The 70,963-nt window shown below is 40.0% G+C and overlaps 6 protein-coding genes across 8 annotated transcripts in view; 3 read left to right on the top strand and 3 right to left on the bottom strand.

The window, feature by feature from the left end:
• spinb (spindlin b) overlaps positions 1-6,446 on the bottom strand; it is a 7,030-nt gene extending 584 nt beyond the window's left edge. The window contains 7 exon segments of the mRNA XM_059337057.1: positions 1-3,124; positions 3,833-4,066; positions 4,799-4,954; positions 5,053-5,147; positions 6,193-6,241; positions 6,373-6,400; positions 6,402-6,446. The exon segment at positions 1-3,124 is cut by the window's left edge and continues 584 nt beyond it. Of these exon segments, the coding sequence (XP_059193040.1) occupies positions 2,925-3,124; positions 3,833-4,066; positions 4,799-4,954; positions 5,053-5,147; positions 6,193-6,241; positions 6,373-6,400; positions 6,402-6,431 (792 nt within the window). The 5' untranslated portion in view covers positions 6,432-6,446 and the 3' untranslated portion in view covers positions 1-2,924.
• Positions 6,447-12,035: 5,589 nt separating this feature from the next.
• Positions 12,036-39,574, top strand: mfsd14bb (major facilitator superfamily domain containing 14Bb). The gene is made up of 12 exons (XM_059336497.1): positions 12,036-12,646; positions 17,179-17,271; positions 19,748-19,810; positions 21,157-21,284; positions 24,117-24,231; positions 28,858-29,076; positions 30,659-30,772; positions 32,022-32,093; positions 32,578-32,690; positions 33,542-33,639; positions 33,804-33,946; positions 34,421-39,574. Exons 1-12 carry the CDS (start codon positions 12,590-12,592, stop codon positions 34,646-34,648), a joined length of 1,443 nt encoding a protein of 480 aa, XP_059192480.1. The 5' UTR covers positions 12,036-12,589; the 3' UTR covers positions 34,649-39,574.
• Positions 39,575-40,746: 1,172 nt separating this feature from the next.
• Positions 40,747-46,482, bottom strand: lrrc2 (leucine rich repeat containing 2). Of its 3 annotated transcripts, XM_059337532.1 has the most exons (11): positions 46,442-46,482; positions 45,949-46,109; positions 45,533-45,677; positions 44,596-44,711; positions 43,969-44,042; positions 43,432-43,588; positions 43,216-43,352; positions 42,694-42,839; positions 42,335-42,487; positions 41,705-41,877; positions 40,747-40,859 (listed from the first exon to the last, which is right to left on the bottom strand). In XM_059337532.1, exons 3-11 carry the CDS (start codon positions 45,667-45,669, stop codon positions 40,810-40,812), a joined length of 1,143 nt encoding a protein of 380 aa, XP_059193515.1. In that variant the 5' UTR covers positions 45,670-45,677; positions 45,949-46,109; positions 46,442-46,482; the 3' UTR covers positions 40,747-40,809. The 3 variants fall into 3 exon arrangements, with proteins under 3 accessions (XP_059193515.1, XP_059193517.1, XP_059193516.1); XM_059337534.1 differs by lacking the exon at positions 45,949-46,109 and having other exon boundaries at positions 46,442-46,479; XM_059337533.1 differs by lacking the exon at positions 46,442-46,482 and having other exon boundaries at positions 45,949-46,123.
• A 5,085-nt stretch (positions 46,483-51,567) lies between these two features.
• On the top strand, positions 51,568-60,107 carry LOC131974179 (protein FAM240B). The gene is made up of 3 exons (XM_059336370.1): positions 51,568-51,595; positions 53,823-53,944; positions 59,996-60,107. The coding sequence occupies exons 2-3, from the start codon at positions 53,823-53,825 to the stop codon at positions 60,105-60,107; spliced, it is 234 nt and encodes a 77-aa protein (XP_059192353.1). The 5' UTR covers positions 51,568-51,595.
• Positions 60,108-60,333: 226 nt separating this feature from the next.
• On the bottom strand, positions 60,334-65,455 carry nudt18 (nudix (nucleoside diphosphate linked moiety X)-type motif 18). The gene is made up of 7 exons (XM_059337360.1): positions 65,380-65,455; positions 64,396-64,544; positions 64,199-64,309; positions 64,012-64,114; positions 62,819-62,942; positions 61,750-61,874; positions 60,334-61,677 (listed from the first exon to the last, which is right to left on the bottom strand). The coding sequence occupies exons 2-7, from the start codon at positions 64,540-64,542 to the stop codon at positions 61,295-61,297; spliced, it is 993 nt and encodes a 330-aa protein (XP_059193343.1). The 5' UTR covers positions 64,543-64,544; positions 65,380-65,455; the 3' UTR covers positions 60,334-61,294.
• Positions 65,456-67,713: 2,258 nt separating this feature from the next.
• sdhaf1 (succinate dehydrogenase complex assembly factor 1) lies at positions 67,714-68,446 on the top strand. Its single transcript, XM_059337570.1, has one exon. The coding sequence runs from the start codon at positions 67,882-67,884 to the stop codon at positions 68,128-68,130; it is 249 nt and encodes an 82-aa protein (XP_059193553.1). The 5' UTR covers positions 67,714-67,881; the 3' UTR covers positions 68,131-68,446.
• The last annotated feature ends 2,517 nt before the right edge of the window (positions 68,447-70,963 follow it).

Genomic DNA, 70,963 nt, shown 5'->3' with positions numbered 1-70,963 from the left:
CAGCCAATCAGACGACAGCATCTCAGACGGGGCGGGGCATGACGACTGCTACAGTATCACCTCACAAGCTCAGTCACCTGTCAGTCACCTTATGATGATTTATTAACCTCAGGGCTGATTCAAATCATCAACACTGCATCAGATTAGTTCTTTAAAGATCATCCAAATGTTCTGGGAAATGCTTTCAGTCTTTGATCCAAGACAAACAAACCCTTTTATTCAGCATTAATAAACAGTTATGAACATGTAATAAATGGTTTATAACCCACTTTTAATTAAGTAATTGGCGACAAATTTAAGTATTAGTTGAGAATTCTACAGGACAAATTATTGTTGTCTTCTTGTTATAATATTGAAAAATAATATACAAATTTACATTAACAACGAAATTAAAGTGTTATAACCCATTTATTACATGTTTATGTATTGATTGTAAATGTTAAATGAGGGTTAAAGTTGTATCCTGAACTGTCTTTGCTCCAAGATAATCCAGTAACTTTTGTTTTACCTTTTATTCTGCATTAATGAGGACTATATAAATATGTAATAAATGGTTTGTAACACACTGTGCCGAATGCGCTTCATGGAGGAGCAGCAAAAGTTTGGTAGCTCTCTGTTTTTGCACAAATTTGCTAAGTTTTTAAAGATCCTTCGCTCCTACAGCCATCAGGCTGTCTCATTCTTCAAGAGATTCTACCAGACTAACTGAATTTCCCCTCTGGGATAAATAAAGTAATTTTGATTTGATTATTAACACATTAGTTAAAAGGGGATATTTTTAATATTAAAATTATAATTGTTGACAAATACTCAACATTAGTACTTATTATACATTATAGTTGGTTATAAACCATTTATTACATGTTTCATTGTGTAATAAATGTATAATAGGAGGGTTGAACATATCCAGGCTTTGGACAGATCATTTTTAACCTTATTTAGCAATTACAAGCTGTATGTCAACATGTAATAAATGGTTAATAACAGCTATAAGCATTTACTGACATGTAAACGATAATTTCTCCTGTAGATTTCTTGTTTTCTTAGAAGAGTTGTTGACAAATACTGCACATTAATAAACACTTATGTTTATAACTACGTGACAGTGTGTTATAAAGCATTTATTACATATTTGTAGCCAAAACATCCTGAACATACAGTAATAAGAACTCATCTGACAAACAAAAGCATTTCCCAAAATACTGTTTAGTGTGTTCGACCTGAAGTTACAGCTAACGATGCTAAAACAAACTGATGCAGCCGAGCCGACACACCTGACTGTCTGATGTGAATCCTAAAGGGATTGTGGGTAATGTAGGAATCAGCACAAAAAGAAAACATGCTAAAAGAATGGAAAAAGAAATGAGTCTGTGTCCTCTGGTTTGTCCACACTGTCCTTGAGACGTCCACTCAGCATCTTTAGTCCGTCAGCTGGTTACCTGGAGGAGGCGGGGCCAGTGGAACGCTCTGTGATTGGCTAGCTCCTCCTATGTGAGCGCTGATGGCAGAGGAGTCCCTTCACGCCGCCTTTAAATACAGACGGAGACAGACGATGGAGCAGCTTCACTTCCCGACAGGTTTCCTGAAGTCCCGTCCCTTCATTAACCCCGCCCCCCCTGTTGTGGCGGTGGGGGTCTCAGGTGGTCTGACGGGGTTTCAGGAGAAGGGGGAGCAGGTCATCCTGCTTACTGAAATAGTCTCAGACCTGCTGTGATGTTTGGGTTTCGTCTCACTGATCTCAGCTGAAGAACCCTTCAAACTGAACCGGATTTATTTTTTGGTGCAATTTTAACCAAGTTTTTGTCTATGATTGCCACAAATGATCTAAAATATAATGTAACAATAAAGGGCTCCAGAAAGCCATGAAGGATAAAAAAAAATATTTCTTTCTACTATTTTTTCTAATTGTGATCTGAACTGTTTGTTTTCTGACTTCAGGAAGGAAAAGATTCTGTCAGGATATTTTTTTAAATTATCAGCTTATAGCCCTGTATAATAAAGGAAATATGCACTCATAAATATCCATAATGCTCAATAACAGCAATCACACACATCATAAAGCTTTTTATGATGACTTATAAGGTTTCATAACACTTTATCTCTCACCGTTATTTATCATTATGAATATTTATGAGTGCTTATTACTATCTTTATAATGTGCTTTAAGCAGATTATAACAAATTATTAGTATGTTTATAATGCATCACAGACATGGAGATTATATAAATTGTTTTTTTCCATCTGTGAGCTAAAAACAGCTAAAAAAAATAAAAGTTTGGGCGGCTGGGAGAAAACAGACCAAGTGTTTGTTGTTGTATTTCTCAGTTTGGCCACTAGAGGCTGAAGGTGCTGCTCCATGCTGTGAACAGGACCCCAGTACTCAGGTTTTACTGCCATGTCTTTCTCTTGGCTCGAAATAAATATTGTAAATTAAAACTCACCTATAAGAAAAACATGGTGCACTTCAGCCTCTAGTGGCTGAGACGAGAAATACAACAACAAACACCCGAGTTCTGATGAAAAAAACTCAGAAGATGATCCTAACAAAAACCTTGTTTTCTCCTGTTCTCCAGTCTGAGAGGAGACTCTGAGTCGTCCCTCTGGGCTTCCGTAGGTTTAGTTAGATCTTCTTCTGGAGCTGGGAGCAGCTTTGATCTGGACACTAATGAGGGTTGATGATGACTGGACGTGAAGACTCGGAGCTGGTTATATAGTTCTGCTGTGTGAGGAGGCGGGCTACCAGTATCTCTCTTGTGTTTAAGGCGTTTCATAAAACAAAGAGTAAAGAAAGGGACCATCTGTATGCGGCGTCTCTGTGGTGGTTTTTAACGTAGAGTTTGTCTTCACTGGGGGTTCTGGTGTTGTTTTCTCTGGGCAGGTCTCAGTAAGTCTTTATGGGGGTCCCGGACCGAGTTCGTCTGGTCTTAGGAGGTCTTGACCAGGTCGTAGACGTAGATGTGGAAGTCGTCGTCGAACTTGATGAAGTAGACGGATGGCTTGGCCTCCACCTGGTGGATCACCATCCCCGACCGCTTCCCGCCGTCCTCTTTGGCGTACTCGACCTGTTTACCCACCAGACTGTCCACCACCTCGCCCGGCTCCCGCTCCGCCGCCACGCTGTCGTCTGAGAGAGAGAGAGAGAGATATGTGAGCGCCTGTCACAGCCTGAGAGAAAACCAGCACAACACATAGAACACACACACTCCTCTACTATGCTATATTACAGCTGAAGTCATATATTGTTGTTGTCTCTTTATTTACTTGATTTACTTAATGAATTGTATATTTGTCATTGATTTGTCTCACAGTTTATCTTTATATATTTTATGAAATGTATCCACTTTGTTTTATGGATTCTTATATCTTACTGTTATTGTGTATTGTCCAAATATTTTGAAAAACGTTATACTTGTGCTTTGGCAATATTGTTTTTATCATTCATGCCAATAAAACCTTATTGATTGAATTAAGAAAGAGAGCGAGAGACAGAGACGGGCGGGAGGGAGATCAGTTCAGAGAGCTGCTCAGCCCCAAAGTAAGCTGTATTTCTCCTCTTTACAGTCAGTTTACCATTGTGTTCTATGGGGGAATTTTTTGGGCAATTTCAAGGAAAACGTACGCATTCAACATGAAATTCAAATTTTTGTTTAAAGGCTAACGGTGAGCCTAAACCAAGAGCTAAAGTTGACACTGGTGCTCAGCAGAACCAGTAGGACCAGTAGAACCAGTAAGATCAGTAGAGCCAGTAGGACCAGTACAACCAGTACAACCAGTAGGACCAGCAGGACACTTAGAACCAGTAAGACCAGTAGAACCAGTAGCGGGCACTCACTGGAGTCGGGCATGATGCGCAGGTCTCCCTCCTTGTAGTCGTCCAGCAGCTGGTACATGTAGAGCACCGGGTCTTTTTCGTAGGTGATGTAGAACCACGAGGTCATGATGGGGGCGCGGGCCAGCACCATCCCCCGCCACTCCTCCTTCGGCCCGTCCTCCGTCTCAAACATATGCTCCACCGCCTTCCCGATCATCGTCTCCGCCAGCATGGAGTCGCTCACACGGGCCGGAGCTGAGCCAATCACAGAGAGGCAGAGAAACAGAGGTGTTTATAAATTATAAATGTGGCAAACAGAAAAATCAGCAACTGTAATAATAAAAACTAACTGAATAAAACTCTTGGGCTGTAGATTGAACCATTAAACGATGGTTCATAATTAATGATTTGTTGTTTTTAATGTCAGAATTTCTGTTTCATTTCTCAGTAAATTAATCTATTCAGTTTTGGAATCTTTTTGAGTTTCATTTTACAGACTAAACAAACAAACCCTTCATTGTCAAAATGAACTACTCCTCTCCTACTTAAAGTTTTCTGCACTTTAACTTGCATAAGACTAAAAAAATTTAATTTAATGCACTAAATAAAATTTCAATATGTATATCAATTATATATTTATAATTTAAATATTAAATTACATACAAAATATGAAAATTGAATTGAATTAAATTAATTGAATGCATTAAATTATGTTTCATTTATAATATTTATATACATTATATGTGTAATTAAATATTAAATTATACATAAAATATAATGATAAAATATAATAAAATTATTATATTTTTAAATTATATTTTCTGCATAAGTTACAGTGTGCAGATGTTTCATTTTTCATGTTAGAAATAATAAAACCGCCGTGCTCTGCCTCTGACAGGTCTCACGCCTCATTTCTGACTTTGAGACTTTTACACATGCAGTTCCTCTGGCGGCCACCAGAGGCAGCAGAGAGACGGCGCTCCTCACCCACTCTGTCGGGCAGCACCTCCAGCCCCACCACCCGCTCGTCCCCGTACAGCTCCAGGCCATAGATGCAGTCGAAGCCGTCGTACTTGATCAGGTAGAGGGACGGGTTCACCGGGACCTGGTCCAGGACAGTCCCCTTCCACTGGGACGACTTGCCTGAGAGGACGCAGAGACACACCCAGGTTCATTAGAAACCAGGACTTATATTTGAGTCTAAACTAACTGACATCATTGATAAAAATCTGGCGACTTACTGCCCTCCTTCCAGATGTGCTGGATCCTGCAGCCCACGATGTTCCTCCGGGGCTGAGCCAGAGTCTTACTGGGACCCACGCTGGTCCTCTGTTTCCTGCAGGGACGGACGAAACATGATGAAGAAGAAGAAGAAGAAGAAGAAGAAGAAGAAGAAGAAGAAGAAGAAGAAGAAGAAGAAGAAAAAAGAGAGAGGAGACAGGAAGCAGAGACAGAAGAGAAAATGGAAAAGAGGAGGGACAATATATGAGGGAATATTAGGAGAAGAAAGATAAAAAAGACAACAAGAGAAAAGTGTTTATCAGATAATATATTTAGAGATATTGAGGCTCTGAAGCTTCATTCTTAACAGAAACAACATTTGAAGCCTTCAAATCTTTTTTACTTCATCTATTTTCTTCGTGTTTAAAGCTTGTGAAGTTTACACAATGTTGATATTATGAGTGTTTAAATATATGCATGGTCAGACCCCAGCAGCTGTTTCTTACTCTAATAACTGCACAGCGGCACAAAGTGAAAACGCCGACATTTATTGAAAAAATAAAATGGAATAATTTCCAAAGTGCACGTTTTTAGCGAATAAAAATTCTGTCTCAGTCCAGATTTGCTGGTTTAATCTTTTCACTGTGAAAAAACTCTTATTTTGCTGCTTGTTGCACACAAAAATACATTCAGAGAAGCATAATCAACAGTTTGTGACTTTTTCCTCTGCACAGTGAGTAACGGCAACAACTCAAAATAACTAAATAAATGCAGATTATTTATTTGAAATGTTGTGTTATTGGATCTGCCTGCATGTGTTTATGACCAAACCGAGAAGCTACAATTATTAAATAAGGCTGATGTAATAAAACAAGACTAATTCTTTGAATCTCATGAATGATTTTGTTTGACAATTTGTTCTAGAGAAATGATGTCAAAAAATATGACGACAGACATTCAAAGCAAGGAAGCTTCAAATGTTCCAAATTGTATACATTGTTCCTAATGTTTTAATATTACATTGTTAATACTTTTATATTTCTCCTGGTTTATGTTGCTTGATTAATATTTATTTGTATGTTTTTGCTTCTGTAACAGTGAAAAGTTCCCGTTGGGAGACTAACGAAGGGATATCTGATCTGATAAAACATGTGACTCACTTGTGTGGATTCTTCTTCTTCATCATGTTGGCAGACACACCTGAGTGTCCTGAAACACACAGGAAGTCTTTTATTGTGAAAAACAAAATTCATACAACCTTTTGTCTTGTTTATGAACTTATTATACGTGTACGTGTGTGTGTGAGAGTGTGTGTGTGTGTGTGTGTGTGTGTATCTCACCTCCGTCTGCTCGGGGGGGCCGTGGTGCCGCTGGGCTCTTGAATGGGGTCTTCATTCATCCACCTGTAGGGGGGCAGCCAGCCAGGCCGCCGGTCCGGGCTAAACGCTGAGTTGGGTGTGTGTGACACCAGGCCAGGGGTGGTGTGTGTGTGTGAGGGAGGGGGTGAGGATGGAGGGAGGGGGGAGGGCAGAGGGGGGAGGAGGGTGGGGAAAGGAGGGAGGAGGAGGTGGTGGGAGAGAAGGAGCACCAGGAACTAGGCCGGGCCCTGGACAGGCTGCATACAGGCTGGGTCCAGACTAACACCTGGAGACTGAGGGGACGTCACAGCCGGTGGACACGATGAGGAGACGGTTCGTCCAGCCTGAGGACAGAAAACAGACAGAATATTCATGTTTATAACTTTAACTCTCAACTTTACTGTAAAGTGTTTTATTGACCAATCAGATCACAGATAAGTAGACTTCCGGTTTCACATTAAAAGCTTCTCTGTGTGCAGTTTGTTTGTCTTCTTGTCTCAGCATCTTTTCTTCACCTTTAAACTCCGACACAGTTTCATCCCTGAGCTCTGACTCTGACCGACCTGATGACTGTCAGAGATGTTTAACCCTGACACAGCCACAGGTCAGGGGTCAGAGGTCAGCTCCACCCTACTGCATGTTCCGCCTCAGGACTCTGCAGCAGAGACAACTGACACGTCTTTAAAGTCTTTTTTTTATCCAACCAACCGTCAAAAAAACTGAAACATTCAGTTTGTAATGAAATAAAAGAGAGAAATCTGACACAGAATAGTGACAGATAATTATTCTGTCGTATATTTTACTGGGTTTCCTCTACGTTCATTTAGTAGTGGCAGCCAGCTACTTCAGAATAGAGTATTACTTTATTTTTTAAATTCTGTAACAGTGACCACAGCGATCTCTTGCCACAGGGACGAGCGAATGGAGATGCCATAACAACCGTAACAGCGCAAGCTCTCTGTTAGCATCACTGGAGTAAGGTTTCACCATAGATGGTATATGGGTCAGACTGCCTGTTAGAGTGGATGGAAGAGAACAAAGCACACTGCGGCCAGTCAGTCTCCACTAGTTTTCCCGGTGCTTGTTTTTACTAAGTGTTACGGTAAGAACACGTTAGACCCGCCTTCAAAACAAAAGCAAACACATGTAGCTTTCAAAATAAGAGCACATGGGTGTGTTAACAGGATTTACAAGAAGACTATCAAATAGGATGCCTTGAATAAAACACTTATTTTATTTTACAATAATTCATTAAATATGCAATGATTAAGATGGAATAGTGGCAAAAGAATGCGTAAGAGGCACCAAATTTAGACTTTTAGAGCAAAAATGTTCTAATAATGATTTGAAAGAATCACTCACAGATTATTTAATAATAAAATTATTATCAGCTGCAGATATCCATTTGTTTTATTATTACTGTTTTATATTATTATTATTATTATTGTGTATTTTATTATTGTATTAGTTTTATTTGCCTCCTGAAATGTTTGCCATTTTTTATTATTATTATTATTATTGTTATTATGGCAAAGAATAGTATAATATGTTTATCACAAGTGCTGAAGTCGACATGTTCAGATGTTTATTATCAACAGAGAAACTAGAACATTTTGGTATTTGAGTATCTATTAATAAAAACAATATTTCTTTCTTGCTTTCTGAAATGTTATTTATTTATTATGAATGAGCCTCGTTTTTATAACTGATGACATCACTTCCTGTCTCTGAAGCTCAGTGAATAAAAATATAAATGTGTCATTATGAACAGCAGCAGCAGAGCGTGTGAACCGCAGCAACATGTCGGATCGACTGAATCAGACAGAAAAGCTGATAACCAGAGATATCTGCTGTGTACAAGGTCACACACACACACACACACACACACACACACACACACAAACTCTCCTGATGTTCACAGATAAACTGTTTCATGGTGATAAAAAAAAGCTGCAAACTGCATGACAAGAACCGCAACCTGCAACACACACACACACACACACACACACACACACACCTGCTGCTGCAACACAACACAACACACACACACACACACACACCTGCTGCTGCAACACAACACAACACAACACACACACACACACACACACACACACACACACACACACACCTGGTGCTGCAACACAGTTGCTCTGACACATTTTCACATAATCATGTTCCATAAAGTGAATTCAACAAGTTCCAGCATTCACTCACGGCCACTTCATTAGGTACACCTGTTCACCTGCTCGTTAACACAAATATCTAATCAGCCAATCACATGGCAGCAGCATATGGAGACGCAGTGAAGATGAGCTGCTGAAGATCAACAACATCTGAGGAGACAGAGGTGGTTCAACAGGAACTCAGAGAACTCAGGAGACTCTCTGAACCACAACACGTCCACCAGCAGGAGACTGAAAGCATGGGTCCATGCTGCCTGGTATCAGCGGTTCAGGCTGCTGGTGTGATGGTGTCTGTACCAGCTGAGCAGGTTTAAACTCCACAGTCTCCCTGAAATGATCCGGTTATCTTTAGCAAAGGAGGTCTGGTGAGTCCTGGTCTGAAGGACAGGAAACACTGAAGACCTTTAATTCAAGTTTAGAGTTCAAACAGCTTTTATCATGACCACCACAGAGATACTACAGGCTAACTTCACTCATATGACTACAGACCAGGACCAACCAGACCAGGACCAACCACCCTGAGGCCTCAGAGAGCAGATTAAAGGCAGAAACCCAGCAGGTGGTTCAGATCTGACCGCAGGGGTTTAAGTTCAGGACAGAGGCTGTAAGAAACAATAAACCTGCAACATCCACAAAAGTTTGTCGCAAAGTTAAACTGAAAGTAAGACCTGCACACGACCTGGGATCAGTGTTTAAGAACCCCAGCAGAGAACTTGCTCAGTGGACAGACAGAGAGCAACAGCCAGCAGAGAGAGAGAGCAACAGCCAGCAGAGAGAGAGAGAGAGAGAGAGAGAGAGAGGAGTCAAAGTCAGCAGAGAGAGAGAGAGAGAGAGAGAGAGAGAGAGAGAGAGAGAGAGAGAGAGAGAGAGGAGTCAAAGTCAGCAGAGAGAGAGAGAGAGAGGAGTCACAGGAGGAGGTGATGTGGAGTCAGTGTGGAGTCAATGAGGCCTGCTAGATTTGTCAGGTGACTGAGTTTTCATCATTAACCCAAACAACCTTGCAGCAATCTGGTTCATCAGGAATAAACTTAAACAGTTGTACTGTTTTTAACCTGCTGTGGTTACAAAATATATGCACAGTTCCCATTTCTACTGATTTAAATGACATTCCCTCGTTTACTAAATGTTGCAATATCAGAAAATGTCACAATGGGAGAATTTAGTGTAACAAACAGAAATATGAGCTCTATACAATAATGCTGCCAGCCTTATCAGAGGTCATTTAGCTTGCAGATGAGAGGACACTGCAACATTTCAAACACTCTCACACTTATTGCTCCTTTGCATTGGTTAAACCACCACATACTTTTACTGCAATTCTTTCACTACATTTCACTGCCATTACTTCTGTACTTTTGAGAAGGACCTTTCCTTGTACTGTAGTATGTCTACCCTGCTGTATTACTTTCACTGTAGCAGAAGTATTAATCTGAGCACTTCTTCCAGCTCTGGTATTAATAATCAAAAATGTCACATATGACAAATCAGTCACAATACTTTTACTGTAATACTTTAGCTACATTGTTGCTGCTATTTACTCTTGCAGGACTTGTAATGGAGTATGTCTACAGTGCTGGATTGTCACTTTTACTGTAGTAGAAACATTAACCGGAGCACTTCTTCCAGCTCTGGTTTTAATACTCTGATGATGTCATGCATGATAATAAATCCAGACGTGTACTTTTACTGTGATACTTTCACTACATTTCGCTGCCATTACTTCTGTACCTGTACTGTAGTACTTGCACCCTGCTGGAGTTCTTGTCCTGCAGTAAAGTATGAATCAGATTTGTGTTTAGTGTGATGATGATGATGAAGATGACCATCCAGAGGTCACAGTTTACCTCCTCCTCCTCCTCCTGCTGCTGCTGCTGCTGCACCTCCTCCTCCTCCTCCTCCACACTGACCAGCTCACTAACAGATTATTTAAATATGTGCACAGATAATTGGTCAGCCCTGCACACGGCCGCCATATTGCGCCAGTATTTACAAAACCCGCATCAGTGCAAAAAAAGGCGCAAGCGAACAAAGGGAGCGGGTCTGAGGGGAAACACGGCGCTAAGCTAGCTGCTTTGCGGTAAAACGACAAACCGGACAAACAACCCGATAAACGGCTGGTTCGGCGGCGCCGTGGGTCGCAGGTTCTTACCGATACTGCAATCAGTGTCGCCGCATAATCCCGATCAACCGCCGTGGCTCCAAATTGATCCGCTGTGCCTCCGTTTGGTTCTCCGCCGCTGCGGAAAGTTAGCTGCGCTAAGATAGAGGGGCGGCGGAAGCCCGGCGGCGCGGCCTCCAAAATAAAAGCACCGATTTTGCTGCAATGTGATTTTATTTTTCTTTCTTTCTTTCTGTTTTTGAGATATACAATGCGATAAAAGTTTGTTGTGTTTTTTAATGTAGTTGTTGTCAAGGAATAATTAAGATTAAGATTAATTACTTTTTCAATCCCACAATGGGGAAATTCAACCTCTAAATTTAACCCATCCTTTTTTACACACATGTGAGAACAACATGCAAGGAGCAGTGGGCCGCACATTACTGCACCCGGGGAGCTCTGCAGGGGGGTTAGGTGCCCGATTCCTAACCCCTAGGCCACAGACTGCCCAATTAGGCTTTTTCTATATATATAAAGTTAAAACAGAAAACTATACAAGAGCATATGGATAAATAGTAATAATATATAATCGTATAATACCAATAATATATTCCTGGCTTACAGCTATTTGTTTGTGAGGATCTGCTGCATTTATTTTTGTTATAAGATAAAATTAAAAATAAATCTGTCTTGTAACCTTGGACATCTTTGGGTTTTAACCACTGGTGGACTCAGGGAGGGGAGGGGGAGCCCAACACATGTTTACTTTGATTGTGGTAGTGATGGTAGTAATAAATCACTTTGCCAGTGTCCTAATGTTTGCACATATTTTAAAAATTGATTGTTGTATTCATCATATATATTTATGATTTTAAACATAAAATAAGTAATTCCTCATTATTCTGTACGGGTTTTTTTTACTTTTACAATACTTTCTTTTATTCGTATTTGCTTGACCAAAACACGAGGAGAATGTGCTTATATTTGATGTATGTACAATCTATGTACAATGTCTTGTCCACTTTGATTGAAATAATGAATTTCTTTCATCGCTTGTAAACAGACTTTTATCTTGAAAAGCTCGCAGCCGGAAAAGTCATTTGTTATGCCGGTTGCCTTGACACTGGTTGTTGTGCAGGTTTTGTCGAGTCCCGCCTTTCTCCGGCCTGCTAAATAGTTATCTAGGAGAATGTTGGCGGCTCGGTTAGCTATTGGGTCTTCCTGCCAAATAGTGAGATTGTGTGTTGACCTGTTTTTCTCGCAGACGGAGCCGTTACAGCAGAAACGTTTTCCCGCGGACAGCATTTTATTTTTGTTCTGGTGTTAAATTTACCGACACACTCCGCTGCATACGTTGCTAAGTTAATAAAATATCATCTGCATTGTAGCTCGCACGGCGGCACAGCAGGGGGCGCTCTTTACTGGCTAAACATATCGACGGAGTATAAACTGACCCAGAGTCAGATCTATCAGCCACACAGCCTATGGTAATGGAGGAACGAATCTAAATAAGAACTGACCTGGGAACAGCCGCTGTCACGTAAGTTGGGGTCGGGGAGAAAAGGCGTTCGTTTTGTGCAACAGACGGCCCCACAGGGCGGCGCTTAAAACACTTTAAGTGGTAATTGATGGAAATGAGGCGACGGCTCCGCTCACCCGGGGGACTCTGGTGATATAAACACGCCGCCACACTGTTAAATTACAATCAGAGCGGAGGAATTTTGGTGAAAAACGAAAGCCACCGGCCGAGCCGCCTCAGTTTAACCGCTCCGGTAACGAGTCTCCAGCCGAAGCCCATGATAGCACAGACACGTAGCTATAAGCCACACAGCAGGACACCCTGGAAGAGACGGAGAAACCTCAGGAGGATGCCGAGGAACGCGTGCTCGATGTGAAGATCGTTACGGCAAGATGTGAGATGAACCGGGAGAAAACTGCGACCGAGGCCACCGACATGATGTTGGTCCGCGGCTCGGTAAGAACCAGCTAGCTCGGCTGGTTAGCAGCTGTTGGTGCATTTAAAATGAAGCTAATCACCTGGCAGCATCTGGAGCAGAGGGACATTAAACAGTAGAGGTGTCATGGCCGTTAGTTTGGGCTGGCAGCTGCAGATAAACGCGAGAAGCTAAATCTGGGTTAGCTTGCTACAATGAGAGGTAATTAATCTGTTAACTTGAGCGAGCTAACTAGTTCTTTCAGCTAGCTAGCTCCACTTTACTCCAGCTTAACAATCATCACTAATATTAACGTTTAACAGCTCCAAACATCAACAGTTACTCGTGAAGTTGAGATGTTTTTATCTGAAGACAGTTTTTTCCTCACACCTGAGGACATGTAGCTCAGTTAGCAGCTAGCTGTAAATGCTGCTGTTTGTTAGCAAAGGTAAACATAAAACACTAAATAGCTGTGAACGTGTTCCTCACTGTGGTCTTGTTTCACTGCGATATTTTAATTTATAAATCCTGTAGCTCTGTGAAATCAGCACAATCAGAACCACTCAAACACGTCTTTGTGCAGAATAACACAGTTAGAATGACTGAAACCAGAAAAAGCTGGATTTCTCTGATAAAATATTGTTATTTTAAAATGGTAATAAAACAGAATTATGATATAAACACTTTTAAAAGTGTCTTGAATGTTGTTAAAAACAGTTTTCTCCACGTATTGTCCATATTGAAGTATTGTCATGTTTCCAGTCTCTCCTGTCCTCTCCTCTCTGCTCTGTGTAAACAGCCTCTCCTGTCCTCTCCTCTCTGCTCTGTGTAAACAGATTTTCAGTGAATATTTGTCACGTGACCGTTGGTCTCAGCAGAATCAATCATGTTTTCACAGTGTCTCTGAGGAGCAGAATTAAATGTTTTTAACAGGATCTGGTTAGTGCAAACGCTTCATCTAAAATTATATGTGTAGAATAAAGAGATTCTGACACAAATATCAACATTTAACACAAGTTTTGATCACTAATGGAAACTTTTGTAACCTATGATCCATTCAAGGTGTGTACACATACAAGAATTATACCTACAATAATAATAATAATTAACTTTACTTTTATTTGTAGAGCACTTTTCATTCAGGATATGGAGCTCAAACTGCTTTACAATCAATAAAATAAAAATGCAACACATATCAAACAACAAACATTTTTCCTAAATGATTTTATAGTTAAATAAGTAGGTTTTTATCTTAACACTGTTCAATAACTTCGGAGTTTAATTAAAAAAGCTGCACTGTCTTTTTTTTTTCCTTGTGTCTAAAATGATGTGTATTCAAAAAACCAGCAGTCAAAGATCTGAGATGTCCTGAAGGATTGTAAAAAGACAAGAGCCTGTAATGTAGGCCAGCCCTGACACATTAAGAGCTTTAAAAACAAGTAAAAGAACCTGAAAATGTTTTTGAAAAAAAACTGGAAGCAAACTGACTGAAGGTGAGAACTGGACAGTATGCTCTCTCCTCTTGTTCTGGTTTAAAGTCAGCAGCACATTCTGTAGAAGGAAAACCAACCGGAGCACTGCAATAATTTGATCTATTGGGGATGAAAACATGAATATGTTTTTCAGCGCATTCTAATGTGACGCAGTTTTTGTTACTCTCAATGTACGTTCACAGAAATAGACTGTAAATTGTTAATATCTTAACTGATATTAAGACTTACAAAGACTTTTTTTTATCATTCAGCTATTCATAAAAATATACACATTGAACAAAATTCTGTTGCATTGGCTCACAGTGATTGTACTCTGGAATGTCAGATAAATAAAAGTATAAATATAAAATATAAAACTCTAAAAATAGAATATTTATATTGCACAGAAGTGAAGCAGCAGAAAGTGTTTTGTATTGCGATATGAGTCATGATATTGGAGGAAATGACCATTGTTTTCAATAATTTTGTCTCATTTTTTCTTAAATAATTCTTAAAAAGATCACTTGGTAAACGATTTGTCAGAGGTGACATGTTGTAGCACAACAATACATTTAGAAGTTAGTTTGACACATTTAGCCTTCAACAAATATCACATCATCTTGTGATTGGGATATTGCACGAGTACATATTATGATTGCGATTTCATTATTTTTGCAGCCCTACTTTGTACAAATATTAATGCATTTATAAAAAGTGTACAATGGTTGTTTTGGTGTTCAGACTGAACCAACCTGCCACATTCACACAATTCCTCTGTGACTCCTTTATGTTTACGGCTCTAACAGTGCAGTCTGTGTGTGGTGTATTGTAAAAGCTCATAAAGGAATAAATATGAGGAGCTTGCCTGTCAGTAATGCTGGGAGATATTGACCAAAAGTCATATCTCGATATATTTCAGCTGAATATCGATATACAATATATATCCCAATATTTTTATCGCAAAGTGAGAGCAAATGTTCAGTCAAAGCCAAATATGACATGTCACAAGCAGTTTTATTGAAACCGTTTATTTAAGTGAGCATAAATACTGTAAAACAGGAGAACCTTGTTTTAAAATCAAAGCTCCATAAAGTGCACATTTAAATTTAAAAAATCTTAAATAAAAATAGCCTATGAAATAAAATAGGCCAATCTTTTTCTGAAATAAATATATTTATATGAGAAAAGAATAACTAACATTATAAAAGAACTAAATATGACAAACCCTAGTAAGGGCAGAATTTATATAGAAGAAAAAAAACTGAACTAAATCAATATATGCGATATGGTCTAATTCCGTATCACATTAAAAAATATATCGATATATTTTTTTGTATCGATATATCGCCCAGCCCTAACTGTCAGTGAAGGCATCCATCATGCAAATGACAGGAGCCATGACTGTATGATCCAGATAATATGGTTTTCCAGCAGACTGTCTGTTGTGAGATGTCTCGGGCTGTGAATCATTAATTAATTAATTTTCATAGTCTGCCATCTGTCATTTTCCTGAGGAATTAAGTCAAAGTCTTTAAATGTCTTGTGTCTGACCAACAGCCTAAAAGTTTACAGTGATGTAAAACAGAAAAGTAACACATCCTCGCGTTGGAGAAGCTGTGATGTCACACACAGTGTTTACATGGTAGTTAATTCAAAAAATAATCTGAAACTATTTTCTAACTTTCAGTCTTTTCGGCACAAAAATTAGACAGACAACTAATGGTTATTTATTTTATTTTAATATTTATTAATCTGCCAGATGTGTTAGTGTGATACAGGACTTGGAAAATTGTTAGATTCATTTCTCAGTCGTTTCATCTTTTCAAGTTGGAGCTGCAATATGAATAATGGATTCATTGTTTGGTCTATTTAATGCCAGAAAATAGTGAGAAATGTCTTCCCAATCTCCCAAAGTCCAGCTGATGTATCCAGATGTTTTGCTTTGTCAGTACAACAATATTAAAGTTAAAGAGATCAACTTTACAGTGATCTAAAACAGAGAAAAGCAGCAAATCCTCACACTGGAGACACTGACGGCACATAAATTGTGTTTGCATCACACGTGACTTAGAAACTTGAAAAATGGTTTCAGTTTCATTTTCAGCCCTTCCAGCTGTGAAATTAAGGCTACAACTAATGATTAATGCATTCATTATTGGGCCTATTAAATGTCAGAAAATAATTGAAAATGTCCAGTCTGATGTCTTAATATAAACAACTTGTTTCCAAATTGCAAAAATATTCAGTTTAATATGACATAAAACAAAAATGTCCATATTTGAGCGGCTGAAAACATTTTCTGCATTAACCCATTGAAGCCTGGAAAGCGGATATGTCGTTTTGTAGTATTTGTACAAGCTCTCAAATACCTTTTTGAATTTCATTTCTATCTGCTACAGAGGCTGAAAAATCTATTATTTAGTAGAAGAGTTGACACTTTTTTTTCCCCAGAATTTTCCAGAATTTCCAGAAAATTAGAGGCTTATTTTAAAATTGCCCAGCGATTTTTCAGGCCTCGATGGGTTAAAAAATGACTTAAATGATTAAATTGATTATTAAAATGTGTCAATATTTCTGTTGATCCACTAATTGTTGCAGCTTTTGTCTGAAATAGTCCAAAATTCTTAAATACTGACATTGCCTGCATCCTGGCAGCAGGGAGATAAAAGGAGACTGACGAGGTTTATATTGTAGTTCAGATTTACCACAAACCTGGTGGAACAGCTGTCTGTATGTGTAACTTGGGGTTTTGGCTTTTTAAGTCTTCCTTTGCAGATAAAAACCATCAAACGGCTCCTGTTGTTTGAACTTCATGCCGACATACCAGATTAAACTGTTTATAACTTCAGTATAAACTGTATCTATCTGGACAAAACATGACTGTAGATTTACTTTCTGTGCTTTACTAAATAATCCATCCAGTGTCTCTTGCACGGAGAACATTGGTCTAAAGTTTGTGGATCAGCAGCGCGCCTGATGTTCTCATGTTCAAGCTGCTGGTGGAGAGCAGCAGCAGACAGAGTTTGGACCAGATTGGACAGGAAGTGAGGTTAATTCCCACAGATGAATAGTTAATGTTCCTCTCTCTCTCCTGGCCGCAGCACGGCCGAGGCCGAGCCAAAGTGACTCATGCGGTGGTGGTGATCTTCCTGGAGTTCTTCGCCTGGGGGCTGCTGACCACGCCCATGCTGAAAGTGAGTAAACACACGACAAACATCAACACTCACACACACACCTAGCTTCATCAAATAAAAGTTGAGCAGACGGTTTCAGCTGGATGTTCCCCTGCTGCCAGTGAACAGATCATGGTGCTGTGAAACCTCCAGCAGCGTGTTTCCTGCCGTCAGCTTCTCTAAAGCTCTGACTCTGTGTAAATCACTCTTCTTCCTCCTCACTCTCAGATGTTTGTGTTCTTCTGTTTTGGTGCCGGTTGCATGATACAAACGTCATCAACAGGCTCACTCACTGAGTTCTCAGGACAATGAGCGGTTTTATTTACACACCGACTCAAACGGACCTCACAAAGACTTTGTTTTACAGTCAGGGCTGGCAGGGTAAAGTCCGCTAACATCGATTTGTGTTCTCACATGCAGTTCCTCCAGGAGATATCTAGGTTTATTTAAAGTTTACAGTTCATCTGTGAAACGGACTTTAGTTAGTTTCTGTTTATCATCCTTTCAGGAATTCCCCTTTGTGTCTGTGGCAACAGAATGCATCAGAGTTGCTGTAGAAACAGACAGTTAACAGCAGAGAAGTTGAGCACGGAGCAGAAGGCGGCCAGGCACTGCTGCTGTTCACATCGGGTGGATGTGTCTCAGGGCGTTTCAGAGAAATCTAAGAGATAAAACATCATTTGTTGAAGGGAAACCTCCCAACTCTACTGTAAACCTGAGAGTCATGACCCAGTGTATCATGTTACTGGGCCTTTTTAAAGCAACTTTCAGACCTGAACGCACTCCCAGGTGCAGGTGAGAAGATGAAATCTGATCCTGACTGACGATCAAACACTGAACAGAGATTTAACACTCTGAGGCAGGATTTTACCCCTCATTCTGTCCTCCAGGAGGAAGGTGGACTGTTGCATATTTAATTGGCTGGAAAATGTCAATAGTTTTGATGCAAAAGTTGAGCCAGATTAAAAATTCTTTGTGCCATGTCCTCCAGTCTTTGAGCTAAGCTAGGCCAGGGATGGGCAACTGGAGGCCCGGGGGCCGCATACGGCCCGTGCCCTCACTTGAAGCGGCCCTCAGTCCAACACATGCATTTGAGCATGAAATTTTAAAAGTGCAGTGTAAAAATGCACAAAATTACTTCTTGCAATTAATGTTGGTCTGCTGTTCTTGCACTGATTTAAAAAAAAAAAAAAAAAAAAAAAAAAAAAAAAAAATCACAGTAAGTGGTTATTTTTTATTTGCTTCAAACCTTTTGTATTCCTATTTATACTGTTTTACCTGCATTTGAGCATGAAATATGTTAAGTTACTGCACTGTAAACGTACTTAAAATTGCAGTTTCATCATATCTGGTGAAGTGCACGGTCCTATATGTGGCCCTGTGATAGTGTACCGATGAAAAATTGTGGCCCCCTCCAGCATTTAAGTTGCCCATCCCTGAGCTAGGCTAACGGGAGAATTATTTTCAGGTGAAACGAGTTTAATAACAGTTGTATAAATGAGCAGCGTTTTCCAGGAGGACAGTTTGTCCTGTTCCGTCTTCATCTGTCTGTCTGAGTGTCGGAGTTGCAGTGTGACGGTCACAACTGAGCCATTAAAATCAGCTTTAACACGCTCCAGTCTGTTTCATCTGACAGCGTTCAGAGCAGCTGCAGGCCGTCTGATCAGCTGCTTATTGTCTCATTTACTTTACAACTTGTTTTTATCAAAACCTTTCAATGAAACTTTAATTTTCCTACAGTAATATCTTTGAGTTTGATTTATTTGTTAAATATATTACAAATTTTAAGACGAAAAGAAGAAAAAAGTCATTTTCTTATTTTTTTTTTTTACAAAAACCTCACAAAAATCTCCCAGAAAAAGAAATATTGGCACTTTTTAAAAAAATTTTTTATTGCAAACTCTTGCACTTGCGTAGTGTTAACATACAAAGTGTATAGTGGTAATACATTGATGTACATTGGGATATAAAGAGACACAGAAAGTTATTTTAAGAAAAAGAAACTAAATCATTCAGCATGGCTATATATATATATATATATATATATACACAGATATAGGAGGGAATACATTTACATGCAGCACAAACAGATGGATGTGAATAACAGAATTTGCACATTACGTGCAGACCACAACAACGTCTGCAACTCCATAAAACACTAGGTACCAGACCATCCTGCACATACACATTGAACATTGATATTCACTGGAAACTATTTGAATATCATTGTTAAATCGAACCTTGTAGCGCACTTTAAAACTCCTAAAGATAGGTAGGCTAAATCGACTTCCAGATGAGGTGAGTCAGGGTGTAAACCCAGAGTGAATTGTGTTACTGACCAGGTGTAGGCCTATCACACAATGGGGCGGAGCTCCCCTAAAAGGCGTCTGATCAGAAACAGTGCAATGCTGCAACACGGCTTTATAGATGGATAAACATGACCTTGTGTTGTTTTGTTTATTTAGAGATATAAACGTGTTGTTGTTTGGTTGTTCAGGTGCTCCATGAGACGTTCCCTCAGCACACCTTCCTGATGAACGGCCTGGTCCACGGGGTGAAGGTAAGATGTTTGTCCAGTCCACCATATTTGAGTGTCACAGCAGCAACAGCAGGTGGTAAACAACAGAAATAAAATAAATGAATACAAAATGAGGATGAATATTTTATCGAAGGATGATGTAAACCTGGTGTAACTAACAGCAGAAAGTCTGTGTGGCGAGATGAACGTACACTGAAACAACATGAGCACAATGATTCTGCTCCAAACATGTTTTAAGAACCTTCTTGTGAAATATAAATTCATAAAGTAGAGAGACGGAGCTTCTCTCCTGACTGAACCAGAGAACTGATGTGACACAGTGAGGAGCTCTAGAGTTTATCAGCTCTGAGTGAAGGGAGCTGAGGCTGTAAACCTGCAGGCCTCTGGCACTGAACCACTGAGTGAAGGAGACTGATTATATGTTCTGACAAAGAAACTGGTTTGGTCACAGACGCCATGAAGAACAGGCGGAGTGTTAACATGATTAGAGGTGTGAATCCCCAGAGGCCCCACAATGAGATTTTCACAAATTTTCACAGACTTTCACAAACAACAAGCTTCACTGCTAAAAATGTCTCCGAATGAAACAGAAAAAAAGACAACTTTGAGTTATTTCCACAACTCCCCGACACAGTATCCTGACGCTCAATTTATACTTTTTTACTGGTGATTTTGACTTTTTTTTCTGGTGATTCTACTTTTTTTCTGAAGGCAGATTAACTGTTTTTACTTACAGTAAAACATTAGAATTAATGTAAAAATATTTAAAAACTGAAAAGGATAGTAAGTGTATCAAAATCAAATTTGTTGCTAATCATATCCAAGGCTGTGATTTTAAAAAAAAAAAAAAAAAAAAAAAAAAAAAACACGCCCCAGCCAGAAATGATTTATAATATGGAAAAAAACTCTCAATTTTTGTGTTTTTTCTTTGAAAATCAGTGACATCATGCAATCAAACTGGCATTTAGAGGATTAAAATCCTTGAAATTATTAAATGTTTGGTAGTTCTGAGCAGGGCGGAAGTTGTTGAAGAGGTTTATGCAGAAAAAAGTAGGAAAAAATATTAATCTGTAAAGTTTTAATGCCCTTTTTTTGGACATTTCGGTCCTTAATGGCCTTACAGGGTAATACATTAAAGTGACCCCAGAGGGTTAATCATTTGTTCTATCAAATCAGAAATTGTAAATCTGTCTTTGGTCCAAAACGACCATGATGATTTGAGATCAAGAAAATATTCTGATTCTCACATTATAGAAGTTTTGGGGAATTTGCTTGAAAATAACTTGAACTGACTCTTGGGTTGCAGCTCTAAAAGGTGTTTCTCCATGAGTTCTTTGTCACTAACGTTTCTCTGTGCTCCTGTTCAGGGCTTCCTGTCGTTTCTGTCGGCTCCTCTGATTGGTGCGCTGTCAGACATCTGGGGCAGGAAGTCGTTCCTCCTCATGACGGTGTTCTTCACCTGCGCCCCCATCCCCTTCATGAGGATCAGTCCCTGGTGAGAAACACCACAGAGACACTTTGAGTCTGAAGAAAACCCCATAATCCTGACAGGCCTCCCCCAGGACATGCTTACACTGAAATAAACAAGGCAGCTTCACATTATTTTAGACTATTAATAGCATATCTGTGTACTAAAAGTTATAAAAGCTAGAGCTGATAGTAAATAAACAACGTAAGAGACAAAACTTCCACTGGGGAAAATCTACAACCATATTTAGTTTAGACTTTCCATCCACTGAGACCAGGTGGTGTGCTGCTAACAGGAGCTGGAAGTTGTTAATTGTGGTCCTCTGAGCGTCCTGTCCAGCTGCAGACACTCCTCTCTGTCCGTCAGAGTTCTGCTGCAGTCTGTTCTGCTTTGTTCCTGGAAATCATTTATAGTGAACCACTGACATCAGATCAGATCGGGTTACAAACTCTGCATCACTGCTTCTTCTGTGGAAGTGATTCAGTCGGGAGGCTGAACTGTCTTCAGTCAAGCCCAAAGATTCAGTTTAATATTATATAATCCTGCGAGATTATCAAGTTTATACTTGATAAATTATTTATTGACGATTAAAGCTCAAATGTTTAATTGTCATTGTTTTTACACTGCCCCTGACCAAACAGTGTTTCAGCTTTAAAACAATAAGTTAGAACCCTCTGAACCCCAAAATGTGTAATATAATATTTTTTCTCCAAAAATCCTTCGTTTATTATAGAAAAAAACTTAAAAAAAAAAAAGGCTATATCATCAGAGTTTGAACTTTCTGATGTTTTTGAACGCAGTTTCCATTATAAAAAGTTACCAAAACTTGTGGTAATTGTTGATATTTGTGTCAGAATCTCTTTATTCTACATGTGTAATTTAAGAAAGCGTTTGCACCGACCAGATCCTGTGAAAAACATTAAATTCTGCTCCTCAGAGACACTGAGAAGACATGATTGATTCTGCTGAGACCAACGGTCACATGACAAATATTCACTGAAAATCTGTTTACACAGAGCAGAGAGGAGAGGACAGGAGAGGCTGTTTACACAGAGCAGAGAGGAGAGGACAGGAAAGGCTGGAAACATGAAATACCTCAATATGTACAATATGTGGAGATAACTGGTTTACGACACTTGTGGGCACTTTGAAAAGTATTTTATATATAAATTCCAAAAAATAACTTGGCAGAGAAATTCCACTTTTTCTTATTTATGTCATTCTAATTGTGGTATTCTGCACAAAGATGTTTGAGTTGCTCTTATTCCATAGAGCTGCAGGACTTACAGATTTATTTAGATTTTATATGTTGCAGTGAAAAATGTGACTCATTTGTGGTTCAGAGGGTTAATAAGTCATTGGCTGATACAGTTCAGGTGTTTGAAAACAATATTTAACAGTATATGATTAAATATGAGACTCAGTTTGACTCAGCAGCTGAGTGTGACGTTCAGGGACAATGTGCCTCTGAAATCAGATCAGTTCATGTTGTGAATTTTGTTCCTGAGTATTAATGATGCTGTGGACTTAAAGCCTGCAGGGACTCTGAGCTGCACACGTCACCATGAGTCTGCAACTTTAGTCCTTGAATAGAGTTAATAAACTGGAAATGAGTCAAACGATGATATGATGTTGAATGTTTTCAGGCATTTTTCACAGTTTTCTAATGTTTCATTGAATAAAGGACTGATTGATGGATCAATAATGAGTATAGTGGTCAGCAGGAGCCCTGTCCTGCTCTGAGTCGGTGGGTAAATCTGAGCTGCTGGAGTTTGAACAGTCACATGTTGTTCATGTGAGCGTCTGAGGATCAGCATGTTCGCTGCAGAGTAAAGAGCAAACATGTTTAAACTCCAAACCACACTCTCCTCCTCTGCTGCTGCTGGACTCACAGCTCCACACTGTTCACATGTTCTACACAGAGTTCACTCTGTCTGTGTTCATCCATTAAACATGAGCTCAAGAGTTGGATCACACACAATCACAGTTTAGGACCCATTTATAAGACTAATATCTGTTTCTCAGACAGGAAATCTGACTGTTTATTCAGTGAAAGTGGCTCTAAAATCTGTTTCACTGTAGACTTTGTTATGAGATCAGCTGATTATGATGCTGAGATCAGTCACATGGTTCCTGCCTCACGTTTCACAAACCCTCCATTCAAAGTGAAACACAACTTTATGATCTGTTTGATCCTGTGGCCGCATCAGAAGCACAACAGCAGAAACTCATGTTTTAACTTTGGCTTTTTGATACAGCTTTAAAGTGACAGTAGGAATGAAACTATTACTGATTTATCTGAGTATCACTAATCACCTGCTCTATGAAAACAGCATAAAACAATGAAAGATGGCATTCCAGTATTTTGGAACACAACGTGATGATATCAGAAGACAAAACAAACAAGAAAAGCAGCAAACGCTAACGTTGGAGCGCCTGCAGCATTTATAATATCCGTATTGTTGCTTGAATAATTAAACAACAAATCAGTTATGGAAATCTCTCCAGATTAATTTTCTTTCAATCGACTTTGATTAATCGCTCTAATTTACACTGAAAAAAATGCTTAAAGTTTTATTCAGTGTCTTTTTTATTAATGCAGAAAAGCTTTAAATGACAGGACCAAGACCTCCTGAACATCCTGTTGCTGTAAAATCGGTTTATAAAATATTAAACAAACACTTTTTTTCATTGCAGGATAAAAATATTTTGATTCAGCAGAATTAAAAGCAGCAGTTTGATATTCTGTTGACTGCACATAAAAAAATAATAATTTAGGAAAATAAATCAAAACAAAGATCTTTGTTGCAAATAACTATTTGTGTTGTGCGTCTGATGTGTTTCTTCTCGTGTGTGCAGGTGGTACTTCGCTCTGATCTCAGTCTCTGGGATCTTCGCTGTGACCTTCTCGGTGATCTTCGCCTACGTCGCTGACATCACAGATGAGCAGGAGCGGAGCACGGCCTATGGACTGGTAATAATAATGATGATACATTTTTATTCATAGAGCGCCTTACATGGTACTCAAAGACGCTTTACAGTTAAAACACAGTGAAAATGCAGTTACAAATCAAAACAAATAAAGTCAACAGAATTTGTCAGACATTAAAAGCAGTGAACAGGTTAGCTTTGACAAGTTTTTTGAAGATGGGTGGATGTGAGCAGTCTGATGTTTGTGGGGAGAGAGTTCCAGAGGGAGGGGGCGACTATTGAGAAAGCTCTGTCGCCCCAGGTTCAGTGCTTGGTCCAGATGGGAGGGGCAAGGTGATTAGCCTGGTGATGGAGGAGGTCAGTGAGGTAGGAGGGGGCCTGGTGATGGAGGAGGTCAGTGAGGTAGGAGGGGGCCTGGTGATGGAGCAGGTCAGTGAGGGAGGAGGGGGCCTGGTGATGGAGCAGGTCAGTGAGGGAGGAGGGGGCCTGGTGATGGAGCAGGTCAGTGAGGTAGGAGGGGGCCTTGTGATGGAGGAGGTCAGTGAGGTAGGAGGGGGCCTGGTGATGGAGGAGGTCAGTGAGGTAGGAGGGGGCCTGGTGATGGAGCAGGTCAGTGAGGGAGGAGGGGGCCTGGTGATGGAGCAGGTCAGTGAGGTAGGAGGGGGCCTTGTGATGGAGGAGGTCAGTGAGGTAGGAGGGGGCCTGGTGATGGAGGAGGCCAGTGAGGTAGGAGGGGGCCTGGTGATGGAGGAGGTCAGTGAGGTAGGAGGGGGCCTGGTGATGGAGGAGGTCAGTGAGGTAGGAGGGGGCCTGGTGATGGAGGAGGTCAGTGAGGTAGGAGGGGGCCTGGTGATGGAGGAGGTCAGTGAGGTAGGAGGGGGCCTGGGGATGGAGGAGGTCAGTGAGGTAGGAGGGGGCCTGGTGATGGAGGAGGGGGCCTTGTGATGGAGGAGGTCAGTGAGGTAGGAGGGGGCCTGGGGATGGAGGAGGTCAGTGAGGTAGGAGGGGGCCTGGTGATGGAGGAGGGGGCCTTGTGATGGAGGAGGTCAGTGAGGTAGGAGGGGGCCTGGTGATGGAGGAGGTCAGTGAGGTAGGAGGGGGCCTGGGGATGGAGGAGGTCAGTGAGGTAGGAGGGGGCCTGGGGATGGAGGAGGTCAGTGAGGTAGGAGGGGGCCTGGTGATGGAGGAGGGGGCCTTGTGATGGAGGAGGTCAGTGAGGTAGGAGGGGGCCTGGTGATGGAGGAGGTCAGTGAGGTAGGAGGGGGCCTGGGGATGGAGGAGGTCAGTGAGGTAGGAGGGGGCCTGGGGATGGAGGAGGTCAGTGAGGTAGGAGGGGGCCTGGTGATGGAGGAGGTCAGTGAGGTAGGAGGGGGCCTGGTGATGGAGGAGGTCAGTGAGGTAGGAGGGGGCCTGGTGATGGAGCAGGTCAGTGAGGTAGGAGGGGGCCTGGTGATGGAGGAGGTCAGTGAGGTAGGAGGGGGCCTGGTGATGGATGAGGTCAGTGAGGGAGGATAGGGCCTGGTGATGGAGGAGGTCAGTGAGGGAGGAGGGGGCCTTGTGAGGGAGGAGTGGGCTTGGTGATGGAGCAGGTCAGTGAGGGAGGAGGGGGCCTTGTGATGGAGGAGGTCGGTGAGGGAGGAGGGGGCCTTGTGACGGAGGAGGTCGTGAGGTAGGAGGGGGCCTGGTGATGGAGCAGGTCAGTGAGGGAGGATAGGGCCTGGTGATGGAGGAGGTCAGTGAGGGAGGAGGGGGCCTTGTGAGGGAGGAGTGGGCTTGGTGATGGAGCAGGTCAGTGAGGGAGGAGGGGGCCTTGTGATGGAGGAGGTCGGTGAGGGAGGAGGGGGCCTTGTGATGGATGCGTGTGAGAAGGCCAGCAGCAGGGTTCTGAATGTACTGGAGTTTGTTGAGTAGTTTGGAGTGAATGCCGTAAAGGATGCAGTTGCAGTAGTCCAGTCTGGAGCTGATGAAGGCGTGGATCAGTGTTTCTGCGGCGAGGAAGTAGAGTGATGACGAGTAACTACATCCTGCAGCTTTAACTGCTCGCCACCACAGGAAGTGACTCACTAAACACTTTCACAGAGCAGCACAGGGTTAAAGATACCCGACCGACTGCTCTATAAGCGTGCACATAATGCAGCGCTCTGTCTGCAGCCTGTGAGCTCATTGTGTGTGTTTATAATGGAGGTGCAGCACAACTGTTTCCTGCCATTCTAGAGGTCTGCAGTGAGCCGGGTCACAGGCCGGACAGGAAGTCAGCAGCAAATGGACTCTCTGAGGCGTCTGATGCTTAGATTGATAGATGGTCTCAGCAGGTTCAGGCTGCTGCAGGGCCTTCTGCTCTCTCTCCTGCTGGGATCTGTGTTTCTCGCACGTTATTCGCATGTTTCCATCAGGAATCTCTCTGTGCATTGTGAAGATTCTCATGAGAAAAGCTTGATGGAAACACCAACACTTGATAAAACTTTTAAAAATGTGCAGAAAAGTTTTTACGCTTGCTTGAGGTGTTTTTTGTCTTTTTCTAAAAATACTAAATGCTCGAAACAGGAGATGGAAACATTTTCTGATTTAAGTTTAGAAACATTTAAGTCACATGACTGATCAGCTGTTTCCTCTGACAGTAACAATTAGAAGTTGAATCTAATTTCCATTTTCCAGATTCTCTCCATTTTCTCTCTTTGTTGTTGTTTTCTCTCGTCTTCTCCCATTTACTGGATTAGCCTACAGCAACATATCACACTGCCACCTGCTGACCAAAGTATGTCGCTGCAACTTTGTTTATTTGATGGAAACTCACTGATTCACATTTTCTTTGATTCCACATTCAAAAATTTCGCTTCCACTTTACAAAACTAATGACAAAATACTGAGTCTGGGCACAAACCCACTGCAGGGGCTGCTGTATATCCACCATTAACAACTAAAAAATGACTGGATCTTATGAGTTCTTTTGTCAGGAATGAGTTCAGTACATAGAAAAACAAGCTTTGTTTAAATTTTGAATACGTTTGAACAAATTCTGTCTACTTTTAGATTCATTGATGTATACCTTTAGTTGCAGTCTTGAAATATGTCTGTGAATCATTAAATAAATCACATTTGTTACTTTTTCAGCGCTTAATAAATTCCACTGCAAACACTTCCATGTGTGGATGTGAAATAAGCATTTCTGTCTGGTGCTGCATGTAAATATCCAGTTAATACGCACAGAACATGTGTTAATAATCAATGACACATGAAGTCATTTGTTGGGTTCTGGCCAGATTAATGATGCAGAGGTTTGCTCCACTGACTCGGGTCATGTGACCACTGAAAGCTTCACATAGCTTCATGTGTGAAGAGAATCAAAGAGGCTGAGCTGCAGCAGTTTTCAGCCATGAGTAGCTTTTAGATTAGTTAGTTAAAAAAACAAAAGTGAGACCTAAGGAGTGCAGTGATCTGCTGAAGCAGAGCAGATGTAAGGTCATTTTTTTCAGTTTTTAGTCGTCTTCTTTGAGCTGAAAGTAAAGAATTTTGCCTGTGTTAAACATAAAATTCTACAAATACAAACAGGACTTTATAGACAATCCACAGGACCCTAAAACTAGTTTGAGTGGGCGAGTAAAAGAAGCTAAAATGTGCTAATCTCTCTGGTGTTTTCTGGACTGCACTTCAAAGAACTGAGCAAACTAACAGTCACAGGAAACACATGAATCAGCTGAGTTCAGTGCAACAATGGATTTACTGTGTATGAAGTCTAAAGGAGCCTGCCCACATCTATTTACCAGCAGGGATAATCAATGAAAAGATGTCTGCAAAGAAAATGAATGAACACAAAAGCAGCTAATTTCGAACCAGACTCCATATAGAAAACCATAATTTTAACAGCAGTGTTCTTGTGTTCTTGCAGACAGACCTGACAAAGCATCAATTCAGCATCATGTTGTAGTTATTTCAGCATAATTTAGATCTGTTTATTCTCATTAAATCACTTTTTTTCGTACTGATTAATGAGTAAAAATCCATGAAATTAGCCAAATAACATGAAAGCATCCTGTAATTTTAACCTTAAAAAATCTATATTTTTCAGTTTGTATTATTTGTTTTGTGTTTCAGCCTCTTAACAACTACTGAAACGGTTGAACAATCCATAAAAACTCTGTTACAAAGCATATCCATTGATTCAAAACTCTGCTGAACCAGACTCCATTGAGAAAACCATCATTTTACCAGCAGTGTTCTTGTGTTCTTCAGACCTGACAAAGCATCAATTCAGACTGTTTCCACATTAGCATCATGTTTCAGTTATTTCAGCATCCTTTAGATCCGTTTATTCACATTAAATCACAGATAAATCACTTTATTTTGGCTTCATATGGCTCTAGTTGTGGCAGTCAGCACAGCTCTAAACGATCCAAACTCCTTTCAGAAAACAGGGATTTTAGAAGTAGGTTTTTGTTTAAACAAGAACAGGCATTTTATGGTGGGTTATCACTGCGTTTTGGACCACTCATAGCGCAACATGATGACATCATCAGGAGTAGACAACATGATGTGTGAAAGACGAAAGCCTTGACTTTCTGCTGCAGCAACAATGATTGTTCCAGCTCTTTTAAACTCAGACCAGAGCATAAATATATTTATCAACTTCTGACACCCAGTCATTTTCCTCTGTGTTTCTGTGTCTCGTCAGGTGTCTGCAACCTTCGCTGCCAGCCTGGTGACGAGCCCGGCCATCGGGGCCTACCTGTCGGCGCAGTATGACGACAGCCTGGTGGTCCTGATCGCCACGGTGATTGCCGTGGCGGATATCGCCTTTGTGTTCTTCGTGGTCCCCGAGTCACTGCCCGACAAGATGAGGCTGACGTCCTGGGGCTTCCCCATCTCCTGGGAGCAGGCCGACCCGTTCGCAGTGAGTTCACAGAGAGAGACAGAGAGAGAGAGAGAGAGGGCAGGGTCAAAGGTCACGAGGAGGGACGTCCCAATCAAGTCCTTTAATATCAAGTATCTGCCAGTACTGACTAGAAACTTGTTCTTCCTCAATATAATAATGCAGCTGCACAGTGCACACTTCAACTACACTAACCCTCGAGGGTTAGAAAAGTATGTTTTCTTCACCAAAATTCCAGAGAAAGAAACTGTAAAAATAGGCATTATCATCAGAGTTTAAACTTTCTGACGGTCCTTGAACGGATCATAATGAACGTTTAGGTTATAAAAATTGACCAAAACTTGTCGTGTTAAAATGTTTTTTTGTGTAAGAATCTCTTTATTCTACATGTGTCATTTAAAATAAAGCGTCTGCAATAACCAGATCCTGTTAAAAACATTAAATTCTGCTCCTCAGAGACACTGAGAAGACATGATTGATTCTGCTGAGACCAACAGTCACGTGACAAATATTCACTGAGAATCTGTTTACACAGAGCAGAGAGGAGAGGACAGGAGAGCCTGTTTACACAGAGCAGAGAGGAGAGGACAGGAGAGGTTGTTTACACGGAGCAGAGAGGTGGGGACAGGAGAGGCTGTTTACGCAGAGCAGAGAGGAGAGGACAGGAGAGGCTGGAAACATGACAATACTTCAATAAGGACAATATGTGGAGAAAACTGTTTTTTTACAACATTCGGGACACTTGTGGGCAACTTGGAAAAGTGTTCATATAGAAATTCCATTTTAATCCAATTTTTAAAAAAAATATTAATCAGAAAAAAATTCAACTTTTTTTTCTGATCTGTCATTCTTACTGTGTTATTTTGCACATGTTGCAAGACATGTTTGAGTTGTTCTGATTGTGCTGATTCCATAGAGCTGCAGGACTTATAAATGTACATGTTGCAGTGAAATACAAGGACACAGAGAGGAGGATGTAGAAAGAACAAAAAACGCCTTGAGAAGTCTCGTTGGGGTTCAGAGGGTTAAAGTTATTAAAAATCAATTTAGTGTTTAGTATTGATAACTGAATAGCTCTGCATTGCTGCATCTTATGTATTTACTTATTTTTTTTCATGTGTTTTTAATATAACAAAGTATAGAATAATGTGTTATCTCGATGGAGTTCCTCCGTTTGTTTCTCCTGCAGCTTCTTCCTCAGTGAATATTTCAGTAACACCTGAATCCTGAAACAGAGTGTAGAAACTGGAGCAGTTTACTGGTTTGAGGCGTTAGATATGGATGTAATCCCCCCGAATCAGAATTCATAAATAGCCAGTTTATTAATAACCACACTGGCTCAGAGAGAGTTTGTCATAGTTGTTTAATTTGGAAGATTTTTAGCCCGAACAGATAATTCTCAAAGCTGAAGAGCAACAACAGACGGAGCTGAACATGCAGGAGGAGTGAGTTTGTAACAGGATGAAAATAAATGGATGATCTTTGAAAGCTGAATAGCTCAAACACTGGCAGGGTGGAGGATTGATTGATTGATTGATTGATTGATTGATTGATTGATTGATTGATTGATTGACTGACTGACAGCTGGTTGTCTTGTGTTCAGTCTCTGCGGCGTGTGGGGAAGGACACCACCGTGCTGCTCATCTGTGTCACCGTGTTCCTGTCATACCTGCCTGAGGCCGGACAGTACTCCAGCTTCTTCCTCTACCTGAGACAGGTAACACACACACAAACCAAAAAAAACAACCAGTATTTAATCACCAGAGTGAGGAGTTATTGAGTCAATTTCTTCAGTGAAACTTTAGTAATACCATAGACTGTATAAATAATGGACCTAGTGACGTCTCGTTGATTTATGGCCAGTTTGAGGCATCAAGTTCAGCATTACACTCTTGTTGTCACCATCTTGTTTCGGATACGGGGAGCAGCCCATATCTGGACTGTGGAGGAGCGAGAGGGATCTGATCACTGACTACACGCCTCTCTACACCTCAACCTGACTGACTCATGTTAACATTAACTGTAGCATTAACTGGGATGTTAGTTTTGGCAAAAACAAAACAAAACAAAATGTATGTTACTGACCTCAGAAAACTGAACAGCAACTCTTTGGAGTGTCTGTTAGTCCAACCAAACGCTGAACAAGACAAAAATACAGTAAAAGGGTTAAAGTTATGTAAACAAACTGCTAAATGTGTGTATATGTATATATATATATCGCCTTGTTAGTGACCTGTCAATCAAAGGTAGCCCCGCCTCATATCATACGATTTTTTATCTTCCATTTTCTTCTAAATTGAACCATCAGATTGTCTTGAAGAAATTTTTTACTTGAGATTAAGACTATAGTTTTGGCCTAAAAAACATTTCTGAGGTAATTAATCAAGTGAGAAGTTTTTTCATTTTGTATTGCAATGAATGGACCCAAATGCTTCTGCAGCTGCAGTCAGCGCCCCCCTGCTGGAATTTTTGGTAGAATGCAGCTTAAGGCACTTCCTGGTTTTCCTCACTCAGACCCGGAGGTTGCCGCCTGAGTAATGCACATCAATTAAAAAAAAAAAAAAGAAATCAACAAAGTTACAAGTGAAATCATCTTAAATTAACAAACACGTGTTTAATTTCTTCTTCCTTTTTTAAATGAAAATTGAAAAAAATCAGTAAAAGTAATGTAAAAAAAAAAAAACCTATAGAAAGCACTCAAAACAAATACAAAGAAACAATTAAAACCAGTTAAGAAAACAATAACAGTAAAATATTTATTTTTAAAAAGGTAAAAAGACATTAAAAAAAATGTATTATAGTTAGAAAATGGTGACAAACTGGGGAAAATGTAAAAAGAAACAAACTGGAAAAACTGTTAAAAAAAAAAGTGAAATAAATTACAAAAATAAACAAATTGCAAAAACAAAAAAAAACCTTTAACAACAAACTAGTCATTGAAAGTTGATTTGCTGCTTGTGTTTCAGGTGATCGAGTTTTCTCCTGCAGCCATCGCCGCCTTCATCGCCATGGTGGGAATCCTCTCTATCGTCGCTCAGGTACACACCACACACAAACACACACACTCACTCACTCACTCACACTCACTCACTCACTCACTCACTCACTCACACACACACACACACCTCCAACCGTCCATCACACTGAGTTTCAACAGGTTTTATCCTCATCAGGAGCTGAAAGAGGAGAAGAGTCCATTTCTGGTGGTCTTGTAATAAAAAGTTTTCATCTCAAAGCCAAACCGAAATCCCCCCCCTGCTATTTGTAGTTTGTTTTTGTTTAATCACTGCTTTATACATATTACACATTATATTTTATGTTCTGTCTAATAATGCACCACTAGGGTTAACCGTTCTGAAGCTGAAACATGAAGTGTACATTTGTCCCCTTTTCACATGGCAGATATGTTTCTGTAGCAGATAAAAAAATACATGTCATTTATCTTCAGCTGGATTTTAACACGATGTGACTGTTTTGAATGTGTGTTCTATCATTGATCTGTTTTCTGTGTGTGTGTGTCAGACTCTGTTCCTTAGTGTGTTGATGAGGACCATTGGGAACAAGAACACGGTTCTTCTGGGTCTGGGCTTTCAGCTCTTCCAGCTGGCCTGGTACGGCTTCGGCTCTGAGCCTTGGTGAGTGCAACCTCATTTTCAAAAATCCTCCAAACAAACTGTAAAAACATTAAAGTCCAAACTTTCTGACGGTCCTTGAACAGATCATCCGTTACAAAAAATTTCTGTCATAAAAAGTGACTGAAACGAAGCTTAAAATAGTGATATTTCTGTCAGAATCACTTTATTCTACAGGTGCCATTTAAAATGCGTCCACAGTTTTTTTTCTAAATTGCAATAAAACAGAATTTAAATATAAACACTTTTCTAACTGTCCTGAATGTTGTGAAAAGAGTTTTCTCCACATATTCGATATGTCCTCTCCTCTCTGCTCTGTGTAAGAAGGCCTCTCCTGTCCTCTCCTCTCTGCTCTGTGTAAACAGCCTCTCCTGTCCTCTCCTCTCTGCTCTGTGTAAACAGCCTCTCCTCTCCTGTCCTCTCCTCTCTGCTCTGTGTAAACAGCCTCTCCTGTCCCCTCCTCTCTGCTCTGTGTAAACAGATTTTCAGTGAATATTTGTCACGTGACTGTTGGTCTCAGCAGAATCATTCATGTCTTCTCAGTGTCTCTGAGGAGCAGAATTTAATGTTTTTCACAGGATCTGGTTAGTGCAAACGCTTTATTTTAAATGACACATGTAGAATAAAGAGATTCTGACACAAATATCAACATTTAACACAAGTATTGGTCACTTTTATAACAGAAACTTTCACCACACGTGATCTGTTCAAGGGCTGTCGGAAAGTTTAAACTCTGACAATAACGCTTGTTTTTACAGTTTCTTTCTCTGATAAACCATGTGTCTTTGTCGACCTTTTAAAGAAAACAGAATTGTCAGCTAGTGGGTCACAGCTGATGTGTTTGTGTGTTTCAGGATGATGTGGGCAGCAGGAACAGTAGCAGCCATGTCCTCCATCACCTTCCCAGCTGTCTCTGCTCTGGTGTCACACAGTGCATCACCTGACCAGCAAGGTCAGTACGTCTGTCCGTCTGTCTGACAGACTTTCTGAGAAGAAGATGCTTGATTTGTCTTTTTTCTTGCCGCCTTTTGTTTTTTTTATGCTGTTTTTTTCTTTACAACTTCCTTTCTTTATGCATGTTTCATCTCTTAACCTGCTCTGTGTGTGTATGTCCAGGTGTGGCCCAGGGGATGATCACAGGTATCAGAGGTCTGTGTAACGGTTTGGGTCCGGCTCTCTACGGCTTCATCTTCTTCCTCTTTAACGTGGAGCTGAACGACATGCAGCCGGTGGCAGGAAGACCCACACAGAACACAGAGGTACACACACACACACACACACACACACACACACACACACACACACACACACACACACAACCAAGAGGTGCACACAAACAGAGATACACACACACACACACACACACACACACACACACACAACCAAGAGGTGCACACAAACGGAGAACACAGAGATACATACACACACACACACACACACACACACACACACACACACACACACACTTGAACCTAAAAGGTCCCGACAACATTTTGAGTTTGGGACATTTTGTTTCTTGATGACAGATTTTGATCACATTTATGGATAAAATCTTGTATTACATCTAGTTGTTTATTGGTTAATTAATATGAATTAATGAATATTTATATGAACATGTGGTATATAAATATCTGGGTAGATTTTTTTTATTGGGATTAACATATTTGATAGGATTATTTCTTCCACTTTTCAAAATAAAAGTTCCTAATTCAAGCCTTTGTTTATGTGTGTAGAAGTCTCTGATCCCGGGTCCTCCCTTCCTGTTCGGAGCGTGCGCCGTCTTGTTCGCACTCCTCGTCGCCATCTTCATCCCGGAGCACCACCGGCTGGGCGACGTCAAGACCTGCTCCGCCCGCAAGTCCAGCAGCGCCACCGCGCACGCTCAGAGCGCCAGCCCTCTGGCCACGCCCACCAGCGACGCCGAGGACATCGAGCCGCTCCTGCAGGACAGCAGCATGTGACTGACGGCCGGCCCCGGCCAATCGCAGCCGTGTCTGCCGGTCCCGGCCCCTTCACAATAAACACCGTTTCAGCTTTTATTTTATAACGTTTTTTATTTCTTCAGACTGTCGAGATGAGTCGCCGCGGCAACCACACTGACGAGCTATCACCATATTTATTCAGTCATTAACAAGTTTAAACTCCTCCCTGTTCAGACTGAAGCCATCAATTGTAACCAAAGGGCTTTTTAATGAGACGTCACCACTGCAGGAACAGAAAACAAGCTGATGCAGAGAAACTTGAGTTGTGCAGTTTGTCGCCGTGTTGACGGTTGTTCTGAGTTTCTGTGAGCAGAACTTGGCTGTTTGAAGGTTTGGTACCTCTGGGACCTTCTGGGACCATGTGATGGTCCTGTAGTGTTTCTCTCCTTTAAGAATCTGAAGTTTCATATCCTGATATTTTTATCGCAAAGTGAGAGCAAATGTTCAGTCAAAGTCAAAGCCAAATATGACATGTCACCAGTAGTTTTATTGAAACCGTTTATTTAAGTGAACATAAATACTGTATAACAGGAGTACCTTTTTTAAAATCAAAGCTCCATAAAGTGCACATTTAAATAAAAAAATATCTTAAATAAAAGCCTGGATCAAGGATCACAGTACAATATTTAACTATATCGATATATGCGATATGGTCTAATTCCTTATCACATTTGAAAATATATCGATATATCTTTTATATCGATATATCGCCCAGCCCTAGTTTAAAACCCTGTGATTGATTCGGTTTGGTATAAATACCACTTCCAGGACACACAGGTCGATGTGTAGAATCAGCCTCCAGGATACGAGAGGAGAATTATTTATTTTTCTCATATTTCCCGATCAGTCTTTCTGTGTCTTAGCGTGGTTTGGCGCCATTATAACAACAAGAATTAGAACAAGCTGTCTGATGTTTCTGCTGTCTGCGTCACTCAGACTGACAGAAAACTGCAAATCAGATCAAACTTCTTTACTGGAGTTCTGATCAGACAGGACGAGGTGATGACGTGATGTTTCTCTGTCCACTGTTAGCTTCATGTCAGTGAGACAGTTTTGGTCTGTAGCTCGTTATTTAAAGAGTGATGCGACTTTAACCTCCTTCAGCTGGTAGATTCACGTGACAGATGTAAAACGCACCATTTCCACACACTCGTCACTCTCTCTCTGAGCCGTCAGCGTGGTTGCTGCTGACCACCCGGCAGGCGTGCAGAGGTCAGGAGATGAAGCGCTCCTCGCTGTACGGGACCAAGCATCCCCAAAACTACAGACTGTTTAAAGTGTCCAGCAGGACGGAGACACGGAGGAGAGGACGGGGAACGGAGGTATTTAACCTCCACGTTACTGACTCTTTGTACTCTGGTGTTTCTTTTCTTTGTTGTTTTTCTGCGAGATGGCGAGGTTGGTGGGAGGCGGAGCTCCAAGCGGCTGTGACGTCATCAGCCTCTCCCTCCCGCTGATTGTTTTCATATCGAGGAGGAAACTAGACGCGTAAACATTGATTCTATATTTAGGACGTTAACTCAGTTTGAAGTGCTTTTAGCTGCAGACAGGAAACACAAAGCATCGTCAGCTGCAGGAGTCACTGAGTCCTGCTCCGGTTTAATGTTCCTACAGAATCAAACCAAAAGAATCAGAGTTTTATTAGATCCGGAGCACAGATCTGTGAGTCCTGCACACGGGTCCTGTTGTGTTTCTGTCCCTGCGTCCTCATCCCGTCATGTGTCGTGTCTCCTCGTCTCTTCTTCTCTTTAAATACTTGAAGTGGGTTCAGTTCAGCCTGTCAGCGCTGCAGTCTGAACGTTTCTCGTCGTCTTCACTCACATTTCCTTGAACCACAGAAGAAGAAGACGTTTGGACTCGAGTCGGCGGCTTGTTCAGAACCAAATTGTGCCATTATTTTAACTTTTATTCTTTTGCCTTTTGTTGTTTGTTTTCCAGTCTGTTCTCTCCGATCTGTGTACAAACAAACACGACTTATGTCTTTGAAATGACGCCGCTCGCCTCAACGAGACGTCAAGTTTCATTCTGCTGATCATTCTTCATCAGATCCTGCAGAGACTCAGAAACATGTTTGTTGTATTTATTTATGAAATCACATCTGCAGAATACAAACTTTTCTCTCTGCTGGTGCGTTCAAGGACGCACCGACATCAAAGACATAAAATAGAAATACCAGCTGTTAATAATCGATAAATTGCTAAAATATGTTTTCATGCAACAATGTCATAAAAGAGCAGTTTTTCAGACACAAATCTGCAGATTTCCTGTTTTTATCTGTTTAAGTGAAAATCTGTAAAAACCTCAATTTTGTGCACGCTCAAACTTCATTGCATAATTCGCTTTTTACATGTTAAATATTTCAAATTGATCGCAAAAAAATCACATTTTTTGCAGATGTTTGAGACCCATTTGCATAAAATCGTGTGATTTATTTTTTTTCTCTTTTGGGATTTGTTGAAAATATACAGATTTATTGGAAAGTGATTAAAGTTGAACTGGAAGCTGAGGCACCAGTTAACAGGGTCCCTCGTTAAACCGTAACACCGCCCATCGTTTTATTTTTCAAACTTTAAATCAACACCTGTTACTGTGATGCGTTCACCTCACAAAAAACAATGGGCAGATTGATGAATTTGAGCCTCTTCTTAACAACAGCATGTCCTTGAACGCACCACGAGAGTTTTCAAAACCAAAATTGCTTTAACACACAATAACTTAAACTAAATATGATCGAGTCTGCAGGTTTATTATCTTCATAGAAATGATCATAAATCTGACGGAGAATAATCAGCAGCTCTTATTTACCGAAATCTGTTTCTGATGTTCTGTCTGTTACTTTAAGGCTCCAGATTATTGTGAATGCTGCATTCAGGGTACATCTACTGTGTGGGAAAAACTGACCCGTCTCAGTTCAGACTAAAGTATTCAGGTCAGAGTTTTATTTCTCCAGCGTGACCTGAAGGCAGCATGTGAGGAAGAGGAGGCGGATGATGAAGGTGTTCAGCTTCATGAAGCACAATCCCGTCTGAACGTTTCTCCTGTTTTACTTCAACAAACCAAACTGTTCTGACTTTAATCTCATGTTTGATTTCTGTTTCTCTCAAAGATGATGTCAAAAACAGGAAGTTGGTCCTGCAGTATATTTTTCTACAGTCAGTCTGAAGCTCCGCAGAGACTCAGTTTCCCAGAATCCTCCACAGTGTTATGAAGTCCCGCTGAGCTTCACGTCTCAGCGGAGAGTTGATCGTCTCACAGCCGAGACTCGCTCCAATAACCCTTTAGTTCACTTAATTTACTTCATATTTTTCAAATGTTTTCCGGCTCCAAGCTTCAGGATGTTATTTTATTTTTCCTGGCCGTGTGTAAAAGTAAACTGAATATTGTTGAAGCTGATTACCAACCAGGAAAAAGGACAAAAAGAGATGACATTAGATGAAAACTTATTTTAATAAATCTAGTTTGTCATCGTAATGATAAACTTTTTCAAAATTACAGCTTGAAAAAACAGGGAAACTTTTCCACTGGATCCAAACTCATTATTTTGAGAGATAATTTTATCAACTTCAGTATTTTGTGATGCAAACCGTCACCTGACGTTTTACCGTATTTATTTGTGTTCAAAACAAGCAACATAAGTTCTGATACAAGGAGGAAATATTCTGACACCTTTTTTGCTTATTATAAATATATAAAACATATGATTTCTGTTTCCCTCTTCGACAGAACTAAGAATCAAAATCAAACATTTTCACTGTTCCAGTTCTGTTAAATTTGCAGCATAAAATGACAAAGAATCTTTTTACTCTCTTTATATTTCTGTCTGGGTGTCAGCAGATTCTGCCCTCTGGTGGTCAGTCTGAGAACTCCAACATGTCACCTTCAGTTAAACAGAAAGAGTCTTAAAACAGAATTAATAATCATATCTTGTGTATTTCTGAATGCTCTGGCCTGTCAGTGACTCAGCATTTCTCTACACAAAACTTTTTCATGTGTAATTGTCACATTGGCAGAAATACGTTTCTATAGATTATCTGGGTTTTTAACTTTTGGTCAAAATAATCACGGATGAAAACTCCTCCTCCTCTTCTTCCTCTTCATCCTCCATCACCTCCTCTTCCTCCTCCATCACCACCTCCTATTCCTTCCCCTCGTCCTTCACCTCGTCTTCCTCCATCACCTCCTCCTCTTCCCTTTCCTGCATCACCTCCTCCTCCATCCCCTCCTCTTCCTCTTTCACCTCATCCTTTCCCTCATCTTCCTCCTCCTCTTCCTCCATAACCTCCTCTTCCTCCACATCATCCTCCTCCTCACAGCTTTTTTACTTTTGCTCGAAATAATCACCGATGAAAACTGAAGGACTGAAAGTTTCTTTGATATTTAAATAAATATATTTAAACATAGTTTTTTTATTAAAGCTTTAACAGCTCAAACGATCATTTCACAATTTTTTTTTCATTTATTTTTTTTTTTTTACAAGAGAAATGAAAAGTGAAATGCTGACAGTAAGAATAAAACAAAGGAACAGTAGAAAGACTAAAAAGTTTAATATTTATAATTCTGAGCTGTGTGATAAATCTCTCTGAGACGTGAAGCTCCGACGGTTCAGACGGCTGAAGCTCCGAGCTGTTTGTTTCTGAATCTGAATCTTTGAAGCTTGGAGCTGTTTGTTTCTGAATCTGAATCTTTGAGTCGTCGTGTTTCTGATGCAGGTTTTGCTGATGCTGCACTTTACTTTGTGACGTGCCTCTGATCATCTTTATGTTCATATCTGTTTTTATAGAGCGACGGCTTCCTGTTGTGCATTTGCAGTTGCTTTCTTTTATCTTATTAAGAAAATAATTTTGAATAATATCTATGATTATAATAATAATAATAATAATAAAGAGAAATGTATGGAATTTGAAATGTGGACTATTTGTTTTTATTTTAAGTACATTTATGCTTTATATGTATTTGTTTTTATGATTAAATGAATATAAATTTGTTTAATTAATTTTAAAAAAATAGCTCAAATTCTCAAACACAAACTTTAAAGAAATATTTAATATTTTGGGAAATAAATTTGAAGTAATTTACTTCAGCATTTTTTAAAGATATTTGTTAAAGAATATTTGCTAACTTTGAAATTAGACAAAAAAGAAATATGTAATAATTTAACATTTCTTTGAAATATTTAAAATAATTGTTACTACTTTTTTTTTTTGCATAAATAGATTTTAAGATATTTATTTCAGAATATTTAGTTACTAAATTTGACATTTTGGAGTGTTTTGAATAAGCACATTTTTTTAATTGTTAATTAATATTTTCTCCAGATATAAAACAAAAGAAAATCAGACAAAAACATCTTCACAAACATTTATTAAAATTAGAAAAATATGTCAGAATAAAACAAACGTCACTAATCTCAGAGCATCACACAAAAACAAATACAAAAATAAAAAGTAAAAACTATTCTTGTCAGTTTTGCAAAAATGAATCAATTTATTTTTTAAAGATAAATGAATGAAAATGAATCTTATATGATCCATAAAAATGAACTGAATAATTATAATTAGATGTATTTAATCAGCGCACAGTTTAAACATGTAAAATTAATATCTGTTTCTGTTTGGTCACAATTCCATAAATCTAGTTTGTCTTTAATGTGTTCATGTGGAGAAATCAATAAAATAATCACAGCACAGAAACACAGAGGAACGTTTTCTACCTGATATTCAACATGTCTAAAATATGAAATTGTAAAAGTTCATGATATGCATATCCATCAGTGTTTATCATATTAATCATTATTATGTGTATATATTTATGATGATGAAGCTTGTGGACTTCAGTGATGTTTCAATGTTGGAAATCTGATTTTTGGAATGAAATTTTGAAAAGAAAAAATCACTTAAACACTCAAATATGAAATTTAAAACTCAGTCAGCAGAATCCCTGAAATATTTTACTAAAAAAACAAAAATTTCACAAACTCAAAACTTTTCTAGAACTTTAAAAGAACTTTCAGTCACTGTGACAGACCTTTATCATCATCATCACCCTCCACCTCTTCTTCCTTCTCCTCTCCCTCCTTCTCTTCCTCCTCCTACTCCTCCTTCTCTTCCTTCAACTCATCTTCATCCTCTTCCTCCTTCTCCTCACAGCAGGCAGGAGATGGAGACCTTCGTGGTGCTTTCAGGGACGACATCTGTTGTGGGAAAAACAAGATGTCATTTGGTTTAATTGAGAATTAAAACATTTCTGCAAAAATACGTTTTAAAGCTTCAAGTAACTAAATAATTAAAATCAAATGTATCAGAAAAATAAATACTTGAACGAACATCAGAGTTCAGAACAACCTGAAATATGAAGGATGAAAAATAACATAAGCCGAAATAAATATATTAATAAAGAAAATCATAAATGAATGAATAAATATTGTAATGATTATACAAAAAAATTACAATTCTATGTTTTTACAATATTTTATTTATTTAGGTATTCCAGCATTTATTTGATTATTTATTCTTGCATTGCCACATGTTTTTTATTTTATACTAACTTCTAAATGTTTTCATTTATCTGTAGATTTTCATTTATTACTTTATTTATTTTCACATTTATTTTTACATTTTGAGTATTACAAGTATTTATTTAAATTTGATTTGATTTATTTTTTACATTTTAATGGATAAATAAATACCTAAATAATACAATTAATGTAAATATATAGAATTTCTATTATTTTTTTGCATTACATATTCACACACACACACATATGTCTTAGTTACTGTATTTCTGCATTATTTATTTATTTATTTATTTATACATCTTCATTTATCTACTTTTTTCCACGTTTATTTTTACATTTACATCACATTTTTACATGTATTTACAGCCCACATTTATTTTTTTAGTTCTCCATTTTATTTATTTATTTTTTAAATAAATAACAACAATAAAAAATACTTTTGTCTTTTGCATTTATCCATTTATTTACACTTATGTCATTTTACGTCCTCATACGACAACGACAGAACTTAAGTTTCTGACCTCTGTCCATCAGCGAGTTGACGTACGCCTCCATGAACTCCTTCTCCCTGCTGTCCTTCTGCACCTCCTCTTCTCTCGGCTGGTTCCACCTCCTCCTCTTGTTCTTCCCTTTCTTCTTCTCCTCCTCCTCTTTCTTCTTCTTCGCTGAACGGTTGTCGTACAGTCGGATAAACCTGCCGGAGGACAGCAACAGCAATCTGATGATCTGAGCTCTAACAGGAGAGCTGCACAGTTTTATGTTATAATAATGTTTCTTTGTGTTGTTGGTGTTTTACATTTTAAATTTGATGTGTGTGGTACATATGTTTGTGTACTTGATGTCTGCGAGGTTTATGTAGTTTGTGTGTTTGTGTGGTGTGTTATTTGTTTGTGTGTGTGGTTTGTGTGGTGTGTGTGTGTGTGTGTGTGTGTGTGTGTGTGTGTGTGTGTGTGTGTGTCTGTGTTGTGGTGTGTGTGTGTGTGTGTGTGTGTGTGTTTATGTGGTTTGTTTGTGTGTGTGTTGGGTGTGTGTGGTTATGTGGTCTGTGTGTTTGTGTGTGTGTGTGTGTGTGTGTGTGTGTGTGTGTGTGTGTGTGTGTGTGTGTGTGTGTGTGTGCGTGTGTGTGTGTGTGTGTGTGTGTGTGTGTGTACTTGATGTTTGGGTTCCTGCAGAGACTGGTTGGGATGCAGTTGAGCTCGTCTCCACTGACGACGATCATCTTGAGCGTCGAGATTTTAGTGAGACAGTGAGGGAGGTAAGACAGGCTGTTCTTATGTATGAACAGAGTGACCAGCTGCTCCAACCTGCACACACACACAGACGCACACACACACACACACACACACACACACAGAACTTTAACTGCATGTTTTCATCTCAACAAACTTAAACAAAGCCACATGCTGCAGTCTGCTGGAGGACACAGAGACATCCAGTGCACATCCAGGATCAGACCTGATGCTGCTCAGAGTAATCAGATTACAGGTGTGGTGGTGATGTCATCGGTTACCTGTCCATGTCCTGCGGCAGGTCGGTCAGGCTGTTGTTGCTCAGGTCCAGCAGCTGCAGGCGGCTCATCCTCAGAGCGCAGATCGGGATTGAGATGAACCTGTTCTCCGCGATGTCCAGGTGCACCAGCTGCTTCAGGCCGCTCAGCTGACGGAGTGATTTCATCAGCGACACAGTGATTCAAGATTCAGGTTCTCTTTATTAGCTTATTTTTCTGCATCTGTTTTTCTTTGTTTTGCATCTTTTTGTGCTGTTTTTGAATCTATTTATGGTCATTGTGCGTCTCTTTGTGATGCTTCTGCATTTATTTTTAGGTATTTTACAGCTTTTATAACTTCCTCCTTTCTTCCCGTCATATTTAATATGGCCACTAGAGGTCACTGCCACAAGAAACGTAAATAAAGATGGTAATAAGCTGCTGAATGAGGTTTTTGTTTTTGCTAACAGCATTAATTAATGTTTCAGTGTGAAATAAAGTATCTGATGATGTTATTTATCTGTAGATATTTAATAAAGCACTCACCTCAAACGGCAGCTCGGACAGGTTCAAGTTCCCCGTCAGCTCAAGTCTCTTCAGGTTCTCACAGTCTCCGAGTTCTGGAGGAACACTGGACAGACGGTTGTAGCTCACGTTCAATTCCTGCAGACTCGTCAGTTTCCCTGAAGACACCAGAAACACTCAGAAACTAAAGAAGAGAATAAAACCAGAACGAGTCGGAGACCTGTCTCAGCATCTCACCGATCTCCGGCGGCAGCTCGTCGATGGCGTTCTGAGGGATCTGCAGGACGAGCAGCTGAGAGAACAGAGGCAGGAACTCCGGCAGACGGCTGATCTTTGTCCCTCGGATGTGCCACTCCTTCAGGTACGTCATCCACTGCAGCTCCCGGGGAAAGTCCTGCACACAGACAGGTCAGAGACAGACAGGTCAGAGACAGACAGGTTAGAGACAGACAGGTCAGGTGAGACACAGAAAGTCAGAGACAGACAGGTCAGAGACAGACAGAGAGACAGACAGGTCAGGGGAGACAGACAGGACAGAGACAGACAGGACAGAGACAGACAGGTCAGGGGAGACAGACAGAGGCAGACAGGACAGAGACAGACAGCCAAGAACAGACAGGTCAGAGACACTGAGTCTCTTGTAGTCATTTTGTATCTATTTTATTATTATTATTATTATTATCATTATTATCATTATTATTACTAGTGCGGTGCCCATAGAAAGTATGTATTTGTTAGCATGCTAACAGTAGACCTGGTCCCTGATCAGCTCACCCTCCACTGATCTCCATCCAGTCTGAAGATCAGTCTGTTCTGCTCCGGATCGTCCTCATCCTGCTGCTCCCATTCTGACACACAAACAACAACAACGTCAGATACACAACAACACGTCGTCAGCAACCGACCAGCGCACACCTCTATACACAGGTGCATTACAATAAATGAGAATATCATAGTTTATTTATGTCAGTAATTCAAATCAAAAAGGTTAAATAACACATTATATGGACCCATTACACACAGAATGAAACATTTCATGTCTTAATTTATTTAATTTCTTCTAATCATAATGATTATGGTTTATATTTAATGAAGACCTAGAATTCAGTGTTTCAAAAATGTGAATATTACAAAAGACCAATTTTAAAAAGTCTGTTTAATATGTAAATGTTGGCCTCTGAATATGTCCATCTATATGACTCAATACTTGGTTGGGGCTATTTGACTTGAACTACTGTAAATGGACTTTTCATCATATTCTCTCTCTCTCTCTCTCTCTCTCTCTCTCTCTCTCTCTCTCTCTCTCTATATATATATATATATATATATATATATATGTGTGTGTGTGTGTGTGTGTGTGTGTGTGTGTGTAGAGGTGTGTATATTTATGTGTATTTGTACCTGTGCAGGGCTGAACCTCAGTGCGTTTGGATTTCTCCAGGTAACGATGCAGCAGGTTTCGTTCTTCAGTTTTCAGAGTTTTACAGTAAATACGATACTGCCACTCTTGATCAATCCTACAGACAGACAGACAGACAGACAGACAGACAGACAGACAGACAAACAGGTGGAAAGAGAGAGAGAGACAGACAGACAGACAGACAGACAGACAGGCAGACGGACGGACGGACGGACGGACGGACGGACGGACGGACAGACAGACAGACGGACAGACAGACGGACAGACAGACAGACAGACAGACAGACAGAGGGAGACAGACAGACGGACGGACGGACGGACAGACAGTCGGACAGACAGACAGACGGACGGACAGACAGAGGGAGACAGACAGACAGACAGACAGACAGAGGGAGACAGACAGACGGACGGACGGACGGACGGACGGACGGACAGACAGACAGACAGGCAGACAGACGGATGGACGGACGGACAGACAGTCGGACAGACAGACAGACAGGTTAATGAACCATCTGCAGCTTCATGTCATCAGATCAGATTTCAGACTTGATGTTTACTTTTTAAACTTGTGACCTTTGACCTTTGTGCTCCTGAATCACAGCCTGATGGTGTTCTATAAATAGATCACATAGATCACAGCATGAATTTTTCTCTGCCGGTCTAAAGGTCTCTGTGTCTGGATTCTTCTATTAATCCTGTCGTACGTGTGTGTTGGTGTTTATATGTGTGTTGGTGTTTATACCTGTGTGTTGGTGTTTATATGTGTTGTGGTGTTCATACCTGTGTGTTGGTGTTTATACCTGTGTGTTGGTGTTTATATGTGTGTTGTGGTGTTTATACCTGTGTGTTGGTGTTTATACCTGTGTGTTGGTGTTTATATGTGTGTTGTGGTGTTTATACCTGTGTGTTGGTGTTTACCTGGCCAGAGCGCTCTGCTCCACCCGCTCCTTCTCCTTCATCTGTCTCTGTCTGTATTTCCTCACCCGGACCTCCCACAGACCCCTGATCATAGACAGGTCACCCACCGGCACGTCCAGCCTCCTTCCAAGACCCATCACTGCTCCTGCAGGAGGAGGGAGAAGGAGGAAGAGGAGAGGAGTAGGAGGAGGTGGAGGAGGAGAATAGAGAGAGGAGGAGGAGATGGAGGAGGAGAAGAGACAGGGGAGAGGAGGAGGAAGAGGAGAGAAGAGGAGGAAAAGGAGGATAGGAGGAGGAGGAGGAGAGGAGAGCGGAGAGGAGAGGAGATGAGAAGGAGGAGGTGGAGGAGGAGAGGTGAGTCCTTTTATCTGACAGACATCTGATAGTTTGTGTGATTTTGGTGAATCTGAACTAACTCTTTAAAGTCAGCTTTAAGTTGAGTTGAAACGTTTCTGATCCCCAGAAGAAGGAGGAGGAGGAGGAGGAGGAGGAAGAGGAGGAGAACCACGGTGCCTCCTACAGCTCAGAAACACTTTGACCTGTCGGCCCTTAGCGTGCTAACTGTTAGCATGCTATGCTGAAACATTAAACATCAGTGTGTTAAACATGCTAACATGCTAAATGTGAAGACAAAAAGAAAAAAGAAAAGAAAGAAAAACTCAACTTCCCATGATTCATCAGTCGTGTTTACAGTCTGCAGGATGAAATTTCACCCTTTAACTTTAACTGTAAGAGCTGCTAATGTGTCTCTGCAGCCTGTTTATTACAGTCCTGCTTCAACATTCCTAATAATAATAATGATAACAACAACAACAACAACAACAACAACAACAACAACAACAACAACAACAACAACAATTATTGTGAGAATGTGAACCAGCAGAGATAAAAAACAAAGTGTGTTCGTACCTGTGAGTTCCTGTCAGCGTCTGACCAGCAGCCTGTTTACTGAGAGCTGCCTGTGTGTGTGTGTGTGTGTGTGTGTGTGTGTGTGTGTGTGCTATCTTTAGCAGATGAGATGTGAACTCCTGCTGGGTCACATGGTGCTGCTGCCTCGCACGCTGACATCATCTGCTTTATTTTGATAAACTTCACTGAAAGAGGAAAAGTATCAGGGTGTGATCATCATGATGCAGAATACAATGCAGCACTTAATCATTATATATATAATATTTTATTATAATTAATTAAATTAAAGCTCTTTAAACACTGCTGTTAGTTTAGTCATCATCTATGACTGGTTATATTTTTAATAATAATGTAAATCTGGAGGTTAAAGAATAAATGACAGACAGTCTGTCTTCCCATTGTGTTTTAATGTATATTGTACACAAACTTTTCCACCTTAACCAAATATAAAAATGTTTTTTTAAAACAATATTTCAAGAATTTGGCTAAATTAAGGTGAATTTTGATTCATTTGATTGACTTTGGCTAATTTAAATTGAATTTGTCAGCTGCTTCATGTGCGACACACATTATATAATAAATCTATTTCCATTGCATTTTTTCCACATTTTGCTTCCATCTGTAAACAAACTGTTCCACCTTAAACAAACATTTTTCTGCTGAACTGTGAACTGATAATAAAGCAGCTGGTGAACCTGCTGACTGACGTTACTGAGTCACACTTATTTTAGGTTCCTGAAGGTTTAACAGCACCTTCATTGTTTCTGTCTTCCTTCTGAGCTTTGTATATGTAAAAAAAAATTGTAAAATATGATCATGACATCAGCTCCAACAGTTTAACTGATTTAAGTCATCTGGGATTTTATAGTAATGTAATTTAATTCCAAATGTCAGATAAAATATCTGCCCGAGGACGGTTGCTATAAATATCATCTGTGACATTTACTGTCAACACAATGTAAAGACACGAACAACACGTGTGTGTGTGTGTGTTCACCTTCTTTAAATACGCACACACACACGCTGGTGGCATGTTCAGCTCTGGACTGCAGGACGACAACCAGTGATACAAACAAACATTTGAACACATTTATGTGGGAGTTGTTATTATTTACACTGGAAACAAAACATGAATCAATATAATATTAATATTGTTCTAGAAGATCAAATGTCTTGGATTTGGTACATAATATATATGATGTAATGTTGGTTTTGAAGCCTGTGTCCTGGTTCTTTTTGGCTTTAACAGAATATTTTTTTGGCCTGTTTCCTCAAATAAAAGCTGATTTTTAGCTGTTTGTCCTCAGAGAACCGAGTTCTTACTTTATAAAACAGCTTCTTACTTTTATTATTCATCCTGTCTGACTCTGTGATTCCTGTCAGATCCCGCAGAGGGCTCCACCATCCTGTCTCTCTGTCTTCCAGTTCATACCCAGCTGGAGGAGGAGAGAGAGGAGGACGAGAACAAGGAGGAGAATGAGGAGGAGGAGGAGAACGATCAGGAGAAAGAGGAGGAGGAGGTTAATAGATTTTACAGTTATTAATTCCTTACGAGGCGAGCCGCTCCTCAGACCCTCAGATCCTTCTGGCTCTCTATAGTCTGAACTGAATTCAGTAACTTGTTTTAATTCCCTTCTTCTTCTTTTATCAGGACACTTTTTGTGTCTGAGCCTCTGATGGATCCGACACGTCTTCACATCTCATTTCAATGTTTTGGGTAGTTTTTAATTTTGTGTGTTGTGTGTTTTACCTTTTTATATTTATCATATATATGCTAAATATTATATATATATATATATATATATATATATATATATATATATATATATATATATATATATATATATATATATATATATATAAATATATATATAAGACAAGTCTAAGCCTTTAAGTCGGGGTTGTAGCTTTAAACGCGTTGTAAGAGGACACACAACTATGTGACACACTGTTTATATTAGAGTGTGTGTGTGTGTGTGTGTGTGTGTGTGTGTGTGTGTGTGTGTGTTTCACACTCGGGGGAAGCATCATATCACACCCGAGGGTATGAAATGTTAAACGTGTAACCACCCAACACACACCACACACACTTTCTCTCTCTCTCTCTCACACACACACGCCCTCTTGTAAAATGTTCTGAGATTCATGACATCATTATAAAAGCAGATCACTTTCTGTTTCTACACACACGACAAGCCTTCATCACCCGCAGGATATATATGTCTGCTACACACACACACACACACACACACACACACACACACACACACACACACAAACACACACACACACACATACACACACACACACACACACACACACACACACACACACACACACACAGATGTTGTTACACTGACTTTCATTCATGTTCTGCAGACTAAAATGTCATGATTTAGTGATGGGGACCTGTTATTCTGTTATTCTGTTATTATTAGAATTATTGTGTCCCCATAATGATGATGAGTCCCCCCAAAAGGACTGTGTAAACAGGTTCATGTCCCCATAACATGAGCAACACAAACACAGAGACACACACATGTAACTTTCTCTGAGTCGGTTCCTCTGCTCGCCTGGAGCCGGAAAAAAAATATTTATTTATTTATATTTTTGCTAATAATTACAAATTTTACATCAAATGTCTAATAGGAGGAAAGGAGGAAAAGATGTCATTTTATATCCATAAGGTCAAAGGTCAACTCCTTTATGACGTCATCATATTCTGTAAAAACATTAGTTCAGTTGCTCTTGTTACAGAAAGCTTCATCTCCTGTCCTCGTGGGTTTTCCTTCCTGTTTGGATTCTTTACCCCGTCCTCGTTATCTTCACCTGTGCTTCGTTATCCTCCTGCTCCTGCTCCTGCTCCTGCTTCTGCTCCTCCTCCTCCTCCTCCTCCTCCTCCTCCTCCTCTCTCTCTCTCTCCTCCTCCTCGTCCTCCTCCTCCTCCTCCTCCTCTCTCTCTCTCTCCTCGTCCTCCTCCTGCTCCTCCTCCTCTCTCTCCTCCTCCTCCTCCTCTCTTGGCTCCTCCACCTCATCCTCGTCCTTGTCCTCCTCCTGCTCCTCCTTTCTCTCTCCTCCTCCTCTTCCTCCTACTCCTGCTCTTCCTCCTCTTCCCCCTCCTCCTCCTCCTGCTCCTCCTCTTCCTCCAAAAGTTGCAGACTTTAATTTCAGAATTGGATTTTATTGTCTGCATTGCACATGATCTGAAAGTGTGTTGTGTTATTTGTGCACATACTGAAGAGAGATGGTCGAAGAAATCATACAAACGTCTTCATGAGAGTACGGTGATTTATTTGCCCCATAGGCAGACATGAGAAAATAAACCCTCTTCACACTGTGTTTCTGTAAAAGAGCTGCAACAACAGCTCTGCTGTAATTTCCCCTTCATACTGATCCACACAGCTCAGTATGAAGGCTGTGGATGGACCAAGTATAATAATAATAATAATCTTTATTTATAGAGCACTTTTTCAAATCACATGTTACAAAGTGCTTTGCAAAATCCAGCTACTGCGACAGGCTTTCTTGAATGTTTTTGTTCCGGGGTCATACGCCAGCGCGAGGGATGTGGGTGAGGGGTTGGGAGCGTGCGTTGTCTTGTAATATATGCCAGCGAAAATCCTATTCCAGTCACATTATCTGGGTGTCCCAATTGGAGTTGGAGAACTCCGACATTAACCGGACTAACATGTTTACATGCACTTCAGTTGTCCAGTTATTGTCAGATAAAGGCAATAATTTGTTTTTTTCAAGTGTCATGTAAACATACTGAGAGTCTCCCTGTAACGCCTCTGTTTCCTCTGGAGGCGGGACAGAGCTGATCAGCTTGTCCTCCATCACACCTCTGAGCCTGAAGGAGGAACTCAGAGAGGAGACATCACGGCTGGAAACAGCGTCTGAACAGGTTGATGACTCTGCTGTGAAGCCAGAGCTCTGATTTACAGTCTGATATTGTTGACAGAAAACTGAACCCACAAAGCAGACCCAAAACAAGGAGTTGGTTTAGTCGGCTTTATTTGCCACACACAAAAAGGGACACAAACATACAAAACAGGGGAAGTCAAGGGGGAAAACTCCAAGGCAGGATGACGAGGGCAGGCTGATCGTGGCACACAGTGCAGGTAGACATGGCTGGACTGGAGACAAAACAGAGGCTGAGTCAAAAACAGGCTTTTATCCAAAAAAAACATCCAAGACAAAGAATCAACACGTAGTTCTTCAGGGAGCCGGTACAGCAAGTTACCATGTGAGGTACAACAACGAACTGGCAGAGTCTGGAAGGTTGAACTGGAGTTAAATACTGCAGGAGGTTGATTAGGTGGTGCAGGTGTGGAAGCTGAACAGGTGAATATCAATGAGGGAGTGGTTGAAGAAGTCAGCTACGCCCAGCCTGCACAGACAGGAAAGACAGACAAAAACAAACAGAACACGAAGGGCAGGGAAACACCAGGAAAACACAGGGTAATAGACAAAGGTAACAGATATGATATAATATCAGGATTTGATGCTGTAATGGGAGCAAACGTTTGTGGTTTTAGTGTTTAAAAGAAACATTATTGTCTGATTGACTGTAAACTTTATTAGAGACTGATTATAAAACATCAGGTTATACCAACACAATAAAATAAAAACAAAAAATGACTTTGTCTGTTGTTGAAAAAGTAAAAGTGTCCTGGGTCACAGGGGATAAAAACATGAAACGACTTTATAAATACTACAAACTGTTCATCGGCCAATCAGAGAAGAGACATTAAATCCAGTCAAGAAATAAAAAACTGCGTCTATAAATAAGTTCATTCACACCTTTGATTTCTCCCTCCATCCTCCCTCCATCTCCATCACTCCTCCTCCTCCTCCTCTCCCTTCTCTCTCTGTCCGTCCATGTCTCTCACCCCCAGTGTGTCCCTGCAGACCAGTCAGATTCCAGCTCACTGACTTCACAGAGAGAGAGAGAGATCTGATTTACTGACAGATTTACAGTCTGACGGGAGTTTCACTTGTAAAACATTTACTTCTGCTGACACACACACACACACACACACACACACACACACACTCTCTCTCTCTCTCTCTCTCTCTCTCTCTCTCTCTCTCTCTCTCTCTCTCTCTGATCCACCCAGTGCAGTTATCGGACTCTCAGCTGAAGCTCTGAAGGTTTGTTTTTCTGTTTTTAATTCTTTTAATTCTTTTTTAAAAATGTTTTTTTAATTCAGTAAACCTAAAACATTTCACCTGTTTATCATCAAAATATAATTTTATCTTTCAGCTATTAATTTGTTCAAATTAATACAGTTAATAACTTGAAATGTGTCTAAACTAATGAAAAGTATTATTATGGGAGGATTTAATGACTCATTAGTGGGATTCAGTTTATATATTTATTCATAATTTGTTGCTTTTTCAGACCTGATGTGTTGTTTGACTATCATAAGTAATAATTTAACTCCCTGTGAAATTTTTTTGTATGATTTAACAGCTTGAAGTATAAAACTGATCAGAAGTTCTCATTATATACAATATGTGCAGTTATAATAATAATAATAATAATAATAATAATAATAATAATAGTAATAATAATATATCATTATTATTATTATTATCATTATTTTTATTGTTATTATGGGATTCAGTTAGAATAGCTGTTATACTATACTAATATTGTTTCTTGATATGTTGATCAGACATGATGATAATAATGATAATTTAATAACATAAAAATATATGAAACTGTTTTGTAAAGTTTCACTGGTGTAAAGTTACTTATTGTTAATTTGTTTTTCATTTTATTCCATTTAAAAGTATTTTTTATTTTATAATGCTGGTATTGTTAATAACACTGTCAATAACGTTGATAAACATAAATATGATGCTGTAATTACATTACAATTATCGAGTTTCAAAGTGACATTTTTGTCCTGAAAGGTCAAAGATTCTGCATTTTGGAGACACACTTTATAAGAAATGTTATATTATAAGAGCTCAGGTTACAATGAGAAAACCCCAAAAATAAATAAAAAACAACACCATTGCTAAATATATTCCATATGCATTATATAGATATATGATGCAACAAAAAAATGACATAGATCCCCAGAGGACAGATAATAAACAGATAATAAATCAAAATAATCAGATTCACAATAAAACTGTTTGTCAGCCAGCAGCACAGAGAGAAGATTGTTTATTAAACACAGGAACAGCTGCTGAAGATCTTTTTCATTAGAATAACTTTATTTCGGGTAATAAAACTGAGCAATAAGACAACTTAGATTCATAATAACATGATTGATCCACCTGATGGGCTGAAAATGAAGAAAATGAACATTAAATGCTCGACTGATCAATGAATATATAATATATATATTCACACACACATATATGTATAATATGTGTGTGTGTGTGTGTGTCTATATATATATAATGTTTTATAAATGTATAAAGTTATAATAACTTTATTGATACGTTGTCGTGGATACGCATTGTTCTGCTTCTCTCCTGATGACGGCTCGCCTTGTTAGTGACCTGTCAATCAAAGATAGCCACAGAACCAGGGACTAGGAGACAGAGTGAGGGACTAGGAGACAGAGTCAGGGAATAGGAGACAGAGTCAGGGACTAGGACACAGAGTGAGGGACTAGGAGACAGAGTCAGGGACTAGGACACAGAGTGAGGGACTAGGACACAGAGTGAGGGACTAGGAGACAGAGTCAGGGACTAGGACACAGAGTGAGGGACTAGGACACAGAGTGAGGGACTAGGAGACAGATTCAGGGACCAGAAGACAGAGTAAGGGACTGGGAGACAGAGTGAGGGACTAGGAGACAAAGTGGAGGACTAGGAGACAGACTCGGGGACTAGGAGACAGAGTCAGGGACTAGGAGACAGACTCCACCTGTCAATCAAGGGTAGCCACGCCCCAAATCATACGATTCTTTGTCTTCTATTTTCTTCTAAATGGGGCCATTATTTACACTATTAAGATCAGATTGAGACTATAGTGTTGTCCTAAAAACATTTCTGAGGTAATAAATCAAGTGAGAAGTTTTCTCATTTTGTATTGAAATGAATGGACACAAATGCTTCTGCAGCCGCTGTCAGCACCCCCTGCTGGAATTTTTGGTAGAATGCAGCTTAAGGCACTTCCTGGTTTGCCTCCCTGCTCAGACCTGGAGATTGCCACCTGGAGTGACATCACTGACAATCACTGTGACATCACTGTAACATCACTTTGACGTCACTGTTTCCCGCTGCAGAGGGACTGTAAACCAGCAGGAGGCTGTGACGCTCTACGTGGAGATTCTCTGTAATCTCAAAAGACTTCTTTATGTTTGTATTATATTATGACCCATGTGTGTGTGTGTGTGTGTGTGTGTGTGTGCAGATGAACTTGGCTCTGATCCACGACCGGCTGCACATCAAAACATTCTGGGAGAAACGAATCGTCAACGACAGCCAACATGCTGAGAGTGAGGAGCAGCGGAGGAACAGGAGCGCCCTGAGCAAGTAATAGATTACTCTCAGTTACACACAAACAAGTTACTAACTGCTCACAGTGACAGTCTGGCAGTCTGCTCCCACTGATGGAGAAAAAAATGCGTTTAATGTCTGAAACTTTCACCTGATTGAAAGAACACAACACCGTCCTCAGGGAGACGATAAAATATCCCAAAACATTATCAGAATATGTCATTTTCTGATAATCACAGTGAGTTTCAGATTTCTTCAGTGTTGCTGGTTCAGCAGCAGAATCCTTCTCTCTAAACTAACTGATTAAAACCAGTGAAAACATTGAATGAAGCTGTTTGACAATAAAAATTTCTCAGAGTTTCTCTGGTACAGTCTGGTGAACTCTGGATAAAAAGTTAAGAGGATGAGATGCACTGACAGTGGACAGACATGAAGCGTTACCTTGATTAAAATGATTAAACATGTCTGAAACATGTAAGAAAAAGCATTAGTGGAGTCCTTTTCAGGCAATTTTAAATGTAAATATTGCATATTAGTCTTTTAAAGTCTGAAAGTAAAGGTACACTGAAAAATGAAAAGGAATGTAATAACAGTATGTCAGATAGTTTTATACATTTAGGACGTCACCTGCCGCAAAGCCTCGAGTTCGACCTTTTGGCCATCGCCATCTTGGTTTTTTTGCAACCGGCACATGTGCAGAACAGATCAGGAGCCGGGCGAATGCTACACATCAGCTAACGCTAGAGTCTTTTAGTCCCACTGACACTGAACAAGACGTTTCTAACTGTGATGATGTAAAAACACTGTGCAAGGTTAAAGTGCACAGTGTTTGAGACCTGTCAATCATGCTGTAGCCCCACCCTAACCCCTCCCCTGCTTCCTGCTCTGTTGGACCATAATCTACTAAATTAACATCATGCTGCACTGAAGAAGACTTGAACCTAACAATTGAGACCATAAACTTATCATGAGAATAGGTGTTTCCATCAGGTACTTTTCCCTTTAGTGTGCCGCTATGGGTGTGGCTTGGGAGAGAAGATCTGCCCAACTTCACCAGTTAGCGACTCAGAAAGTACCTGCTGCAGGAGGACTGGGCCGCTTGTGAGTGCTTTGGGACATCGCCTGCTACTTGCTCAGAAGAGTAGGAACGAGTCTCCAAAAGTATCCAGTAACACCAGAAAAAGTCGCTAGATTTGTAGCTAGTTGCTTTTTTGAAAAAGAGTCTCTAGTGGGTCTGAATAGTCTATATATAGAGACAAAGAGTCTCTAGAGGGTCTGAATAGTCTAAATATAGAGACAAAGAGTGTCTAGAGGGTCTGAATAGTCTAAATATAGAGACAAAGAGTCTCTAGAGGGTCTGAATAAACTAAATATAGAGACAGTCGCTAAGTTGGTAACACTGCTTGCTGCGTCGGTCTGTTGTCACAGTTTTTTTCTTCTCATGCTCCTGCTGAGTCCTCCAAAAAACTTTCCTTAAAATGTTGGGCTGATGTTTGAAGCTTTGGACACCTTTTCTCCTCCACCACCTGGTCCCCACCTCCCAGAGCTCCACCCAGGAGAAGTTCTTCATGGATGAAGTGTCTTTGTGGTGTGTGATCAGACTGTTGGCCGACATGTGACTGTGTGGCACATAGACACTTCTAAAAACAGACGCTGTCATACAAACGGCCTGTCTTCGTCTCTCTGGGACCAGAGGACATGCCAGGACAAACACTCGAGCCTGCAGCCGGACCGCTTGTTAAAGGTCTCAGTAATGATGATCAGGACCTGGAACCTGAACTCTCCTCGTAAACCTGCAGAGCAACAGGAGGTACTTGGCGCTCCAGAGTCTCATCATCACCAGCTTTATAAAGATGTTTTTATTGTCACAGAGAAGAAGAACAGGACAGCTCTTTGTTCTTATCCTCTGCTTTTGGCTCCTGGCTGCAGTGGCTGATAATTATTGATAAACCTGTTTTATAGATTGTTTTGTATCATCACTCCTCTGGCCTGCAGGAGGCGCCACTCATCAACAGCTGCTGCAGTTACAGAGCAAACACTTTTCCTGCAATCAGATAAAAACAAAACTCGCCTGCTGCAGGACACATTTCGCTCTCTGCAGCTTGTCTTAGAGCTTGATTCTTATTTTTTTTAAATGCCGAAATTAACTGTCATCTTCTGTGTGTGAAATAAATAACCCGTCCTGGTGCTCTGTAGCTGCTGTGGAAGTCCAATAAACACATCTAAAGGATGCTAAAATAACTCCAACATGACGCTGATGTGGAAACAGTCTGAATTGATGCTTTGTCAGGTCTGCAAGACCACAAGAACACTGCTGTTAAAATGATGGTTTTCTCAATGGAGTCTGGTGTAGCAGAGCTCTGGATGTATTTCCGGTTTATATTTTCACTCTTCCCTAATTTATTGTGCAGTTGTTTCTCTCTGGATGAATAAATTCGATCTTATCTTGTTGTTTGACAGATTATATAGCTTCATTACACTCTGATGGGATTCTCAGGTGTATATGTCTATACATCCTCCTATTAAACCTTCACCTCTTGGCATTAAACCAGCTATTAGCCGTATCCCTCCTAACTCCGGCTTCTCCTCCTCTAACCTCAGCGCCTCCTCAGCCCATCACACCTAATCCCCCTGCTATCCATTACACTGTAGGCCTAATCCCCCTCCTATCAGGGCCGTGTATCTCCTAATCCCCCAGCTATCTATTACAATGTAGCCCCTGGTTCCTCAGCCGCCCGCCTGACCCCGGCTCTAGTCCCCGCTAATTGTGTCCGTTATTTGTGACCCGGCCAGACTCTGGAAAAAAATGGGCGGAGGTGATAATCGTGGGGAGATGAGTGACAGAGGCCGGCTGACACGCAGAGGCTGAAATTAGAAGATATTCTGGTCTCGATAACAACATTTGGACTTCTTCTTCAGTTAATGTGGAAGGAATGCTGTGATTGAATAAAATGTTGTTGAAGGACGGTTTCCATTTCTGATCTCCAACGAGGGCTGAAATCACAGATAAAGCCTGGTGCACAGCAAGGGATTTTCACATCTTAACCACAGACATAACAACAGACTTCTCTTCATATTTTAACTGTAAAATGTGTTGAGTGATGAAGCTCGATGTTAAAGGTCAAGTAGTTCCACAATTTGATCCAACGTTAAACAGACTTGTTGGAAGGTTTTGTGTCCCGTGCAGCTCCACTCAGAGGGAACAAGCGGCTCTCTTCAACCTGCTCCCATTGACTCCTATGAGAGTCTCTACCACAGCTCCCATTGACTCCTATGAGAGTCTCTACCACAGCGACCATTGACTGCTATGAGAGTCTCTACCACAGCTCCCATAGACTCCTATGAGAGTCTCTACCACAGCTCCCATTGACTCCTATGAGAGTCTCTACCACAGCTCCCATAGACTCCTATGAGAGTCTCTACCACAGCTCCCATTGACTCCTATGAGAGTCTCTACCGCAGCTCCCATAGACTCCTATGAGAGTCTCTACCGCAGCTATGAGAGTCTCTACCGCAGCTCCCATAGACTCCTATGAGAGTCTCTACCACAGCTCCCATAGACTCCTATGAGAGTCTCTACCACAGCTCCCATAGACTCCTATGAGAGTCTCAGGACATGGTAAGATTTACTGCTGGAACAAAAACCTTTGGTTTGGTTGAATTTTTGCTCCGGCAGCACTTCTCTAAGGTCAGGGCCAAACAGTTCCTGGTTCGGCTCTAAAAGACAGTTTAAAGAGAAAATAAATGATGTAAATGCTGGAAGTGAAGTAGGTAAGAGGACAATGTGACTACTGAAAGTGACATAGTTCAGTAAAAACGTGATGCAGGAAGTTAAGAGATGTTTGAATCACATGCTGCACTTTGGTAAAACATGGGGAACCAACACTGTTCTGCTGGGAGACATTTATGGTCTCTTTTTTGTCTTTTTGTTTGTAATTTTACGTCTTTTTTGGTAATTTTATGTCTTATTGTTTGTCATTTTACAACTTTTTTTGTAACTTTTTTTTGGTCATTTTATATCTTCTTTTGGACATTTTATGTCTTTTTTTGGACATTTTATGTCTTTTTTGGCCATTTTACGTCTCTTTGGTAATTTTACAACCTTTTTGTAATTTTATATCTTTTGGACATTTTTCATCTTTTTTGGACAGTTTACGTCTTTTTTTGGTCATTTTACGTCTCTTTGGTAATTTTACATCTTTTTTGGACATTTTATGTCATTTTATGTCTGTTTTGAGTCATTGCATGTCTTTTTTGTCATTTTGCATCCTTTTTTGTTATTTTACATCTTTTTTGGGGGGTAATATTGTATTTTTTGTCATTTTTTGTAATTTAGTCTTTTTTTGTAATTTTGTGTCTTTTATTGATCATTTTGTCTTTTTATGTCTTTTTTTCATGTCTCCTGGTGAAAGTCCTGGTTTGTTGACCCTCCCCTCCTCTCCCTCCCACCCTGACACTTTGTGTTTCATACTCCACCTCGCCTGAAGACGTGTTATTTGTACGCAGATTGGATGAGAACAGGCTGTGATGGTAGACGGGTCAAACAAACTTCAGGCTTTGACCCAGGAGGACAATTTGTGTCCCATATGAAACAGCGTTGGATAGATTTCTGTTGAAGTCACTGCTTTTTTAGCCCAAACCTGCTGTTTTATCCCAACAATTAATGGTCCGAAGTAAAAGAGAAGTTTATTTTGAAAACCCACTATGCATGTAATTGGCAGGAAGTGACAAGCTGTCCCAGATACTTCCAATATTGATGCAAAGGGGTTTCACTGAACGATGCCTGAGAGTCGGGATGAGAAAACTACACCAACGATCAGAGGTTTTTCCACTTAGTAGATGTAATCTGAGGCCTTATTGGATCTGTCCATCTGTCTGTCTGTCTGTCTGTCTGTCTGTCTGTCTCTCTGTCCCTCTGTCCCTCTGTCTGTCTGTCTGTCTGTCTGTCTCTCTGTCCCTCTGTCCCTCTGTCTGTCTGTCTTCGTGTCTCCCTGTCTGTCTGTCTCTGCTGGGGTCAGGTGGATTATCAGCAGCTGAAAGGACAAATGGAATAATCCAAAAAACACGTCAGGAAGGTGGCGAAGACACATCGAGGACAGCTGACAGTCAGGGTTAGGTTTCACAAACACACACACACACACACACACACACACACACACACACTCACACACACAGACACACACACACACACACACTCTCACACACACACACACACACACACACACACACACACAGACGAACACACACACACAGATGAACACACACACACACACACACACACACGCATTGACTCACGTAGAGTATGTCTGTAATCTCTTTGTCTCTCTTTGTCTTTGTCTCTTACACTCATTCAGACACGTTTTCATTTTCCATCTCCTGCACACACACACACACACACACACAGTGATGGTGTGTGTTTGATTGATGGTGAAATAAAGAGTGAAGTGAGACGCTGATGTGACAGTGATAACACCGCAGCTGTCACCGAGATACAAGATCTGCCTCGACTCAGACACTAAATCTGACCTCAGAGCTGCTCTACACACAGAGGGGACAGACAACACTGTGGGGACAGAAAAGAAATGAGTTTGGCTCTCCTAAACCAGACTCCATGGAGAAAGCCATCATTTTAACAGCAGTGCTCTTGTGTTCTTCAGACAGACCTGACAAAGCATCAATTCAGACTGTTTCCACATCAGCATCATGTTGGAGTTATTTCTGCATCCTTTAGATCGTTTTTTTCACATTAAATCACTGATAAATCTCTTTATTTTGGATTCAGACTGATGTATTAGAGCTGTACCAGCAGTCATCCAGACACAGCTCCTCCTCCTGATTAACTTCCTCCAGATCAGATTTTTAATCCAGACACAACGCCATTTGGTTTTCTGGTGCAGATATTTGCTGTCATATTTAAAACTTTGGAGCTCCAGGTGACTTTTTGTCCAGCCTGTTTGTGGAAAAATATGAAATTTTAGCTCTGCAAGCTGTGAAATAGAAGACTTTACAAGCTGGTGATTTAAGGGAAACCTTGCCTGTTTACTGAGACCTGCCTGTGTGTGTGTGTGTGTGTGTGTGTGTGTCCAGGCTAAGGGAGGAGTGGGTCGTCCGCCTGGAGAACCGAACCAAGCACCTGAAGAGCCTCAACGACAACTACGTGAAGAAGGTGAAGGTGGAGCAGCCGGCGGAGCAGACATGAGGGACGGAGACAAATATTATATATGATATAATAATATATATTATAATGTTAAGTGCAATAAAGTGACATTTATGAAAATAAGTGACATGTGAACTTTGATTATTTTGTATTTAATCTTTTGTTTGCAAGAATTCTGAAACTACGCACCTCATAATAAAACCAGTGAGTTTCCCTCTGTCTCAATATGGAGACAATTAAAACACCTTCAGCACATTTTGTTCTGCATTTGTTTATTTTACACTTCAAAGAAAATGTAAAGAACACATAACACTCGTTAACATTTATTTTGAATGTGCAGATATTAATTTTCTGGTATACACATATTGTGATATATAAAACTAGCCTACAGGGATTTTTTTATCATCATCGTGGGAGACATGTTCCCTGGAATAACATTGTTATAACATTAACAATTTGTGCATTCATTAATTATCATTAACCGTTTATTTGACCCACCCTGGACAGGTCTCCACACTATCATAGGGCTGACAACCATTCACGCTCTCATACAGTTCTACGGACAATGTAGAGTCACCATTTAAACCTTAGCTGCATGTGTTTGGACTGTGTGAGGAAGCAGAGCTGACCACTGCCCCCATTTAGTTTTAAAGTTAAATGAATGAATCTGTTGCACTTTGAAGGCAAATTAAGAGGCGAGAAAAAAGCACCAGGGAGCGATCCCATGACGGGATCCTCCTATAGTCAACAGCCGTCGATCACCCAGAGACCTCTGGGGCTGAAACGTGAAGCCAAGAAGGAAGTGCCACAAGCTGCAGTTCACTGATTGGCCACTTGAGGCTGGCTCCAAGAGCGAGTCAGTCCTCATAGAGCTCCATGTTAAAGTGTCCAACTTTACATCAAAAATAAACATGTTTACAGCCTGAAACAAAGAACAGGTTGGGTGTCTACAAATAATTTCCCCCTTTGTGACAGCTGTGAGGGAGATGGATATTTATATAACTCACCTGTTTAATTCATATCAAGGTTTAAAGTTATGCATAATTAAGGGCCGCCAAATAGTGATTTGAGGCCGTTTTTCACACTATATATTATAATTCTTATAAAATCAGACATATTTTATTGCTCTTTCCACATTTAAACTCACATTAAAATTAGACTTTCTTTCAAAATAAAAGCTCCCTTCTTAAAGCCAGCAGTTCCTTTCACAATAAGAGTCTGCCGGGTGGTCAGTACAGGCTGTGGACGGGTAGGATGGACGTGTTTTTGGTCTTCTCCAGCAGTTTCTCTCTCAGTGTTTGTTTCTGGATTTTGTGCCAGATGTATCGAGGGTTCTCTATGGGCGGAGGCAGCCCCGTCCCCGTCCACTCCACCTTCTCGCCGTCCTCATTGCGCTGCACGCGGTCCGGCACCAGCGCCACCAGTGTGTTGAAGCACACGCCGTCTGTCTTCCCGTGCTGCCGTCCGTTGTGCTGCAGGCTGAAGACGCCCAGCGTGTTAACGTCCTGGTCGTAGTACGCCGACGGCATGGCCTCCTGCACCACCATGTTGGCCGCCCACGTCACTGCGTGGGTTTTCACCGCCGCTGCCGTCGGGAGGTGGAGCGCCGGCACTGCGGGGTGGAGACACAGAGTTAGCTCAGCATCTAAAAATCTGACGTTAGATCTGCTGATCGGTCCGGTACCTTTGATGAGCAGGAGCCAGATCTGCTCCTGAGCGTTGGTGAAGACCAGGACGAGTCTCTGCAGCACGTGGCGGCAGCTCAGGTCCACGGGTAACGTGACGGGATGCCAGGGATCCTGACGGTACCTGAAAGCAGCAAGGCAGCCAGAGTCAGTAGCTGGTCTAAGGAATTCCTCTGAGAAATACAAATGTTCAAAGGGTTTGTGTCTGCATGCTCTGGCCGACAGTTGAAGTCAAAACGCAACTTTTTTGTCAAATATACACTACTGGTCAAAAGTTTTAGAACACACCAACTTTTCCAGAATTAAATTGAAAATTATGCAGTTTAATGTCTCAGTGTACTATGAAATTTATGCACATTTGCAACATTTAAAATTCTTTATTGATCATGATAGTGTTTTGAAAGTAAAAAAAAAGATTCAAAATCACATTTTATGTTGGACTAAAGGACTAAAAAAAAGACACAAAATGACAAAGAAAGACACAAAATGACAAAAAAAAGACACCAAAAGACACAAAATGACTTAAAAAAGACACAAAATGACTTAAAAAAGACACAAAATGACACAAAATGACTTACAAAGACATGAAAAGAATTCAAAAATGGACAAAATAGCTCGAGACTCCATAGAGTTAAGTTGTTAACCCATTTCTTGTTCCCTGAAAAAGGCCTACTTGTATAATTCTGAAATGTACATTATTTTTCAGTTTTGGTTAAGCTTACCTTTTTTATTTACCTCTGGCAGTTCACCACTTACCTTTGTACCCTTTCAAGCTGTTCATTTGACTTGAACTGCTTGAATTTCAATAAAAAACTGGAAAAATTGGGGTGTTCTAAAACTTTTGACCGGTAGTGTATTTATTGACTTTGTTATGTGATGGGTACAAAACATGAGGCAGCCCAGGTTCCCTCCCTTCGGCCCAGTTAATCTCTCACCCACATCCAAAAAAGTTCTTCTTGGAGACCTACACTGATCTCCAACAACAGAACATAAACATGTAAATGTAGAGACTTCCTGTAGGAGGTAAAACTGTGAAAGGACAAAGACTCAGAGACATTCATGTCCTACTTGAGTCCGCAGTCGATGAGACGGAGGATGTCTCGTCCTCTCAGAGGGAGAGCAGACTGTCTGTCCCACCAGGACGCCTGAAGAGACTCCTGATCTGCTGCGGACAGACCCTTCAGAGTCCCACCTGAGAGACAGGGACAGACGGGGACAGACAGAGACAAACGACATATTAAGAGACACACGGAGACACACAGAGACAAACAGAGAGAAAATAAAGTAATCTACAGTTGTTTGGTTTCTCCGGTAAGATAATAAATGTCAAATAAAAGAAAAAAAAGGCTGAAGCTGCAGAGAAAACATCCACTGACTCAGTGTGTGTGTCTGTATCCCAAAGTCAAGGATCCTTCCTTGGTAGGATCCTTTCTTCGGAGTCGGGTCCTCCAGAGGCCAGAGTGCTTCCTTTCACTGGTATAACGCACTAATAGAACATCCTTCAGAGTGCAGGTGTGCATCATTGTGTAATTGGACGTCCTGCTTATATTCAGCACTTCAAGACTAGTTCAGACATGATGTGTCTTTGGCATCAGCACTCTGCCGTATATATGTGGAAATGAAAGAAGATGCTTTAAAGTTGAATCTCCACAATTTAGGAAAAAAAAACAAAATGCCATAAAGTGGATAAAGCCTGAATATTTCATTGATCCTGGATGAATTTGGCCACTACATAGTTTCATAAAAGCAGCTGTGCATAACTCACCATGGAGATGTGTTCAGTGATTTCTTAAAATTTTATTTTACAGTACAGTACAATAACAGTTATTTATAAATAACAATAACAAATAATAGCGGACTGTCGGTCTGTTAACACAATAAACATGTATAACTTTCTAAATGACATAGCTATGTATACTTTACACATAGTACATAATCTGCAACATAAATGAATTAACATTAATAATTTTAGTGACGGAGACGCATCAATTAACTGAACTGGTAATGTATCAAGATGATATTTATTATATTTTAGCTAAATATTCTGCATTTGTTTATGCATATGTTTTTACTTGACTTTGAACAGTTTTGTAAGTTATGTGATAACATTCAGTGTAAACTGAAACTACTTATATATTTAAATTCATATCGCACTGCCGGGGTCACTGTTTCTTCGCTCGCCATTTTTAAATCTTCTGGTAGACCGGTGTACGCAAGGCTTGTGTGTGTGTGTGTGTGTGTGTGTGTGTGTGACCTCTGACCTGTGACATTGGCGAGGAAGACGAAGCGGATCCACTGAGGTCCCTGCTCCTGGATCAGCAGCAAGGTGACGGGCTCACAGTCAAACCCCGCCTCCTCCTTCACCTGCACACACACACACAGAGGTGAGCCAGGTAACAGGAACAATGTGTGTGTGTGTGTGTGTGTGTGTGTGTGTGTGTGTCTCACCTCCCTCCTCAGCGCCTCCTCCAGACTCTCCCCAACCTCCACCCTCCCTGCAGGCAGGTACCACTGCTTATAACAGTCCTGCTTCGCCTCCTGCACCATCAGCACCTCCTCCTGCACACACACACACACACACACACTTATAGACCAGCCTGTGACTGGTTGACCAGACAGCTGGCTGCGTCCTGTCAGTGACCGACCTTGTCGTTGAAGATGACGGCGCAGACGATGTAGGTGACGTTCTTCCTCAGCGTGGCCGGTTTGCTCTGCTCCAGCCCGACGTCACAGCTGCCGACCTCTGACCCCTGACCGCTCAGCAGCCGCTCCACCTGCTCCTCCACCTCCATGTCTGCAGGTACGCACACACGCAGAGACACACACGCGCAAAAACACAGACACAGACACACACATCCCCAGATTTAACACAAACTGTTTTGCTTGATGTTAAATCGTTTTTATTTGCATTACAGATTTTGTCATAAAATGTATTTTACTTGCGATAAAACACTTTTTACAACTTTTCAATTTTTGAATGTTTTGCTCTGAAACCTTTTCTGCTTAATAACATAATAAAAACACAAAACAACTGTATTAATTTCACCGTATGGATTTATATTTGATTGTTTCTTTACCAGTTTTAAATTAATTTGTTTAAATATTTTAAATGTTTAAGTTATATACAATTTGATTTAAACACTTTCTAAGTCTGAACAGTGCAACACACTTAAGGTTTCTCAAAACAATTCTACATTTATTATATAAACTGGAAAACCAAAATAGATTTAAGAAAACAAATATTAGGGACATACATAAGTATATCTTTATAACCAGGTAATAACAGCTGATTTAAAGGGTTGACTAATAAGCAGGTATAAGTATTATAATATAATTTAATGATTCTGTTTATTTTTTTAGTTAAGTCAGTCATCTTAAAGGACACAGCGCCATAAAAATAGACACACTTATTTAAAATATTTTTACCATGAATAAATGCTAAATTAATGTATGATTACTGTTGATAACCGGCCTGAAATGCAGATGAATTAATGTATAAAAAGCTAAAACCGTTAGCTTCTGGCTAACGTTAGCTTCACGTCGTTAAATAAATCGTTATGTCTTTAATTAAACTCCAAACAGGAAACGATGTTTATTAAAACCTTCAGAATAAAGAACATGAATAAAACCTGTCGCCTTTCTGGGATAAACCTCCGTGTTGCTGCTGCTCACTGCGGCTCTGTTTTGACATTTGACACCTTCAAACTAAACCGGAAACACACATATTATCTTCCGGTGCCGGGTTTTTCGAAATAAAGGTGAATATACGAAACTAGATGGAAGAAGTCAATTTTACCTACATTAATGGAAAAAACAACAACCCCGATTTCACTGTATTTTTATGTTAAATTATATAATTTGATCCTCGAACTTGAAAACAAAAAATAGCAATAGTAGTATATTTTATATTATTACTATTATACTTATGTATTCAATTGTATGTATATATCCCCCCTTCTCTGTTGAACTATGGTGAGTACATTTATGTTTGTTTTTTAAATTATTGTTTAAAAAAAAGGTTATATATTTAGCAATGTATTTCTTTCACACACAGACGCTGTAACAACAGCTGATACTTCTAAATATGACTTTTTATGACTTTTTAAATTATTCTTTTTTATTATTACATCATAGTTTTTTTGTCAAAGATATGCATTCTCTTTATTATTATTATTATTATTTTTATTATCATCACCATAATCGTCTTTATCCTTTATTTTCTTATTCTTTTAAATAAATTATTTATTTCCCCCCCCTTATTCAACAGATTTCCTGTAAAATGCTGGTTACTGTTACTGATTTAAGTCAATTATTTCATCCTTCTTAATATAACATTAACAAGGGAACGTTTTCTTCTCGAAGTGTAATGTAAAAAAAAAAATAATATTATCAAACTTAAAAATCAAAAAAGTAATAACATTATCAAACTGCATCATGGTACACGATACTGTATCTCTGATATTAAAAAATATATAAGTATTTTCTCATCATAATAACCCATATTAGCAACAATGACAAAGGATTTTTTTCTATTTAAGATTTTTTTCTATTTATTTATTTTTCCTTTTCGTGCTCCTAAATGAGACGAGTTTTATTTTGAAATCTCTTTTCCCGGATGTTGTAGTTTTTGTAGTCCGGTAGCGTCACCGTGGTGTTGTAACGTGCAGTAAGGTCAGACAGAGGCTGTTTACATCAGCTCACACAGACAATAACGAAGTGCAGCTGATAGTTTCGTGTTTCTGGACGTTAAATAACTGGAGATTTAATGGTTGAACCAGTTTAACCCGCGGAAACACGTTTAATCCGCCGCGTCACGCAGGTAAGCTGACCTGGTTCAGTTCAGCTAACATGAATATTAGCTCAGTTTCTGTTTTAAAACTTCAGTTTCTGTATTAAAACTTTAGTTTCTGCAGGTTTTAGACTTTGAGTTAGTTAATTAGCCGCTTTGTATACTGATAGTAATATTACTACTGCTCTAACTGCTGCAGTACTAATACACACAAACTGATATTCTTGGTGTGTCCGTATCTCACCCTGGTAATATTACCGTTTATATTTATTATTTATGTTTTCCACATTATAATTAAAAATTCCCGAAGTTTGGTTCAGTTTTTGTCAGCTGTGGAACAATATTTGCTTCTTCATTTTTCTTCTGTTTTTATCATGAAAACAGAATACATTTTAAAATTAAATTATCAAAGCTGCGATTAAATCTTTTCTTATTACAAGTCAAATTTTAAAAAGTAATAAAATTGATTAAAAGAAAGTTTTCTTTATGAATCACATATTCGTAAATGTTTTTTAAATTTCCACTAGTAGCCGATTTTTTGTGTATTTTATTTGCAATGAAGAATTTTTAAATTAGTGTTGATTGATCTGTTCTCCTTGATTTCATTATAAAGTCACAAAATTAGCTCTGTAGAAGAAGAACGCATGTTCTTCTGAAAGGCGTATTGCTACAGAACTAAAAAACAAACAAACAAACTCTAAAATTATTATTTTAAAATGTTGTTTCCATTGTATTCTGAAAGAGTTCATTGTTTGACAAACAGCTGGTGGAACAAATCTTCAACCAAATAATAATTCTTATATTCTACATTTTATTTCTCTGCTGTCCTCTCCTCTCTGCTCTGTGTAAACAGCCTCTCCTGTCCAAATATCAGAACATCTCTCAGCCTATCAGAGCTCCCCGTTGCCTCAGAGACGCCTGGAGGACCAGAGGAGACGAGTTGGACGCCGTGGTGCGTTCAGGGTCCTCAGTGTTCAGCTTTCCACTCATGACACCTTCAGGGTCCAACGTCAGACTCGGTGACAGGACAAGAAGCAGCCAGAGCACAGCGTCCTCTGGTGGACGTCACAGGGGCTGCAGCTGAAGACACTAAGAGTCTCCCGGTCCCTCTAGCCTCCTGTCCCCTGGTCCCTGTCCCCTAGTCCCTGTCCATCCAGCCTCCTGTCCCCCTGGTCCCTGTCCCCTGGTCCCTGTCCATCCAGCCTCCTGTCCCCCTGGTCCCTGTCCCCTGGTCCCTGTCCATCCAGCCTCCTGTCCCCCTGGTCCCCAACCCTCCAGCCTCCTGTCCCTCCAACCGCCTGTCCCCTGGTCCCTGTCCCCGTGGCTCCTGGTCCTGGCTCTGATGGCGCGGCACAGTAAGCTGCAGAAGCAGGTCCTGGCTCTGTACCGACAGTTCCTGCGTGCCGGGCAGGACAAACCGGGCTTCATCCCCAGAATCCGTGACGAGTTCCGGGAGAACGCCCGCATCAAGAAGACGGACGTGATGCACATAGAGTACCTGTACCGGAGGGGACAGAGACAGCTGGAGCAGCTGAGGGACGTCAACACCAAACAGCTGGGCTCCTTCTCCAAACCTGCAGAGAAGAGCTGACCTCTGACCTTCACCTCGTGACCTCTGACCGTCACCTCGTGACCTCTGACCTTCACCTCCCGACCTCTGACCGTCACCTCGTGACCTCTGACCTTCACCTCCCGACCTCTGACCGTCACCTCGTGACCTCTGACCTTCACCTCGTGACCTCTGACCTTCACCACGCCACGGACCGATAGATACTTCCAGACACTCTGTGACCCACAAACTGTCCTAATTAGATGCTGCGTTCAGGTCCAGCTGGGAAATCAGAACTCACTGTTTATTTTCTGTACAAAAACTTGAATAAAATATATGAACATGACTGATGTTTTTTATATTGAAGTATTGTCATGTTTCTAGCCTCTCCTGTCTTGTCCTCTCCTCTCTGCTCTGTGTAAACAGCCTGCAGTGAAGTTTTGTCTGATAAATGGTTTAATTTTGTTTCAGGTTTTGGGCTTCATTGTTATTCAGTGTTCGGAACAACAGGTGAAACACTTGAAATTTCACAAATTAAGCTCAACTAGAGGCATAAAAAGCAAATAAAAACAATGAAGCTCTATTAAAAGCCCAAATAATACAATAATATTTAAACAGATGAAAATATAGATAATCATACAAGAGCTTAAAAGACAAAACTAAAAAAATAAAATACTATAAATAATTAGACAGATACATAAATAAAAAAGGTCTATTAAAAGCCAGAATAAAGTGATATAATACAATATATAATTAGGGACAGATAGATATAATAAATATAAATAATAATAATGATAATAAAGCTCAATTAAAAGTTTTGAGTTTGCACTTAAACTATATAAACATTCTCTGGTGCATTAATACTTTTATACTGAAGTACTATCTTGAATGCAGGACTTTAATTTGTCATGAAGTATTTTCACACAGTAGTATTGTTAGTTTTACTCATATCAGTAAAAAGACTTTGAGCTGTTTTTTATTGCGATGTAATTTCACGTTCTGACCGCCAGGCGGCAGCAGCGGCCCGACACACAGACTGACACCACAGAAGGAGAAGTAATGTAAACAGGAAGTGAGGCATTCTTTCCTGTGGTCGACCGAAAACAAATCATATTTTTTGTAAATTTATGTGAAAATAGTCATTTTAGCTTCAGTCAGCGCTCACAGGGAAAATCCTAAGTCTTTGTTTTTATCATAACGATCAACTGTTCTCTCTTTTTATTGATTATTCGTCTTTTTTCTTCGTCATGGACTCTGGAGGAGAAATGACAAACGCGCAGTTATTTCAGCAGGTGAGACACAAAAACACATTTTAATATTTGTTCAGTCAGTTTTATACTCAAAGATCTGAAATCCAGTATAATTCTCAGGTTCTTGTACTTTCTTTGAGTATTTCCAGCGTTTTCTTCATCTGAGAGATTTTTTTTTTTAACTACATGAGTCTGACGGTTTAGTTTCTTTAAAGATACGAATGATTTAATCTAAATATTATAAACTAAGACATAATTATACATTATTACAGATAAAACCATCAGCATATAAATGACATATACATACAATAAGGCAGTAAAACAATATAAATATAATAACAGGGATAGAAGTTAGTGAACCGTATTGATATTATATATCATATTTATACAATATTCTGTCTTTTTGCACGTTCTATCTAGATATATTTTATATATATGTATGTATATATGTATGTATGTATGTATATATATATATATATATGTGTGTATGTATATATCTCTCTCTATATATGTATATATATATATATATATATTTCATGATATATTAAAATGACTATAAAATCATTGAGACACTACTATGTTTTATTGTGCATAGTTTCTGCATTTTCAACTTCATAATAATAATAATAATAACAATCATAAACATTTCAATAGAAACTTTCATCGAGAAATGCAAGACACAGAGCTTTATTATAAGGCATTTGAAAAGAGTAATTAATGTAAAATAACACAGAAGATTGATGATGATAAAGGTTAAAAAACAGAGGAAAAATAATGCATAACATAAGATGCAAAATAAAATCCACTGAATAAAAAGCCATAATCATTATTTTTTAAATGTATTTATTTATCCGTCCTGCAGATGGCGCTGCTGCGCTGGCTGTCCTCTCAGACCGATGAGGACCGGGGGATCCTGACGGCGGTGACGGGGCTCCAGGTCGGCAGAGAGCTGCTGAACCGGTTCACCGGACAGAACAAGGTGGACGCATACAAGGTACCTGACAGCAGGGGGCGCTGTCTGTAGCTTAAAGGGTTCAGGAACACTCAGGTCTGAACCTGAAATCCTGGATCCTAAATCTGACTCAGGTTCATGTATTAAAGTGTAAAGTGTCTTTATTAATATTAAAAACAAAAAGCAGAACAGGAGAATAACAGACATACATCACTTTTTTTTTTTTTTTTTTTTCTCTTTTACAGATTTTTATTTGTGTCCTTGTTTTTTACTGCAATATATAAAATCGATATAAATCTATTATAAAGACGGAAATCGGAAAGTGGAAAAAAACTTTTTTATTTTCAAAAATTGGGATAAAATAGAATCTATATGTAAAGAACATTTTTGTTACCAATACTGTAGAACCTATGTGTAGTATACATGCATGCATAGAATACAAATTGATAAAAAATTTAACTTTAGGTTTTGCTATTTTTTCTGATGGAAACGTTTGTCACACGTGATACGTTCCACAGAACTTAAAAATCCGTCAATAATTTCTGTTTTTACAGTTTAATGTGGCGATAAATGGTGTCAGTTTAGTGATTTTATTTATTTTAAGGTTGTTTTTTTTAAATATTGCATTTTAAACTTCCTGCTGGGTTTCAGTGAAGAATAGATGAAATATAAA

The sequence above is a fragment of the Centropristis striata genome, chromosome 7 (assembly GCF_030273125.1).
Source record: "Centropristis striata isolate RG_2023a ecotype Rhode Island chromosome 7, C.striata_1.0, whole genome shotgun sequence".
Lineage (NCBI taxonomy): Eukaryota > Metazoa > Chordata > Actinopteri > Perciformes > Serranidae > Centropristis > Centropristis striata.
The sequence above is the reverse complement of the archived record's forward strand: the minus strand, read 5'-3'. Positions and strand labels throughout refer to the sequence as shown.

Excerpts from the sequence above, each read along its gene's own strand:
- mfsd14bb (XM_059336497.1), top strand. The coding sequence starts at position 12,590 with ATGAACCGGGAGAAAACTGCGACCGAGGCCACCGACATGATGTTGGTC. Across the intron at positions 21,285-24,116 it reads TTCATGAGGATCAGTCCCTG|GTGGTACTTCGCTCTGATCT; the intron begins GTGAGAAACACC and ends TCGTGTGTGCAG. Across the intron at positions 24,232-28,857 it reads GGAGCACGGCCTATGGACTG|GTGTCTGCAACCTTCGCTGC; the intron begins GTAATAATAATG and ends GTGTCTCGTCAG.
- sdhaf1 (XM_059337570.1), top strand. The coding sequence starts at position 67,882 with ATGGCGCGGCACAGTAAGCTGCAGAAGCAGGTCCTGGCTCTGTACCGA.
- lrrc2 (XM_059337532.1), bottom strand. The coding sequence starts at position 45,669 with ATGGGTCTTGGAAGGAGGCTGGACGTGCCGGTGGGTGACCTGTCTATG. Across the intron at positions 44,043-44,595 it reads TGAGGTTCAGCCCTGCACAG|AATGGGAGCAGCAGGATGAG; the intron begins GTACAAATACAC and ends TTTGTGTGTCAG. Across the intron at positions 42,488-42,693 it reads CTGCCGCAGGACATGGACAG|GTTGGAGCAGCTGGTCACTC; the intron begins GTAACCGATGAC and ends GTGTGTGTGCAG.
- nudt18 (XM_059337360.1), bottom strand. The coding sequence starts at position 64,542 with ATGGAGGTGGAGGAGCAGGTGGAGCGGCTGCTGAGCGGTCAGGGGTCA. Across the intron at positions 64,115-64,198 it reads AGGAGGCGCTGAGGAGGGAG|GTGAAGGAGGAGGCGGGGTT; the intron begins GTGAGACACACA and ends GTGTGTGTGCAG. Across the intron at positions 62,943-64,011 it reads CTTCCTCGCCAATGTCACAG|GTGGGACTCTGAAGGGTCTG; the intron begins GTCAGAGGTCAC and ends CCTGTCTCTCAG.
- LOC131974179 (XM_059336370.1), top strand. The coding sequence starts at position 53,823 with ATGAACTTGGCTCTGATCCACGACCGGCTGCACATCAAAACATTCTGG. Across the intron at positions 53,945-59,995 it reads AACAGGAGCGCCCTGAGCAA|GCTAAGGGAGGAGTGGGTCG; the intron begins GTAATAGATTAC and ends GTGTGTGTCCAG.